The 60,336-nt window shown below is 38.6% G+C and overlaps 2 protein-coding genes, 1 long non-coding RNA gene and 1 other non-coding gene across 5 annotated transcripts in view; 2 read left to right on the plus strand and 2 right to left on the minus strand.

Moving 5' to 3' along the window:
* The window catches only part of LOC129347466 (uncharacterized), a 1,925-nt gene extending 369 nt beyond the window's left edge, over positions 1-1,556 (plus strand). The window contains exon 2 of the long non-coding RNA XR_008599581.1: positions 903-1,556. This is a non-coding gene — a long non-coding RNA (uncharacterized LOC129347466). The remainder of the gene's footprint in view (positions 1-902) is intronic.
* LOC111585268 (U6 spliceosomal RNA) lies at positions 824-931 on the minus strand. Its single transcript, XR_002747811.1, has one exon. It is a non-coding gene; the product is annotated as a U6 spliceosomal RNA (small nuclear RNA).
* A 5,259-nt stretch (positions 1,557-6,815) lies between the features above and the next one.
* On the plus strand, positions 6,816-42,115 carry LOC111585267 (protein FAM13C-like). Of its 2 annotated transcripts, XM_055004700.1 has the most exons (12): positions 6,816-7,515; positions 10,611-10,947; positions 12,055-12,196; positions 12,874-12,955; positions 13,339-13,399; positions 18,308-18,428; positions 18,524-18,607; positions 35,540-35,611; positions 38,030-38,125; positions 39,777-39,976; positions 40,295-40,396; positions 40,478-42,115. In XM_055004700.1, the coding sequence occupies exons 1-12, from the start codon at positions 7,302-7,304 to the stop codon at positions 40,599-40,601; spliced, it is 1,635 nt and encodes a 544-aa protein (XP_054860675.1). In that variant the 5' UTR covers positions 6,816-7,301; the 3' UTR covers positions 40,602-42,115. The 2 variants fall into 2 exon arrangements, with proteins under 2 accessions (XP_054860675.1, XP_054860676.1); XM_055004701.1 differs by lacking the exon at positions 35,540-35,611 and having other exon boundaries at positions 6,817-7,515.
* Positions 42,116-43,229: 1,114 nt separating this feature from the next.
* Positions 43,230-58,154, minus strand: asah2 (N-acylsphingosine amidohydrolase 2). Its single transcript, XM_023288979.3, has 21 exons — positions 57,953-58,154; positions 56,502-56,618; positions 55,964-56,055; positions 54,767-54,910; positions 54,052-54,228; positions 53,489-53,616; positions 53,039-53,116; positions 52,788-52,908; positions 51,705-51,830; positions 49,110-49,196; positions 48,465-48,569; positions 47,834-47,915; positions 47,563-47,678; positions 47,380-47,474; positions 46,599-46,638; positions 46,152-46,250; positions 45,805-45,900; positions 44,618-44,767; positions 44,172-44,228; positions 43,992-44,080; positions 43,230-43,646 (listed from the first exon to the last, which is right to left on the minus strand). The coding sequence occupies exons 1-21, from the start codon at positions 58,137-58,139 to the stop codon at positions 43,451-43,453; spliced, it is 2,382 nt and encodes a 793-aa protein (XP_023144747.3). The 5' UTR covers positions 58,140-58,154; the 3' UTR covers positions 43,230-43,450.
* Positions 58,155-60,336: the final 2,182 nt, after the last annotated feature.

Genomic DNA, 60,336 nt, shown 5'->3' on the forward strand with positions numbered 1-60,336 from the left:
GGGTCACCTTAACCGTTTAGCTTCAGTCTGACTCCAACCGACAAGTTCCGGCACCGAGCAGCTTCCTGAAATTAAGCCTTTATCCAGTTATTAGCTGGCCTGTAATATTTCGTTATCAGCCTCGTAGATTAAATCGAGTTATGTTGATGCATTAATAACATTTAGTCACCGTTTTGGCAGAAAACCACAGAATTTTCTGTGACTCTTATTTTGAAGGACGCTGCCTGAAGTGTGTGTTATTTCCGCTGTCTGTACTCGGTGCTGACGTCGGTCTCCGTCGAGCTCCGTTCAAAACCCGGCAGAATAAAGACTCGGTTCGATTTCTCACCGCCTAATGGGTGACATAAGACAGGAGAGCTTTTCTGTAACTTCTCCGAATCTCTTCTTTCATTCGGCAATGATTGAAATTAGGGCAGAGCGCGTATTTAAGTTCAGTTTTAATGTTATCCTCTCGCTCACCGCTACTTCATCGTTGCTTCACATTAATGTAAAATGGACAGAAAATGAACGGAGTCCGGCTGTAGAGACGTTACCTTTACAGACCGCACATCAGGACGTTTCCTACAGTTTATGTGGGTTAATTCTGATTAAAAGGATTTATTTTCATGATTCTCAGTGAACGTCAGCCGGTGTTTTGTCATTTTGTACTTTTCGGTTGTTTCCGCCTGTCTGTGTCTGAGCCGCTGCAGTACCACTCTCCGCCTGAGCGACACCGATGCAGTCAGGGCGGTGCTGTTTCACCAAAACGCAAATATTACCAAAATTCATTGTTATTTTTTTATTACGATAATAATTAGGGTTACAATATGCTTTTATGAAAAGCGAAAAGTGAGAACGCTTCACGATTGTGCGTGTCATCCTTGCGCCAGGGGCCATGCTAATCTTCTCTGTATCGTTCCCAGTTTAGTACGTGTGTTACAAGCTGCAACACACCAGCGGCCAGGCTCTGAGGAGGCTTTGAGGGAACAGCTGGATCTGAAGGCAGCTGCAGGGTTCAGTTCTGAGAACACTCTGGAGCCTCCAACCAGCAGAACAGAGGACTAGAACCAGCCCTGGACACAGATCAGTGCTGAGCTGCAAGTTCTGCAGCTGCTGAGACACAAACTCTCCCCGACCCGCTGCCTGGGTCTGGACTCTGGACGGGTTTCTGTGTGAGTCTGAGCCGAGGAGGAGTCTGGGATTTGTATGCAGAGCAGCTGAGACAAAGAGACAAAGAGACAGAGAGACCATCCTCCTGCCTGCTGAACAAACAGACAAACAGAGGATCAGACCCAGCAGAACCTGGTTCTCCAGCTGTTTGTTCTGCTTCAACTTTTTTTAATTCACCTTTATGTCCTCACTGTGAATCTAAATGGCACTAATTTACCCACAAACAGCTTTACAGAATCACATCAGTTCATTTTACTCACTTCTCCTGCTCTAAATGCTTCTAAACATTTAAATACAATAATATATATTTGTTTATAAATGAAAATAAGAGAGAAGAAATAAAGAGTTTGATGGAAATCAGTCAATTTATGTTGTTCATGAAAAGAGAAAATAAAGAGCAGCTTCTACTGGATGTTCTCATCTCATTTATTTACAACAGAACAGAACATAATAATAGAATAATAGAATAAACTGCAGTTACTTTCTGTCCCTCGTCACACAAACGCACACTGACCCGGAAGTGAAGCTGTTGTAGTTCTTACATGTGTCCGCCAGGTGTCGCTGTGAGATCACTGATCAGGCAGCAGCAGGTGAGTCTGATTGTCCTCCAAACTTCAATCATTTTAATAAAACCTTCTGATTAAAAGCGTTTAATTCTTTATTTTCATGATTCTGCCTCAAAACGAGCCGCTCTGATTTAACTGTAGTTTAAATTCATGCTTAAAAATCCGATAAGTTACGTTTTTTTCTGTCTTTATGAAACTTTAAACTTCCTTCACACGATTTAAAGCTTTTTTTTTCTACATCTGGAGGTTCTGCTGAGAGGTTCGGCTCGTAAACAGAGAATAAACAGATATTTTCAGTAAAACCAGAAGTTCCTCCTCCAGGATTCGCTCCTCGGAAAGTAAACGGAATGTATTTTCATTTAAACATGAATTATTTTGACTTTTATTTATCCGCCGATTTTATTAAAACGTCCGACACGATTCATAAAAATCCCAAAGTTGTTAAGAATCGTTTTTATTAGTCGCTAATGAACACGGAAACTTTAAAATGAGAGGATTTCTAAACGGAGTCTGGTTGAATCAAAAGTCAAACTCAGAGGAAAAATAAACAGAAGAAAGATCTTGAAATTATGTGAAATCAACATTTGTCTTCTGTTTTATGTGAAGAAGTTAAACCGACAGGCTGGTTTTTGTTTAATATCTGATCATGTAAAGTTTATTTACGTTTCAGACATCGTCACCGGAAGTGACGTTTTTTAAAAGTGCTTCTGCTCTCGTTCAATAAAAACTACAAGCCGCTGATAAATATTAAAATCACGTTTTCTTGTAAACTTTGCTTCAGTGAAATATGACAGAAACCAGTAATATTTTTTATGCCGAATTTCTTAAAACGCCCCAAATGATGTCATAATATTAGCAACACATCACAGAAGGTTTGAGTTTGTTTAATCCAGATTAAATTAATCTTCGAGCTTTTCTAAGTTATTTTTTTGGTCTTTTGTTGGCTTTATTAGACAGGTTAGTAGAGAAGCAGACAGGTTAGTAGGGAGTAGACCTGCAGCATAGCGCCGTCAGCGGGACTCGAACCCGCGCCGTTGTTTCTGGGACTACAGCTCTGTCATAGCGCCGTTCGCATCACTTCCAGGTTGTTCCAAATGCTACTCAGCTCGGCCAATCACATCGCTCGCTTGTTCCAATTCACGCTGTCGAGTTTTTGGTAGCCAATAGGAGAGCCTGGTTGTTCCAATTAGGTCACGTGATGACGGAATTTCCCAAAGGCAGTTCAGACTCTCCCTCTGATGCTACTGTGAGTATTTAAAGTCTTTTATTCCTCTCATTTGAAGGAAATAATGAAAGTTTGTGACAGACATCAGTCAGACAGACTTTCCTGTTGTGTGTTTTTAACCCGATGTGGTGAATTAATGGTGTAACGATGTAAACTAATGTTAATAATTAAATTAATATTAATTACAGTTTTATCCAGTGGTAGTTCTTTTTTATTTGGAGTTCTAAAAGTTAAATAGCGGAGTAAAGAAATACGTAAACTATAACAATAAAAATAACATCAACATAAAAAACAATAAACAGCAACATTTACAGTGTGAGAGTAAAGTGGGTTACCGAGGCAACAGTGGTACATTTAAAGTAGTATTAGTAGTACTGGTAGTAGCATTAGTAGTACTGGTGGTAGCATTAGAAGTACTTGTAGTAGTATTAGTAGTACTAGTAGTAGTATTAGTAGTACTGATGGTAGTATTAGAAGTACTGGTAGTAGTATTAGTAGTACTGCAGTATTATAAGTAGTGGAAGTAGTATTAGTAGTACTGGTGGTAGTATTAGTAGTAGTGGTGGTATTAGTAGTACTGGTGGTAGTATTAATAGTACTTCTAGTATCATTAGTAGTACTGGTGGTAATATTAGTAGTAGTGGTGGTAGTGTTAATAATAGTGGTACTAGTATTAGTAGTACTGGTAGTAGAATTAATAATACTGGTGGTAGTATAAGTAGTACTGGCAGTATTATTAGTAGTGGCAGTAGTATTAGTGGTACTGGTGGTAGTATTAGTAGTAGTGGTGGTATTATTAGTAGTGCTGGTGGTAGTATTAATAGTCATGATAGTAGTATTAGTAGTAGTGGTGGTAGTATTAGTAGTACTTCTAGTAGTATTACTAGTACTTCTAGTACTATTAGTAGTACTGGTGGTAATATTAGTAGTACTGGTGATAGTATTAATAGTACTGGTAGTAGTATTAGTAGTACTGGTAGTAGAATTAATAATACAGGTGGTAGTATTAGTAGTACTTCCAGTAGTATTAGTAGTACTTCTAGTAGTATTAGTAGTACTGGTGGTAATATTAGTAGTACTGGTGGTAAAATTAATAGTACTGGCAGTAGTAGTGGTAGTAGTAGTAGTAGTGGTAGTAGTATTAGTAGTAGTTTTAGTAGTACTGGTAGTAGTATTAGTAGTAGTGATAGAAGTTTTAGTTGTAGTGGTGGTAGTATAAGGAGTACTGGTGGTAGTAGTAGTGGTAGTAGTACTGGTAGTACTGGTAGTAGTTTTAGTAGTAGTGGTGGTAGTATTAGTAGTACTGGTAGTAGTATAAGTAGTAGTGGTAGTAGTATTAGTAGTACTGGTAGTAGTATTAGTAGTACTGGTAGTAGTATTAATAGTCATGATAGTAGTATTAGTAGTAGTGGTGGTAGTATTAGTAGCACTGGTAGTAGTATTAATAGTCATGATAGTAGTATTAGTAGTAGTGGTGGTAGTATTAGTAGCACTGGTAGTAGTATTAATAGTCATGATAGTAGTATTAGTAGTAGTGGTGGTAGTATTAGTAGCACTGGTAGTAGTATTAGTAGTAGCGGTTGTAGTATTAGTAGTAGCGGTTGTAGTATTAGTATTAGTGGTAGTAGTAGTAGTAGTGGTAGTAGTATTGATAGTAGTGGTAGCAGTATTAGTAGTAGTGGTGGTAGTATTAGTAGTAGTGGTAGTAGTATTGATTGCAGTGGTAATAGTATTAGTAGTAGTGGTCGTAGTATTAGTATCAGTGGTAGTAGTATTGATAGTACTGGTTGTAGTGTTAGTAGTCCTGGTGGTAGCAGTAGTGGTAGTAATATTAGTTGTAGTGGTATTAGTAGTAGTTTTAGTAGCACTGGTAGTAGTATTGGTAGTACTGGTCATAGTATTAGTAGTAGTGGTATTAGTATTAATGATAGTATTACTGGTAGTATTAGTAGTAGTGGTGGTAGTATTAGTAGAAGTGGTGGTAATATTAGTAGTACTGGTAATAGTATTAATAGTACTAGTAGTAGTTTTAGTAGCCATGGCAGTAGTATTAGTAGTATTGTAGTTCTATAACATGCAAGTAATAGTATAAGTTCATGACAGCAGGAGCTCAGATAGAAGCTAGAAGTTCTTCCGGTTCACTGCCGATGTTCAGAAGCTGCACTTTAAGTAAAAAGACTGATTCATGTCAGTGTGATGCTGCAGAAGAAGCTTTTATTGTGAAGGAATCAGACCTTCCTGTCTCTGGTCCAGTTGAGGTTAGAGGTGAAGGTTGTTGAATTGTGTCATTGGTCGTGCAGTCGATGTGTTTCTGAGGGGTTTTGTTGTCGTTGGGCTTGTATGACGTTTACAGAGATGTTGTGTTTGTTTGTGTTGCTGCTTTAGGAGAACTTCCAGTCTGTAGATCTGCAGGAGAAACATCTGATGGAAGAACTCAGTTCAGACTGCATCAAGTTGTCCTCCAGGATTTCATTTACACTCTACCTTTACCTGCTGCTGAGGAACACCATGATGCTGCCACTACTGTGCTTCATGTTATGATGCTGCCACCACCGTGCTTCACGTTATGATGCTGCCACCACCATGCTTCATGTTATGATGCTGCCACCACCGTGCTTCATGTTATGATGCTGCCACTACCGTGCTTCACACCATGATGCTGCCACCACCGTGCTTCACATCATGATGCTGCCACCACCGTGCTTCACAGTGGGGATGGTGTGTTTGTGATGATGTTCAATGTTTGGTGTCCATCAAACATATCATCTAGTCTGATGGACATAAAGCTCCATCCTGGTCTCCTCAGACCAAAGAACCTTCTTCCAGGTGTCTTCAGAGTCTCCACATGTCTTCTGGTGAACTCTAGTCCACATTTAACTGGAGCTTTTTCCATCAGAGTCTTTCTCTTTGTCTCCATGAAGCTTTGACTGGTGAAGAACAGACAACAGTTGTTGGATTAACAGTCTGAAGCTGGAACTCCTTCAGAGAAGTCATAGGTATTCAGTGACTGGACCTTCCCGATTCAGTTTTTTTTTTTATTTATTTTTGGGACGTTTTTGCCTTTCACTCAGGATCCTTAGAGAGGTGACAGAAAAAGGTGAAATTATCCTTTCAGTCCTGAAAATATGTTTGTTTTTTTTTTCCTGCTGGGAATTTGGTCGTTTCAGACGTTTATGAGGATTGACTTTCTTTTGGAGCCTCCAGTGGAAATTGCAGGAACTGCAGCTTCAGGACTTTAAGAGTTTTGTGCTGCTTGGATCAGACAAATCCTAAACCCAGAATAAACAGGGTTCTAACAGACTGCAGGTCAGACGGGTGTAGCGCCACCTGCTGGTTCACGCTGGAGATTAAACTGAAGAAGGACTTCATGGGCGTCGGCATCTCCTCCAGGTGGACCTTCTAAATATGGAGGCAGGGTTCTACTCGTTCTGTACATAAAAAGCATCAGCCCTGTTTGATATTTACATCATGATCAAAATGATGGTCAGTTCACCAATGACATCATCATCATGACGTCATGTTTAATGTCCTGACTCAGTGTTTGATGAGAAGCTGATGGTTTGGAATGAGAGTCTGGTGAAGGGAGAGACTCTGCTGCTGTTTTTATGAATGAGAATCACACACACACATACACACACACACACACACACACGCACACACACACACACACACACACACACACACACACACACACACACACACACTGTGATGTCAGCAACAAGCCCCTCCCCCACTGATGCGGGAAAATCCTCACGATCAGGAAGGGAGAGAGAGCCGTCCTCATGTGTTCTCCACCAGGAGCCTTCATCCTCTTCCTCCTCTTCCTCACCAGCCGGAGGATGAGTAATCCAGTGGAGGGGGGGGAGAGGGGCAGGTAGTGGTGAGAGGCAGTGAGGGGAGGGGGGAGGATGCAGCATCATCATCATCAGTGAACGTACAGAACGACGGGATTCAAAACGTTTCCAGCTGCTGAGCTCAGAGCCGCAGACCAGGCTAATTCCTGACACCCCCACCATCACCGGATCAGACTAACTGCTGGAGCACCACACTGACAGGAAAGGAGACACATTTTTACTGAGCTGCATGTGAAGCGGTCCTGACTAATCTCTGGAGGAATCCACTAACAGGAGGCTTGTTTCTCTGGAAGGGACCAGACTAATTCATGGACCAGAGGCTGACTGACTCATCCCTTGGTTTGTGGGAGGAGACTACTTCCTGAGCATATCAGCCCACTCAGTGCCACACCTCCACATGTGATGCTTGAGAGGCTGGGACCTGGCTAATACCTGGATCTGTGACAGAGCATCCCAGAGGCTGGACGGTTCGGACACACTCCTGCTGGGACCTGGCTAATCTCTGGCATGTTCTGCTTCTGCCTGCAGAGTTCACTGCTGAAGCTCCAGGCGCTTGAGGTGGAGGGGGGCCCCTCGCTGGGTCCATCCCCAGAGGACAGCCCTCCCGCCCTGGGCAGCAAGGAGCAGAAGAGCCCCGGAGTCCCACCGGAGCTGGGAGGGAAAGACGGGAAGACGCTGGTTCAGTGTCACAGCGTTCCTTCAGACGAGAACAGTCCTCCAGGTACCTCACTGTCTGCCTGTCTGTCCACCTGTCTGTCTGTCCACCTGCCTATCTGTCTGTCTGTCTGTCCACCTGTCTATCTGTCTGTCTGTCTGTCCTCCTGCCTGTCCACCTGTCTGTCTGGCCACCTGTCTGTCTTCTATTCTTATTTTGTAAACACGTTTTCTTGGTTTTCTTGTCGTATATAAACTTCCTTTCAGTCTCAGATGGTAAATGTTGTAGATTTGTGTGTGACACTTAAATCAACCCAACGCAAACGTTAAAGTTCCCTTGTGAAGGAACTTCACACGGGAACTTTAACATAAATGTTGTGTTGATTGAGACGTTGCTTTTCACGACCAAACGTGTTTCATTCAGAAACAGACGTCACATCTGCAGCTGCTTTCCCTCCATACTCGGTTCTAACTCCTCATTCTAAACGTTCTGTCAGGTTCATGCTTCTGGTGAGTCTGTTTGTTTGTGCAGCAGCCAGCCTCTCTGTTCCCCCAACGTTCTGCTATTTTTAGAACTGCATTCAGGATTAAAAGCGCCTGCAGCACGTGAGACACACTGACTCTGATTCAGTTCAAGACCTCCGTCATGGCGGCAGGTTCTCCCTGAAGCTGCTTCAGAACCAATAAATCCCAGCAGAACCATCGTCTGTTTCATCTTCAGGAACCGGAACCAATCGTCTCTTCATCAATGAGTCAATCAACAAACTGGATCTTTTTAGAATCAATTCCTTCAATTTTATATTGTTCTGGTTTTGGTCATCTAGGAGGATCTTGTGGCCTTTAGGTGTTTTTAATTTGGTCTCAGAGGAGGTTCTAAAGGTCTTTCTGATGGTTCTATTGGGCTTTTAGGTGGTTCTAGTGTTTCTTATCAATGTTTAAATGATCCTTTAGGTGGTTCTGATGAAAACTAAGTGTTCTCTGTTGGTCTTTTCATTGGTCGCAGAGATTATATTGTGCTTTATAGTTGTTCAGGTGGTTATTAATGATTTTTAAATGATCCTTTTTGTGGTTCTGGTAAGAACAGGATAGAGTCTAGAGGACCTTTTAACCGTTCTGTTGCTCAGTGAGATCATGCTACACTTTTAGGAGCTTTTACTGGTTATTAAGCAACTTCAAATGATCATTCAGTGGTTCTGATAAGAAAATAGTTGATTCTAGATGTGTTTTTCATAGTTCTATTGACCAGTGATTTCTTACAACGTGGTTCTAGAGGTTATTAAGTCATTTTAGGACAATATTTCAGTGGTTCTGGTGGGAAATGGGAAGACTTTAGAGGACCTACTTCCAAAGTTCCTTCTAGAGATGACTGATGAGGTCCTAGAGGTCACTGAGAATGTTCTAACTGTGCTTTTAGTGGGTTTATAGTTACGAGGGATTTTCTAGAGGTCTTTTTGATGATTCTATTGGTTAGCAAGTATACTGTATAGAACCTTTAGGTGGTTCTAGGGTTTACTAACAAAGTTTAAACAATTCTATTTGGTAATTATTATTATTATTATTATTATTATTATTATTATTATTATTATTATTATTATTATTATTATTATTATTATTATTATTATTATTATTATTATTGTTTCTGGGAAGTGGAGGTCTATATTAGGATTTTAGATGCTTCTAGTAGTTCTTAAGAATGTCTAAAGGGCCGCTGGTTGGTTCTGATGGTAATTGGGGAAGTTCTAGAGGGCCTAGTTCTAGGGGTGGTTTTAGAGATAATTGATGAGTTCAAGAGGTCATCAAAGATGTTGTAAGTATCCTTTTAATGGTTCCTTTGGTCATTGACCTGGTTTTAAAGGTTCTGTTGGTCAGTGAGGTGGTTCTGTTGGTAACTAAAGTGGTTCTGTTGGTAACTGAAGTGGTTCTGTTGGTAACTGAGGTGGATCTGTTGGTAACTGAGGTGGTTCTGTTGGTTGTTAATGTGGTAACTCACAGCAGCTCTAAAGGTCTGTTTTCAATTGTTCTTGTAGTCAATCAGGATATTCTTACAGATTCTAAAGGCCTTTAGGTGGTTCTGTTGGTCCCTGATAAGTTTCTGGAGATGGTTGTAGAGGTCCTTTAGGTTATCTTAGTTGTCACTGAAGAGTTCTGTGTAGTCCTTTAGGTCTTTCTGATGGCAAGTGAAGAGATTCTGGAGTTTTTTTAGGTGGTTCTTTTGGTCATTTAGGCCATTTTAGGGCTCCTGTAGGTTGTTCTAGTCATGTGTGAGGAGGTTTGAGTGGCCCTATGGGTGGTTCTGGTAGGTGTTGGAGAAGTTCTTGAGGTTCTTTAGGACGTTTTTGAGATGAGTTTCTACAGGATGTTGCAAATGTCATTTTGACTGATTTGTCACTGAGGAGGTGATTCTTGTTGTCTCTTATGTGTTTCTAATGAGTGAGAAGGTTTGAAAGATCTCTGAAGTAGTTCTGAGGAGAACTAGAGGTTCTTTAGGCTGTTCTAGATATGATTGAGGAGGTTTTAGAGGTCACTGAAGACTTCCTAAATGTCATTTATGGTCCAGTTGTTCATCACTGAGGTCCTTGTGACTGCTTATGTGGTTCTGGTGGCAGCCAAGGAGGCTCTAGAGATCCTGAAAGTTGTTCCACTTATCCCTGAGGTGACTTGAGAGGACCTTTGGCTGGTTCTGGTGGCAACGGAGAAGGTTCCAGGGGTTCTTTATGTGGGTGAGCATGTGTTATTTTAGATTGTTAATACTTTCTAGCGTCACAAACAGACCAAAGGAGGAACACCTTTGGATGGATGGTTGTTCTATCGACCAGCAGGAACACTTAGAGGGATTTCTGTGATGTTCTTGTCCTTCAGAGAACTGAGGCAGCAGACACAACCGCTTTGTTCTCAAACCTCTAATAAAAACATTCATGGAGACAGAGGTGTGTGTTTGGTTGTCCCAGCTGAGCAGATTGTGAGTTCTGTCACTGTGATTCATTCAGATTTTGACTCTTTCTGCTTCCTGTCCTCTGACTCAGAAACACACAAACAGACGTTCTCTATGAAAGACTCAGTTTCTGTCCTTCAGCTAAGAACAGGATTCACCAGCAGCTGGATGGAGACAGAACATCTGTTAGAACCAACTCTGCTTACTTTAGTTTGTCTTTGTGTCTGCAGAGCTCCTCGCCGTCCTGACCAGACCTCCTCAGTCTCCTCGACACCAGCCACTGACCTCCATCCAGCCGGGACAGCAGCCCCTCATCCCCGACTCAGTGCTGCCTCCCAGCCCCCACCACTCGCCCTCGTACCCCCAAAGGGGCAGCCCCGGGGGTGACGGGGGAGGAGAAGGACCAGATGGAGGAGGTGGAGGAAGTGGAGGAGGTGGAGCTCTCCTCCAGCTCCTGGCAGGTGGTCCCAGCCCCCTGCCCTCCCCCCGATGCTCCAGCCACAGCCTGAGGTTCAACTCCGACCCCGACTCGGCCCCGTCACCACCCTGCAGCCAGCAGTACATGCTGTGAGCCTGTTTACCTGTTTATCTGTTCACCTGTTTACTCGGCTGTTTACCTGTTTACATGTTTACCTGTGTATTGGTCTGATTTGAGACTTCTATTGGAACTTTTCAGTTTTGGAATCATTTGGTCTTCACTTGGAACTCGACCTGCGGACTTGTTGATCTCGGTCTGTTTGTGAGACTTGTTGGTCCTGACATGGTTCTAGATTTGTGATTTCAGTCCTGAAGCGGGTCTTGACTTAGGACTTGCTAGCCTTGATGTGTGTCTAGATTTGGTCCATGTTGGTCCTGATCTGGGTCTGGATTTGGGACTTTCAGTTCCATTGTGGTTCTATTTTTGGGAGACTTAGTTCCAATGTGGTTCTAGGTTTAGGACTTGTTGGTCCTGATGTAGATCTAAATTTTAGCACATGTTGGTCCCGATCTGGTTCTAGATTTGAGACTCTTAGTTCCAGTGTGGTTCTAAATGTAGGATTTTGTAATTCTTATGTAGTTGTAGTTTTGAGACCCTTAGTTCTGGTGTAGTTCTACATGTGGGACTCTTAGTGTAATTCTGGATGTGGGACACTTGGTTCTGGAGTGGTTCTGGATCTGGTACTGTGTGTTCTCTTGTGGTTCTAGATCTGGTACTGTTTGTTGCAGGGGGTTTTCTAAATCTGGTACTGTGGTTTCAGATCTGGTACCGTTTGTTCTGGTGTGGTTCTAGATCTGGTACTGTCTTTCTAGATCTGGTACTGTGGTTCTAGATCTAGTACTGTTAGTTCTGGTGTCAGTGCTTTGACTAATCGGGTTCTCCTGCTGGTTGTTCTCCTCAGACACTAACGTGGTTCTTGTGGTTTCTGTTTGACCCAGATTTTTCGCTGCATTAGTGCGTCTTCTATAATCCTCCTTGTTGTTCTTGTGTTTGTGACCCACAGCCCGGAGCAGAACACAGTTTATGACCCGGTTCTTTGTGTCGCTCTGCTTCCTCTCTGTTCCCTTTGTTGACTGAAGAAAAGCACCAACGTCTACTTCCTGTCTGTCTGTTCACCATTAGAGTCCTGTTTCTACACAGAAGCTGTGACCTCAGTAGAACCTTTTGGTAAATCAGAACCTCACCTGTCTGTCCAGGTGTCGTGGTCGGGTGGACCGGACCGAGGAACCGGAGGACCATTGTCCCCCCTCCATCCCCTTCCTGACCCGACACATCCAGACCCTGAAGAAGAAGGTCCGAAGGTTTGAGGACCAGTTTGAGCTGGAGATGAACTACAAGGTGAGTCCAGAACCGGCTTTGGTCTTCATCAAGTTCACCTTAAACTCCTGGAGCTGCTGGTCCTGGTTTATTTTACAAACATCTCACAGCTTCACAGCTTCTTCAGCTTTAGAACAATGTCATGTCAGATGTTTAGGTTGAAAACTGTGAGAACAGCAGGAGGAGGCTCGGAAGATGATCTAATTAATTACAGAACCACAGCAGGTAGCGGTTGTGAAGTCATTTTTAGACAATATTTTGATGGTTCTGGTGGGAACTGGGGAGGTTTTAGAGGACCTAGTTCCAAAGTTCCTTCTAGAGATGACTGATGAGGTTCTAGAGGTCACTGAGGATGTTCTAGCTCTTTCAGTGGGTTTTATAGTTGTGAGGGAATTTCAAGAGGTCTTTCTGATGGTTCTATTTGTTAGCAAGTATACTGTATAGAACCTTTAGGTGGTTCTAGGGTTTATTAACAAGGTTTAAATGATCCTATTTGGTCATTCCTGTTGTTTCTGGGAACTGACGGTCTATATTTGGGGTTTTTATAGCCTGGAGGTGAGGTTTATGTTCCAGTGGTTCTCACTACTGTCATGTTTAAGACTCGTTATGTGTAGAAAGATTTAAACCCATGCTGAGTGTTGAGGATGTGGGTTCTGTTGTTCAGGGTTTCTGATACTGTTTGTCTCTTTGTGTCTCAGCCGTCACACAACGATAAGTACTCCAATCCAGAGATGGTCAGAGTGATGGGCGAACTGGCCAAGGCTCGGAAGCAGCTCAAAGGTACGAACTCCTGATCTGAAGAACATCTGAAGAGCATCTGAAGAACATCTGAGTGTTCTGCCATTGCTGCCATTCTTCAATCAGTTGATGAATCAGAGAGAAATTAAAAGCGGAGTTTATCAGTCGAAGAAGTAAACGTTCCTCAGAGCTCTGAAGGACTCCAGTATCAGCCTGAAGGAACTGATTCAGCGTCTTTTTGTAGCCGTTAGCAGAAAATACTCAACCAGGGAAAGAATCACACATTTCGAGCTTCATTTGGAAATCATGTGTGAATATCACAAATCTCAGAGTTCAGGTAGAACTTCAGGAGGTAAACGGGATGCTCGTCTTTGTATTAAACGTGTGTGATTGTGTTTAAATGTGTGATTGTGTGTTTTTTGCAGAGCTCAGACTTCGGCAGTCGGTGTTCGAGTCTAAGGAGTCGGAAAACACCGACATCTGCAGGTAAGACTCACCTGTCCAGCACACTAACTGCATGTAAGACGCACAATCCAACGTTTTATACACACATTTAATAAAGTTTCATCAGCAGGGCAACAGTCAGCATCAGAACACATGGAGGAGGTTCACAACACGACAGCCAGTACATCCTCTGGTGGAAAGGTTTATCTTTATAGTCATGAACAATAGTTTACACAAAGACAATCATGAAGTTTGGTTCTTTCATAGATTTATTAAAAATTCTTCTGGAAATATGACAAAATATACCAACAGAAATGTTAATATTTGGTTAAATTTGTCTGTTTCCAGCTCAGTTCGGTTCTTCTGGTTTCAATCTTCTGGTTTATCTTTGACTCCTCTGGACACTATACCTACCATCAAGCATGGAGGAGGCAGTATCATTATACTATCAATTTAACTGACAAGTCTGACTTGGTTCTTGAGGCTCTTGATGAGTCTAAGTCAGGACTTTGGCGAGACCAGTCTAGAACCTTCATTCTAGCCTGATGGAACCATTTCTTTACCACGTCTGATGTGTGTTTGGGCTCATTGTCTTGGTGAAACATCCAACTGTGTCCAAGATCAACATTCTGCTGATGGTTTTAGGTTCTCCTGAAGAACGTGGAGGTGATCCTCCTTCTTCATTATTCCATTTACTTTGTGTAAAGCTCCAGTTCCACAGAGCATGATACTGCCACCTCCATGCTTGATGGTAGGTTTGGTGTTCTTGGGGTTAAAAAAAGACCTGCCAGAGACAGTCTGAAATCAGTCCTCAAAGGTCTAAAACCAGGATCAAAATCAATCCTAACCAGTCCAAAAAATGTTCAGAACCAGTCAGAATCCAGCCTGAAACCAGTTGTAAAAAAGTCTAAAACCAGTACAACATTGGGACCAAACCCAAACTACTCCTAAAAAAAAGTCCAAGACCTGCCCCAGACAGTCTAAAACCAGTCTTCATCCAGGTCCAGATCCAGAGTAAAATAAATCTTAAACCAACTTTAAATCACATCCAAAACCAGGAGAACCCAGACTGGAACCAAACATAAACCAGTCCCAACAAAGTCCAGAACTAGTCCAGCATCCAGTCTGAAACCAGTCCAGAAGCATGATACTACCACCACCATGCTTATTTTTTTGTTTTGTTTATTTCATTCATTCACCAAAAACAAATACAACATAAATACATATACAAAAAAAGAAAAATATTTGAATGAAAGGGTGGCAGAAGGAAGTAAAATACTTCTAAAGTCTGCTCCCTGTCAACATAAAATCATTGAAAAGTCATTGTCAAATTATGCTGTTGAACACAGCCATCTGTCAATAAATTCAGCAAAACCATAAAGCAAGTTTGCTGCTACACAGCAGTGTCATAGTTTTTCAGTAATGAAGCTTTTAGACTTATCTTAAAAATAAAAATGGACTTGGAAGTTTTAATTTTCTCATCTAGATTGTTCCACAGACTGACTCCTTGAATTGAGATACATCTTTCCTTTGGTTTTGTTCTAAACTCTGGTGTTGAAAAAACTTCAGTTCCTCTTAATTTGTATATACTTTCTCTCTTTTTGAATCTGTTTAGTAAATTGTCTGGTAATAGTTTTTGGTGAGCTTTATACATAGTTTTGAGGAGGTTATATTCTACCAATTCATTAAATTTTAATGTTTCTAATTGTATAAATATTGGATTTGTATGGGCCCTGTACCCACTTCCATTTACGACTCGAATGGTGCGTTTCTGCAAAAGGAAAATTGGTTCAATGTAGGTTTTACAAGCACTTCCCCACACTTCAATACAATAGGTCAGATATGGAACAATCGGTGACATGCCTCTGCGCACCCCCAGGGGGGCGCGCCCCACTATTTGAGAAACACTGGTCTAGGGTATCAAATGCTTTTTGTAGGTCTACAAAGACGCTAACCAAGTAATGTTTTTTGTTCATGGCATTAGTAATTTCCTCAGCCAGCTCCATAATTGCTGTAGCAGTTGAGTGATTAGAGCGAAATCCATATTGGCTGTTACTTAAAATTTTATATTTGTCAATAAATTTATTCAATGTGATCACAAACAATTTTTCTAGAATTTTAGAGAACTGTGGAAGTAGTGATATGGGTCTGTAGTTCGAGAAATCATTCTTTTTCACTTTTTAAAAAAGTGGAATAACTTTGGCTATTTTCATACAATCTGGAAATATCCCTGAAGTGAAAGACAAATTACAGATATATGTGAAAGGCTCAATAACAACATCTATAATTTGCTTTATCAATGTCATATTCATATCTGTATAATCATTTGATTTTTTATTTGCAAATTTATGAACGATGGTCAAAATTTCACTTGCTTGCATGCTCTCAAGAAAATACTATTTACATTATCTTGTATAATTCCGCCATCAAAGTTTACATATGGGATATTTTGTGATAAACTCGGACAAATATTCACAAAGTAATTATTAAATTCATTTACAATTTCTTCTTTTCCATAAATATCTACATTGTTCTTTGTAAAGTAGTTTGGTATATTTGATTTGGCCTTGCCTTTTTGCAAGACTGTTTATTACACCCCATGTGTTTGGTGTAGTAATCCTTTTTTTGTCTTCTTATGATTGATACAAGTTTATTTTTATATTTTTTGTACCTCACCTCTGCATCTTTTGTTCTCAATTTGAGAAACAATCTATAAAGATAATTTTTTTTCCTACAAGCATTTTTCAACCCATTCGTCATCCATGGGTTGTTAACAGTATTTTTTTCTCCACGAGGACGAATTTTGGTTATTTTGCAATTTTTATCATATAGATCAATAAAAGTTGTCATAAAAGTATTCTAGGCATTATTTAGATCACTTGTATATACTTGATCCCAGTTTTGTCTTTTCAAATCTTCTCTGAAGGCCTCTAGAGCCTGACTAGATTTATCCCTTATAATAATTGGAGTTTCCTCTTGCACAGTATTAAAACATAATTTTTCATAAATTATAAATACAGGGAGATGATCACTCACATCTGTCATAAAGATCCCACTAATTATTTTGCCATGTATATTTGTGTAGTTGGTTTGGTTATCATGGGACATAGACCTGCAATTTCCATATACTTCTTGAAGTCATTTGTTGCTACAGTGTTTCCCAGATCTATGTTGAAATCACCACACAAAATTAATTGTTTGTTGACATCCCCACACATTTCAATGATCCTATCTGTAAACAAGTCAACACCAGGCCCAGGCCTTCTGTATACACAACTAATCAATATGTTTTTACCTACGCCATTAATTATCTCTACAGTAAGCATTTCCATCAAGTCGGTCACAGTTACAGTTTTCTGCTCAACAACTTTACATTTGAGATTTATATCAACATATAGGGCGACACCCCCTCCTCTTTTACTAGTTTGGTTTATGTAAAACATGTTGTAGCCTTCGATATGTACTTTGTTAACATGAATTTTTGTTAGCCAGGTTTCTGATATAGCAATTACTTTAAAAGTTTGCTTGAGATCACAAAGGAGCTCTTTAATTTTTCCTAATTTGCATTTTAGACTCTGACTATTAAAGTGTATGATGGATAGTGCCTTATCGGATACCATGTCTGTTCTTCTGTTAAACTGTTGTACTGTGAAATAATTACATTCGGCAGGCGTTAGTATCTCGTGTGCAAAATCCGTTTCCATGTCATATATTTTATCACTGTTTATGTCATTGTTTGTGTCCATGTTTTAAAGTACAGGTCCATAAAGAAATGTATCCAATCTGTTTTTTCCTTTGCCCTGTCAGGATTTGTGTAGCTCTACCTGATTAGATCTGTGTCCTTTAGGTGCCATCAGTATTTCTCCAACTCCTCCATTTTCCTTATCAGCAGTACTTTTTCCTCCTCAGGTGTTGCTCCATTTAACTTTATGAAGACTTTGCAGTTACTAGTCCAAGTACTTTGAATTTTCCCCTGCTTCCTTAAATCTCGGGCTTTTCTGGTCAGATCCGCGTTCTGCTTGGTGAGATGCTCATTGATGAACATGTTAGTCCCTCTTAGATTACGCCCCTACTTGAGGAGTGCAGCTTTGTCTTTCCTGTTCACGAACCTGATGATTACGGCCGGGTTATTCACGGCAATGTTACCGACGGTCGTCCTCCTGGGGAGAGGATGACATGCCCTGATCTTGTTACAATCCATCTCGATCCCCTTGGACCGCAGGAAAGCCGCCACCTGCTGCTCCGTTGAGCTAGTGATGGCCTCCTGGTCCGATTCTCCATCTCTGTCACTACTCACTGTGTGAGCATATGACCTGGGTTGTATTTTGAGGCCGGTGACAATAACATCGTTCCTCCTGGTGTACTGCTTGAAGTCCTCCAGTCGATTTTCCAGATAAACGATTCTTTTATTCTTTTCATCAAGCAGAGTCTTCAGGATTTTCACTTCGTTGACCAGTTCAAGTATAGTTTTCTGCTGAATTCTAATTGTTGTGACTTCCTCAGCGAGGAAGTTTAGGGAGGATTTAATATCCTTAAGATCCTCCGCTTCTTCCATCTTTTGCGCTCGTTTCGAACCTCCAGGCATCGATTTGCTGAATGGTGTTGTGTTCGCAGAGTGTATTCACAGGACGCCAGTCAGCTGTTAGCTTTCTGCACGTGTTAGCCAGTTAGCCCATTGGCAAGTTCTCCAAGCCAAACGTCAATGGAGTTGAATATGGGCAGCTTGGCAAAGTAATCCAAACGTCCGCGGGAATTCGCTCAGAGCAGCTCCCACTCGCAACTTTTATCCACTTTTTCGGCATGTCTCATAGTCTCATAGCACTGCTAAATGGTGAGCTTGAAAGCTAGTAGCTGCTGGTCCAGGTGAGCTTCACCAGCTGAGCTGTTGTTGTGTTGCGTTGTATGCTTAGTGGTAGGTTTGGTTACAGTCAGTGTGATTGTGTCCTGCAGGTACAGCTCTGGTCTGCAGGGGGCATCGGAGCACAAACCGACTCTGGAGGAAACAGTGGAGTCTCTGTTCAGACGACTGAGGGAGAAGCGACAAGCTCTGGGTCTCCCCGACAACATGAAGGTAGGTGTGCGACATTGAATCCGTCCCTGAACACGGGTCCTTTTAATGTGTTCATGCTGCTGTTAGCTCTGACCTGGTGATGCTGTTTGTTGCAGGAGATGACCCAGGCCCAGATGGTTCTGGAGAAGATCACCCTACAGAAGTGTCTGCTGTACTTTGAGAGTCTTCACGGCCGGCCGGTGAGTTGTCAGACATGAAGCGTTCAGGAACAGCAGGAACAGTAGTTCAAACAGATACAAGTGACAGTGTGCTAAAGCTGCAGTGGTGATGTCTGAAGTAACTAGCTACATTTATTTAAATACAGATCTTAGGTACAGACAATACTGGAAAGTTTCTGATGGCATTTTTTAATAACATACCATGACTATTACTTTGTGTGTTTAGAACCATATAGTACACCATGATGTGGTTTGGTGACATTTTACGATAAAACATAGCTTGTAGTTTAAGATGTATTCTAAAATAATTCCTTCATTCTCTTTTTTAGCAACATTTTATTAGTTTGTCTTGTTTTTTTTCCATGATACTATGTTTTATTATTGCAACATACTATATGTTGACTTTTGTCATATTTTTAAGACATAATATACAATGACTTTTTTCGAATTTTTCACCACTATACTATGACTTCTTTAACAACATATTATACTATGACTTTTTGACGACATACTATACTATGACTTTTTTTACTACATATTATACTATGATGTTTTTTACGACATACTATACTATGACTTTTTGACGACAAACTTCACTATGACTTTTTTACGGCATACTATGCGTTGTAAAAACGTGCCATATGATGAAATAATGTAAAGGAGGCCGTGAAAAACAGTATGGTAATGTTTTCTTTGAAAAAAAATCATGAATTTTGGCGCAAAAAATGCCTTACTATACTATGACGAAATATGCGATTTTTCAACATGTTGTAAAAATGTGCCATATGATGAAATAATGTAAAGGAGGCCATGAAAAACACTCCAGAAAGGTTTTCTTTGAAAAAAAAATCATCATGAATTTTGGCGCAAAAAATGCCTTACTATACTATGTCGAAAAAAAATGCGATTTTTCAACATGTTGTAAAAACGTGACATATGATGAAATAATGTAAAGGAGGCCATGAAAAACACTCCAGAAAGGTTTTCTTTGAAAAAAAAGTCATCATGAATTTTGGTGCAAAAAAACGCCTTACTATACTATGTCGAAAAAAAATGTGATTTTTCAACATGTTGTAAAAATGTGCCATATGATGAAATAATGTAAAGGAGGCCGTGAAAAACACTCCAGAAAGGTTTTATTTGGAAAAAAAACACATCATGAATTTTGGCGCAAAAAACGCCTTACTATACTATGTCGAAAAAAAAATGCAATTTTTCAACATGTTGTAAAAACGTGCCATATGATGAAATAATGTAAAGGAGGCCGTGAAAAACACTCCAGAAAGGTTTTCTTTGAAAAAAAAAATCATGAATTTTGGCGCAAAAAAATGCCTTACTATACTATGTCGAAAAAAAATGTGATTTTTCAACATGTTGTAAAAATGTGCCATATGATGAAATAATGTAAAGGAGGCCGTGAAAAACACTCCAGAAAGGTTTTCTTTGAAAAAAAAATCATCATGAATTTTGGCGCAAAAAAACGCCTTACTATACTATGTCGAAAAAAAAATGCAATTTTTCAACATGTTGTAAAAACGTGCCATATGATGAAATAATGTAAAGGAGGCCGTGAAAAACACTATGGTAAGGTTTTCTTTGAAAAAAAATCATGAATTTTGGCGCAAAAAAATGCCTTGCTATACTATGTCGAAAAAAAATGTGATTTTTCAAACATGTTGTAAAAATGTGCCATATGATGAAATAATGTAAAGGAGGCCGTGAAAAACACTCCAGAAAGGTTTTCTTTGAAAAAAAAATCATCATGAATTTTGGCGCAAAAAAACGCCTTACTATACTATGTCGAAAAAAAAATGCAATTTTTCAACATGTTGTAAAAACGTGCCATATGATGAAATAATGTAAAGGAGGCCGTGAAAAACACTATGGTAAGGTTTTCTTTGAAAAAAAATCATGAATTTTGGCGCAAAAAAATGCCTTGCTATACTATGTCGAAAAAAAATGTGATTTTTCAAACATGTTGTAAAAATGTGCCATATGATGAAATAATGTAAAGGAGGCCGTGAAAAACACTCCAGAAAGGTTTTCTTTGAAAAAAAAATCATCATGAATTTTGGCGCAAAAAAAGGGCTTACTATACTATGTCGAAAAAAAATGCAATTTTTCAACATGTTGTAAAAATGTGCCATATGATGAAATAATGTAAAGGAGGCCATGAAAAACACTCCAGAAAGGTTTTCTTTGAAAAAAAAATCATCATGAATTTTGGCGCAAAAAATGCCTTACTATACTATGTCGAAAAAAAATGCGATTTTTCAACATGTTGTAAAAACGTGACATATGATGAAATAATGTAAAGGAGGCCATGAAAAACACTCCAGAAAGGTTTTCTTTGAAAAAAAATCATCATGAATTTTGGTGCAAAAAAACGCCTTACTATACTATGTCGAAAAAAAATGTGATTTTTCAACATGTTGTAAAAATGTGCCATATGATGAAATAATGTGAAGGAGGCCGTGAAAAACAGTATGGTAAGGTTTTCTTTGAAAAAAAAATCATGAATTTTGGCGCAAAAAAACGCCTTACTATACTATGTCGAAAAAAAATGCAATTTTTCAACATGTAAAAACGTGCCATATGATGAAATAATGTAAAGGAGGCCGTGAAAAACACTATGGTAAGGTTTTCTTTGAAAAAAAATTATGAATTTTGGCGCAAAAAAATGCCTTGCTATACTATGTCGAAAAAAAATGTGATTTTTCAAACATGTTGTAAAAATGTGCCATATGATGAAATAATGTAAAGGAGGCCGTGAAAAACACTCCAGAAAGGTTTTCTTTGAAAAAAAAATCATCATGAATTTTGGCGCAAAAAAAGGGCTTACTATACTATGTCGAAAAAAAATGCAATTTTTCAACATGTTGTAAAAATGTGCCATATGATGAAATAATGTAAAGGAGGCCGTGAAAAACACTCCAGAAAGGTTTTCTTTGAAAAAAAATCATCATGAATTTTGGCGCAAAAAAAGGCCTTACTATACTATGTCGAAAAAAAATGTGATTTTTCAACATGTTTTAAAAACGTGCCATATGATGAAATAATGTAAAGGAGGCCGTGAAAAACACTATGGTAAGGTTTTCTTTGAAAAAAAAATCATGAATTTTGGCGCAAAAAAATGCCTTATTATACTATGTCGAAAAAAAAAATGCGATTTTTAAACATGTTGTAAAAATGTGCCATATGATGAAATAATGTAAAGGAGGCCGTGAAAAACAGTATGGTAAGGTTTCCTTTGAAAAAAAAATCATCATGAATTTTGGCGCAAAAAAACGCCTTACTATACTATGTCGAAAAAAAAATGTGATTTTTCAACATGTTGTAAAAACGTGCCATATGATGAAATAATGTAAAGGAGGCCGTGAAAAACACTCCAGAAAGGTTTTATTTGGAAAAAAAAATCATCATGAATTTTGGCGCAAAAAAACGCCTTACTATACTATGTCGAAAAAAAAATGCGATTTTTCAACATGTTCTAAAAACGTGCCATATGATGAAATAATGTAAAGGAGGCCGTGAAAAACACTCCAGAAAGGTTTTCTTTGAAAAAAAAATCATCATGAATTTTGGCGCAAAAAAACGCCTTACTATACTATGTCGAAAAAAAATGCGATTTTTAAACATGTTGTAAAAACGTGCCATATGATGAAATAATGTAAAGGAGGCCGTGAAAAACATTCCAGGAAGGTTTTCTTTGAAAAAGAAAATCATCATGAATTTTGGCGCAAAAAAAACGCCTTACTATACTATGTCGAAAAAAAAATGCGATTTTTCAACATGTTGTAAAAACGTGCCATATGATGAAATAATGTAAAGGAGGCCGTGAAAAACACTCCAGAAAGGTTTTCTTTGAAAAAAAATCATCATGAATTTTGGCGCAAAAAAACGCCTTACTATACTATGTCGGGAAAAAAAATGCGATTTTTCAACATGTTGTAAAAACGTGCCATATGATGAAATAATGTAAAGGAGACCGTGAAAAACAGTATGGCAAGGTTTTCTTTGAAAAAAAAAATCATCACGAATTTTGGCGCAAAAAAACGCCTTACTATACTATGTCAAAAAAAAAGTGATTTTTTAAACATGTTGTAAAAACGTGTCATATGATGAAATAATTTAAAGGAGGCCATGAAAAACACTCCAGAAAGGTTTTCTTTGAAAAAAAAATCATCATGAATTTTGGCGCAAAAAAACGCCTTACTATACTATGTCGAAAAAAAATGTGATTTTTTAACATGTTGTAAAAACGTGCCATATGATGAAATAATGTAAAGGAGACCGTGAAAAACAGTATGGTAAGGTTTTCTTTGAAAAAGAAATCATCATGAATTTTGGCGCAAAAAAACGCCTTACTATACTATGTCGAAAAAAAAATGCGATTTTTCAATATGTTGTAAAAACGTGCCATACGATGAAATAATGTAAAGGAGGCCGTGAAAAACACTCCAGAAAGGTTTTCTTTGAAAAAAAAATCATCATGAATTTTGGCGCAAAAAAACGGCTTACTATACTATGTCGAAAAAAAAATGCAATTTTTCAACATGTTCTAAAAACTTGCCATATGATGAAATAATGTAAAGGAGGCCGTGAAAAACACTCCAGAAAGGTTTTCTTTGAAAAAAAAATCATCATGAATTTTGGCGCAAAAAAACGCCTTACTATACTATGTCGAAAAAAAATTTGATTTTTTAACATGTTGTAAAAACGTGCCATATGGTGAAATAATGTAAAGGAGGCCGTGAAAAACACTCCAGAAAGGTTTTCTTTGAAAAAAAAATCATCATGAATTTTGGCGCAAAAAAACGCCTTACTATACTATGTCGAAAAAAAAATGCGATTTTTCAATATGTTGTAAAAACGTGCCATACGATGAAATAATGTAAAGGAGGCCGTGAAAAACACTCCAGAAAGGTTTTCTTTGAAAAAAAAATCATCATGAATTTTGGCGCAAAAAAACGGCTTACTATACTATGTCGAAAAAAAATGCGATTTTTTAACATGTTGTAAAAACGTGCCATATGATGAAATAATGTAAAGGAGACCGTGAAAAACAGTATGGTAAGGTTTTCTTTGAAAAAGAAATCATCACGAATTTTGGCGCAAAAAAACGCCTTACTATACTATGTCAAAAAAAAATGTGATTTTTCAAACATGTTCTAAAAACGTGCCATATGATGAAATAATGTAAAGGAGGCCGTGAAAAACACTCCAGAAAGGTTTTCTTTGAAAAAAAAATCATCATGAATTTTGGCGCAAAAAAACGCCTTACTATACTATGTCGAAAAAAAATGCGATTTTCAAACATGTTGTAAAAATGTGCCATATGATGAAATAATGTAAAGGAGGCCGTGAAAAACATTCCAGGAAGGTTTTCTTTGAAAAAAAAATCATCATGAATTTTGGCGCAAAAAAATGCCTTACTATACTATGTCGAAAAAAAAATGTGATTTTTCAACATGTTGTAAAAACATACCATATGATGAAATAATGTAAAGGAGGCCATGAAAAACACTCCAGAAAGGTTTTCTTTGAAAAAAAAATCAGCATGAATTTTGGCGCAAAAAAATGCCTTACTATACTATGTCGAAAAAAAAATGCGATTTTTCAACATGTTGTAAAAACGTGCCATATGATGAAATAATGTAAAGGAGACCGTGAAAAACAGTATGGGAAGGTTTTCTTTGAAAAAAAAAATCATCATGAATTTTGGCGCAAAAAACACCTTATTATACTGTCGAAAAAAAAATGCGATTTTTCAACATGTAAAAACGTGCCATATGATGAAATAATGTAAAGGAGGCCATGAAAAAAGCTCCACAACACTGTTCCCTCTTAGCTGCGCACGCGCGCAATTGCGCACTTCTGAGACGGTCTCTGCGCACAGAAAATCTGCGCTGCGCACAACAAAAAAAACCCAACCTAAACTGAAAATAAAATGAACACATAACAATTCATTCTGTGCTATTTTTCAATGTGTGTCAGTGAGTGACCGGTGACTGGCTGCTCCAGCCAATGATGCGATTCACATACGTATTTACGCAGCTCATCAATGTCATTGACAGGCGTCCTTCTGTGCAGCCACCGTTGTTCTAGCTAGCAGAGTGGTGTGGCCGGTAAGTGCTGCTTATGTTCACCCTTTATAATAATGGCAAAACAAACGGGCAGCGGCACATCCCCTCACCAAGCCAAAGTAAAAAAAGAAATGCGATTCTTTTAAGATGGAATGGCTGTCGGATTTAGGGTGGCCACCCGTCCCTTAAAATACGGAATCGTCCTTTATTTCACAATTAATTGTATTGAATCAATACGGGACGCAAATTGATCCGTATTTTCATAAATGTCCCATAAACGTCTGTCACACACTCATCAAAACTGCATAATGAACAAAATAAAACACAGGAAATATTAAGAGCAGCCAGTTTCATCTTCGTTGGACCAATGTAGCGAGGACCCGATGCAAGGTCCAGCGGACAGACGTCTCTGTGTCCCGTCCTATGGTCCTGTCTCAGGTTGCCTGGTTACAGATGCTGCTGCTCCCGCTCGTTTAAAAATGTCTACACCCGAAACTCCACCACGTCCAAAGAAGCAAAAACGTTTGCAAAAGTACAGACGTGAGTGGGAAGAGTGGAACCCCTGGCAATGAGAACAAACTGTGTTTTCTGTTGCTCATGGATTAGCTGAAGTAAGGCAGCATCAGGAGACCAACATGTAAGAAACATGAGAACAGAGAGAATCCAACCAGCAGGTCACAGTTTATCATCATCTAATCATCTCCTGAAGTCCATATGGTGAGAGACATCATGATATGATCAGCTCGATTTCCTACACTATCTGGTTGTGAATTTACCAGAGGATGCTTATAATCATGCTGACGTGCTCCTAGACTCTACACTATTTTAGTGACTCAATAAATGCCTAAGTTGTTTTTTTAAAATGCTTTTTAGTTTTTAATAAACATTTATTTAATAGCCTATATGTAATCAATAAATGGCCTTTGCCTATCTAAAGAAAACTCACTCAGAACTCTATGTTAAATAAGTTAATAAGTAATTACATTAATCTTATCTTTACTGTGTTAAGATAATCTTTAGATGGAAAAAAAGTACAGAATTTCTTTGTCCAGTATTCTGCATTCAGTTGTTTATGTTTTTGCAGAATCCAGTATTGCACACTGGTTGCTCATTACATTTTATTAGTATGGTTTCACTGTTTAAAATGAGGCCACTTCTTTTCAGACAGAACTTGTGATCACAAAACAACACAAAATTCTTAGTTCCGTGTTAATAAAGCACTTAAAGCTTTATGTATAGCTAAATGCTTTTTTTCAAAATTAAATATATCACTCCTTAGGTGGTAGTGGCCCCAAGTTCAGTAAAGTTGGAAAGATATTCACAGATTCAGACTTCCAGCATCAATAACTCATTAGATATAGGTTGTCAAAACATAAACGGTGCCTCTTTCCCATTGGTGCAAGGCAGACAATGTGCTACAAGCCCAGTTTTATCAACAGTAGCTGTCTTTCAAGCTACAGGAATAACATTGATGTCTATGGAGTGAACAGGGTCCGTCTGCAATTTGCAAAACCGCTGCAACAGTAAAGAGAGACAAATATTCAATAACTTCACTCTTATACATTGTAGTGTCACTAAAATCACTGCAGCCTTCAACTGGCTCCTGTTGACAAAGTGTTTTAACAGAAATGTAAATGCTGTAATATGATTCTTTTAATAAACCATGTAACTTGGCTGGATGCGATGCTGGTGTGACCACAGTGCACATGTCTGATGTTGCTCACAGTGGTCCAAGGGACGCTCAGGGAGATTGTGTGTTTGCTCACACTCATGAAAAATTAGAGGGAACATTGCTCCAGAAAGGTTTTCTTTGAAAAAAAAAAAATCATCATGAATTTTGGCGCAAAGAAACGCCTTACTATACTATGTCGAAAAAAAAAATGCGATTTTTCAATATGTTGTAAAAATGTGCCATATGATGAAATAATGTAAAGGAGGCCGTGAAAAACACTCCAGAAAAGTTTTCTTTGAAAAAAAAAAACATGAACTTTGGTGCAAAAAACCGCCTTATTATACTATGTCGAAAAAAAAATGCGATTTTTCAGCATGTTGTAAAAATGTGCCATATGATGAAATAATGTAAAGGAGGCCATGAAAAACACTCCAGAAAGGTTTTCTTTTAAAAAAAACATCATCATGAATTTTGGCGCAAAAAAACGCCTTACTATACTATGTCGGAAAAAAAAATGTGATTTTTCAACATGTTGTAAAAACGTGCCATATGATGAAATAATGTAAAGGAGGCCGTGAAAAACACTCCAGAAAGGTTTTCTTTGAAAAAAAAATCATCATGAATTTTGGCGCAAAAAAAAACGCCTTACTATACTATGTCGAAAAAAAATGCAATTTTTCAACATGTTGTAAAAACGTGCCATATGATGAAATAATGTAAAGGAGGCCGTGAAAAACACTCCAGAAAGGTTTTCTTTGAAAAAAAAATCATCATGAATTTTGCCACAAAAAAACGCCTTACTATGTCGAAAAAAAATGCGATTTTTCAACATGTTGTAAAAACGTGCCATATGATGAAATAATGTAAAGGAGGCCGTGAAAAACAGTATGGTAAGGTTTTCTTTGAAAAAAAAAATCATCATGAATTTTGGCGCAAAAAAACGCCTTACTATACTATGTCGAAAAAAATGCGATTTTTCAACATGTTTTAAAAACATGCCATATGATGAAATAATGTAAAGGAGGCCGTGAAAAACAGTATGATAAGGTTTTCTTTGAAAAAAAAATCATCATGAATTTTGGCGCAAAAAACGCCTTATTATACTGTCGAAAAAAAATGCGATTTTTCAACATGTTGTAAAAACATGCCATATGATGAAATAATGTAAAGGAGGCCGTGAAAAACACTCCAGAAAGGTTTTCTTTGAAAAAAAAATCATCATGAATTTTGGCGCAAAAAAAAACGCCTTACTATACTATGTCGAAAAAAAATGCAATTTTTCAACGTGTTGTAAAAACGTGCCATATGATTAAATAATGTAAAGGAGGCTGTGAAAAACACTCCAGAAAGGTTTTCTTTGAAAAAAAAATCATCATGAATTTTGGCGCAAAAAAACGCCTTACTATACTATGTCGAAAAAAAATGTGATTTTTTTAACATGTTGTAAAAACGTGCCATATGATGAAATAATGTAAAGGAGGCCGTGAAAAACACTCCAGAAAGGTTTTCTTTGAAAAAAAAATCATCATGAATTTTGCCGCAAAAAAACGCCTTACTATACTATGTCGAAAAAAAATGCGATTTTTCAACATGTTGTAAAAACGTGCCATATGATGAAATAATGTAAAGGAGGCCGTGAAAAACAGTATGATAAGGTTTTCTTTGAAAAAAAAATCATCATGAATTTTGGCGCAAAAAACGCCTTATTATACTGTCGAAAAAAAATGCGATTTTTCAACATGTTGTAAAAACGTGCCATATGATGAAATAATGTAAAGGAGGCCGTGAAAAACAGTATGGTAAGGTTTTCTTTGAAAAAAAAAATCATCATGAATTTTGGCGCAAAAAAATGCCTTACTATACTATGTCGAAAAAAATGCGATTTTTCAACATGTTTTAAAAACGTGCCATATGATGAAATAATGTAAAGGAGGCCGTGAAAAACAGTATGATAAGGTTTTCTTTGAAAAAAAAATCATCATGAATTTTGGCGCAAAAAACGCCTTATTATACTGTCGAAAAAAAATGCGATTTTTCAACATGTTGTAAAAACATGCCATATGATGAAATAATGTAAAGGAGGTCGTGAAAAAAGCTCCAGAGCACTGTTCCCTCTTAGCTGCGCACGTGCGCAATTGCGCACTTCTGAGACGGTCTCTGCGCACAGAAAATCTGCGCTGCGCACAACAATAAAAACCCAACCTAAACTGAAAATAAAATGAACACATAACAACTCATTCTGTGCTATTTTTCAATGTGTGTCAGTGAGTGACCGGTGACTGGCTGCTTCAGCCAGTGATGCGATTCACATACGTATTTACCATAGACTGTATATAATGGTATTTACGCAGCTAATCAACATCAGACGTCCTTATGTGCAGCCACCGTTGTTCTCATAGATATGAATGAGTAGATAGGACACGCCCCTTTGAGCTGTGGCTACAGCGAGGCTAAGCTAGTAGGGGAAAAGTTTCAGTGCATTCCGTTGATGTAGACGGCGTGAAAACGGAAACAACAAGTATGCCGGCTCACTGTGCTGCATACAATTACACACTGCGTCGTACGATTGAGACAAGAAAACTTGGAATGACTTTTCATAGGTAAGAATAGTTTTTGGCTCTTTTTCATTATGAAATCTTGTTGAGAGCTTCTAGACTATGAGAGCTAACTAGTTAGCCACTAGCAAAACGCTAAGGCGAGCTAGCAGCTTGACAACCAAATACCAGACGATTAATAGTAGCTGTAGTATAGTTGTACAAGCAGTTGTAGTAATACTAAAAGTACAAGCAGCAGTAGTAGTATAAACAGCTGTTAGAGTCATAGAAGTAGTATCAGCATTTGTAATAGTATTACAAGTTGTAGTAGCAGTGCCAGTATCAGCAGCAGTAGTTAGTGTACTACCACTACTACTAGTAGTAGTCACATTGCTATTACTACCACCAATACTACCAATAGTAGTTATAAAGCCTAACTCATGTATATCCAGATTACCATCTATGTTCTTCCTCCAAACCCATTTTATGATTGGGATTACAGGCAGTTCTTTAGGACTGCTCTCAAATAACTGAAGTGTTACTAAACAAGGTTATACTTATCAAATTAAATAGCTCTGGTCTCCAGTATATTGGCAAATTTGGTTCTTTGTACTTAATTTATTGGCATGATTTCTTTTTAATATGTTGTGTACAGACTTAATTACTTCTCTGTCTACTTTTCTTACTCCATGTAGGTTTCCCAGAGACTATGGGTTGAGGAGGAAGTGGAAGTTTGTCACCTTAGACCTGGTGTCATTCCATCAGTGTTAAACTTCCCGGCTCATCTTGGAAGAGTACGTGCCAGAAAGACCACGACCAAGCAGCCTTGAGATCTTAGACAGCGTCTCCCTGAGGTGGGTGTCAACGGTGTTCACAGTCAGGTCTGTGGTAATCCCGTCAAAAAACAAAACAGAAAAAAATCTAGATTATAAATCAACATGTAACCAAAGCACTCTGTGTATAACGCCATAGTATAGGACGTAGTTCAGAAAATGTCAAAGTATAGTATGCTTTACTCAAGAATAACATAGTATGGCCTGTAGTTCATAGTACAGCATGTTGGCAAGAAAAAAAACAAAACATAGATTATTATGTGGTTCAAAAAGTGCAAAATGATAGGATGTTGCCTAAAATTGTCATGTATGATATGTGGTTCAAAAAATGTCATAGTGCAGTATATTGTCAAAATAGTATGTAATTCAAGAAAACATCAGAGTATAATGTCATCTAAAAAATACCATAGAATAATAATTTCATTGCACAAGTAAAAGTATAGTAACTTTTAAAACTGTTCGAATTCTTATATGTTGCTAAAAAAATTAAAAAATTTCAAAAAATGTCACAGTAATATGTCAATTAAAAAAGCCTATAGTATAGCGTGTCGACCAACAAACATCATAGTATAGCATGTCGCTCTAAAAACGTCAGAGTATAGCCTTTAGTCCACAGCTGTCAGTAGGTGAGGAGCAACACAAAAACAGTCCAAACGCTGGTTTCCAGAGGGTTAGATGAGAATTTATTTGAAAGAGTAAGTTTACAACAGCACAACATGTGAGGGGGTTAAAAACAAATGGGTGTTAGTAAAATAAAAATAAATAAACAGAACTAAAAGTGAACTTCATGTTGACATTGATGGGCATTCCAACCAGAAACAAAGTAAAAGATAATCAATACAAAAAAAACTCTTCCTGTTCACCTCTTAAAACCCAAAAACACACCGCAGTATCACCCTAAACTAAAACTACCAATGGGTTCCCTGTTTTCCTTTCTGAACAATTCAAAGGTCCCTCTCTATCTCCCCACACATCCACCAACCACTGGAACACATCTCCAAAGTTCTGCTGGTCCAGCTCAGCTTCCCCTCAGAAGAAGTGCCGCCACCTGCCAGATGAAGGAGCCTTTTGAGAGGCAGCTGGCATCGTGATTGGACTGTACTTTGGTCTGTTCCAATCCAGCTTCAGCTCCAGAGACGGCAGGCGGGACGAGTCAACGGAGGCCGGGTGGACGAAGGCATGCAGCTGAGTACAATCCAGAAAACAACAGAGGAGGAGTGCAGCGACCCAGAGCCAGAACAAACAGAGTAGCATCGTATGTCTCTTAGAAAACATCATAGTATAGCCTTTGGTATGAAAAAACACCATCATATACATCGTATATTGTACAAATAACAAGTCAAAGGAAAGAGACATACATTGTAGAATTGTAGTAATTGTGGGCTGACTGATTTACTGATTATCAGTATTTTAGTTTTTACTGATTTACGGTAATAAATACATTTAAAAATGCCACTACTTTGGCTCTGAACCTTTATCTACCTGTGGTTGCTCTGTCTTCTGGAGTGATTTGATTGGTTATACGTCACGAATAAAACTCCTTTAACTTAACATCTGGAAACAAAACAAAAACGTATCAACAAAGTTTTCTGTTAGAGTTTGTGTTCTTCTAAGTTTAACTCCAAGATTTTAAATACTTTCATTTACTGCAAATGAATATCTACTCCAAATGTCTCACTAATAATCATTATCAGCCTTAAAAACCCACAAAACACTCCTCTATACTGCACCACACTTAGTACAGTCCGGTTCCCCCTTCTATAAATCTGCTTGGAATCGTCCACTTCCTGTTTGTCAAAGTGGCCTTCTACCTGGACAGGTTTTGTTGGAGCTCATGCAGCAAACATTTTGGGTAACTGCACTTTAATATGGATGGATGACACTGAATTAGAGTCTGTTTTAATGAGACTGAGTTAAGATGTGTAGCTCTGTCATTAAATAGGAAATTATTTCTCAGAATTCACAGAGAAAAGTCTGAAATGTTTGCTAGGTTAGCGTCCCACATGTTCTTTGGCTCAGCTAAAGCTAACTCTCTCCAACTTCTGGATCTCTTGAGTTGTTTGTTGTTAAAATATCTTGCTAGAGGTGCTGAAGCTCAGAAAGTCTGAGATGTTTGTTCAAAATAAGCTCATTCTCAAGTCTTAACTGAACTGTCCTCTTTTGTTTGAACTTTCCCTAAACTTAGGAGTTAATGACAGAGCAGCACATCCAGACTCAGTCTCATTTATGTAGAGATTAAACTTCAGTGTCATTAATTGATGTTAAAGTGCAGTTTTTCAAATGTTTGTTGCACATGCTCCCGACCAAACTAGTCCAGGTGGAAGACGATGTGAAGAGAAAGCTCCAGAGGATGAATATCACACATTTACATTGGAAATAAATGTTCTTTAATTAGACATTGTCATGCAAAAGTTGGATTTCCCTTTAATGATGTTCAAATCTTTGTTGAGTGCTTTGTTGATGTTGGTTTCTAAATGTTTTTTGACACTCGGCCCCAAAGATTAAAACCTTCTACGGCTCACAAGCTGCAATAATTCACACATTATCAACTGTCTTTCTGACTAAACTAAGATAAAAAGTGAAAAACTGCCTGATTCCTGCATCATGAATGTAAATCTCTTTGGTTTTTATGACAGTAAACTGAATATATTTGGGTTTGACATTTTATAAACCAATACAAGAAATGAATTACTGGAGAAAACGACAGATTAATGGACAAAGAAAATGTGTTTTCTAACATATATGGCTGAATTACTCCAAAATTACAAGATACATACAATTTTAATTCACTTTTATTTATATAATGCCAATTACAGGTCAAATTGTCTCAAGATGCTTTATATTTATATTTTTTTTGTCATATTTAAAATATGACAAAGTAAGAAATTTAAACCTCTTGACTAATCCAATTTATTATTTGGTTTTTAAGAGACTAATAGACAATTAAAATAACTTTCTCCACTAAAACTAATAAACATGAGGTCAAATAGAAGGAACAGTTTTAAATACTGCAGTCCCACGATGACAAGAATAAAGTTTCTCAACAAAAACTAAATCTGCTGGTGGATTCCATTACAGTCCTAATAAATGATAATAAAGTGTGATACTAAAGGTTTGTGGTGCTAAAAATGTCAAAGTAAAGATATGAAGTTGAACATCTGGATGGAGGTTGATAAAAGTTGACCTCCCTTCATTTCTCTGGAGCCGACTCCATGGATTTTATGGATGGTGGTTAAAGACCTGCTCTTCTAGTGGTCTTCCTTCTAGTCGCTGTAAAAAGTCAGTCCATCCTGGCCGACTTCAACACCTCTTCATGACAACTTGTTCTGCCTCCGACCTGGTGGAAACTCCAGAAACTCGGGAAAACCTGCCGAGACTTGAAGAACTCGTGGAGACTCGAAGAACTCGTGGGGCGGGGGAAGGTGTGGTGGGTGGTGGGGGGAGATGGGGGAGTAGAGGGGGGAGGCCGCCACCCACCTCCCCGCCTACTCTCCGCCCTGACTCCACCCAGACTCCGCCTTGGCTCCACCCATGTGGTGACTTCAGAAACTACGATGCCAAAGGGACGACGAATTTATTTCTTTTTATCTGATCTGTAGCTCAGTGAGTTAAGGATTTGCCTATGGAGCTGCAGGTCGCTGGTTCAAGACCAGACACTTCTTAAGTTTTGTCAAAATCCTGACAAAGATGTACAAAGAAAAGTGCCAGCGGTGGGTCTTGAACCTGCGACCTTCCACTCTGTAGTCCTCTTCTTATCCCCCTGAGCTACCTGCTCAGATACTAAAGCTTCTTTTTTTTGCGCATTTATCATCTATTTTTTGTCATTTTCGAGTTCTTTTTTTTAACTCGAGTCTTGACTCGACCGTTTTTCTCAGGAGGTTGGACTTCAGCCTTTGTGCTGGAGGGTTGAACCCTCAGTTCCAAGACTTTCCAAGCCTCCAGACCTCCCGAGTCCTCAGGACCTGAGCTTTCACACAGTCTGAGGGCTGAAATTTTCTAAGTCCCACAGTAGTTCTCTGTTAGTTTGAACCTTCAGACAGTCCAAGGACTGAAATCTTCTAAGTTCCTGAGTAGTTCTCTGTTAGTTTGAACCTTCAGACAGTCTGAGGACTGAAGTTTTAAAAGTTTCTCAGTACTTCTCTGTTAGTTTGAACTTTCTGGTTAACAGAAGCCTTAAAACTTGTGACCATGAGTCTTGATTTCACATTTAGACCATCCATCTGAGTTCTTCTCAGACCTTCACCTGTGGGTTTTTTAGAAATCCTCAACAAACTTTGATTCTCTTCACTGAACAGTAAAGTTTGTGGAGGTCAGAAGGTAACATTAGTTTGATCGATGCCTTCAACTACTAGTAGACTTTATCTGGAAAGCAGTTTTCTGAAATGAGTTCTTAGTAAATCTGTCCACAATCAAACCAAGAACATATGAAGAGGAAATGTTTGAAGAAACAACTTGATGTTTTCATTTCAGACTAGAAAACACTTCAAGACCTTTATCTGTTTTTGCTCTTTTTGATCATTTTATTGTCTCTTCTGTTTAATTTGATCTTCTAAAGTTTACCTGGTGTCTTTTCAAATGTTTTGTCTTTAGTTTGATTCTTCTTAAATGTTTAGTTTTGCTCTTTTCTCACCTTTTATTCTTTTCTAATGTCTGATTTGATTTTGAAATGTTTTGTCTTTTTAATGTTTAATTGTTGTTTTTTCAAATGTTTAATTGGCTTGTTTGAAAAATTCCTTTTTCTTTCCCAATGTTTAATTTTTTGAATAATCTTTGTTAAGGTTTCTCTTTGTAAATGTTTTACCACCTTTTAATGTTTCATTTTCTTTTTAAATGCTTCATTGTATTTTCAGTTGAATTCCTATTTCAAGTTTTATTGTCTTTAAGATTTAATTTTCTAATTAAACATTTAATTTTTTAATTCAATGTTTTCTCTTTTTAAAGGTTTAATAATCTAATTAAATGTTTTGTATTTTTTTAAATGTTTAATATTCTTCTTGTTTAATTGTATTTTTTGAATGTTTAATTATCCAAAATATTTTATCTGTAATTTTGAATATTTGTATTTGAAAAATTTTGTTTAATTTCATAGTTACATGTATTGTATCTTGTTTAATTATCTAATTCAATATTTTGTCTGTTTAATAGAATTTAATTGTATTTAATGTTTAATTCTATTAAACAGACAAAATATTGAATTAGATAATTAAACAAGATACAATACATGTAACTATGAAATTAAACAAAATTTTTCAAATACAAATATTCAAAATTACAGATAAAATATTTTGGATAATTAAACATTCAAAAAGTGCTTTTTAATAATAAACCTTTTTCAAAGTTTTATTGTATTAATTTTTTTTCCCTTTGATTTAATTGCTTTTTGTTATGTAGTTTGTTTCTTTAATCTTCTTTTTCTGTCAAGATTTTAACCCCAACCTTAAAAATAAACCCTTAAATCACAATGAAAATACTTTTGTTGTCACAATCATGATTTAGTCAGTTATTCAGTTTATCAATTCAACTTTATTTGTTTAGCACCTTTTACACAGATGACAAAACTAAACAAGCAAAGTGAAAAAAACTATGCTAAAACTATGATTAAAACTCAAAAACATTTAAAAAAAAAAAAAAAAAGATTTAACATCGTAATAAAATGTGTCCAGGGGATGGAGGGAGTTTATTGAAGTCTTCTTGGGCTCACATGGGAAATCATTTAAAATATATACTTGATATTCAGTCTAAGGAAACTGGAAACTGCAGAGCGACAGAAGAACCAACAATATCTCCTGTTTTCTCCTTTAATGAGTCGACTCTTCTTGTGCTTTCAGACCAAAGAACTACAGACTCTTCACAACCTGCTCAAACTCTTGGTACAGGACCTCACCACACGGGTCAAGAAGGTTTCCTTCTCCTCATTTCTACTCTGAAGCTCACCTTCTCCTGCTCAAACTGCTGACAAATGTTTCTGCTGCTCTAAAGTCTGCTCTCCAGAACTTCCTAAAAACTCTCAAAGTCTCTTCTGCTGCAGGTTGCTTTGTAGAACTGTTCCAGAAAACCTCACTAAACCACATGGAGGAGCCTCAAGATAGTCGTCCAAATGAAACCGTACAAAAACCAAACTAGCACAACCCAAACGCTAAAGTCTCCTGCAGCCTACCAGAGAACCTCTGAGAACAGAGAATCAGGACAGGAACTCTTACCTTCTGGACAACCAACGTTGCTTCACAAACAAGAATACAGAATGTGTCTGACCAAAAACCTCTGAAGACTCACTACAGCCAAGATAAAGACACAACTCAGCTGTACCAAATCCACTAATCACTGCACACATCAGCACCATGTGCTAACTGTGGCTAAAGAACCTCATTTACCAAGACAACTATCCAGTACAAAGCCCTAAAACACACCAAGAAACACATTAAAGATGATTTTACTGCTGGAAGCTGCAAGCCAACGCCTAAAGAACAAGCTAAAGAAATGGAGCCAAACCCAGTTCAGTGGTGAAGAGAAACAGAGGAAATGTTTGAATGCAGCTAAATAAAGCAGGAAGACACTGAGCTGCTCAGGTGTTCCTGATAACACCTAGCAGCCACCTGGACAGCCAATAGGAACACAGCTTCCTGGAAGTCCAGAGGGCTGGGTTAGTGAAGTAAATTTAGTTCAAAGTTGAAGCAGAAAGTTAATAAAGAAAGTTGAAAACCACCTTCTGATACCTGAAATCTCTGAGTTTTCACACAAAGAACACCTGAACATGTCAAACTGGTTCCATAGTAGAACCATCATTGTAAAAACGTCATAGTATGGTGTGTTGCTCAAAAAACATTAGGAACCGGCTGTCAGGGGACAAACATGTAAGAAACATGAGAACAGAGAGAACCCAACCAGTAGGTCACAGTTTATCATCCCCCAGTCATCTCCTGAAGTCCATATGGTGAGAGACATCAGTATCTGGTTGTTAATTTACCAGAGGATGCTTATAATCATGCTGATGTGGTCTGTACTCTACAGTATTTTAGTGACTCAATAAATGTGCCTATCTTAAGAAAAATTCACTCAGAACTCTGATATGTTAACAGTACTAAATAAATCAATAAATACATGCATACACACATAAATAAGTTAATACAATAACTGTGTTAAGATAAGATTTAGATTTTAAAAAAAGTTGTTTATGTTTTTGCAGAATCCAGTATTGCTCACTGGTTGGTCATTACATTTTATTAGTTTGATTTCACTGTTTAAAATGATGCCACCTCTTTTCAGACAGAACCTGTGATAATAAAACAATACAAAATTTTTAGTTCTGTGTTAATAAAGCACTTAAAGCTTTAAGTATGGCTAAATGCTTTTTTCAAAATTAAATATATCACTCCTTAGGTGGTAGTGACCCCAAGTTCAGTAAAGCTGGAAAGATATTCACAGATTCAGACTTCCAGCATCAATAACTCATTAGATATAGGTTGTCAAAACATAAACGGTGCCTCTTTCCCATTGTTGCAAGGCAGACAATGTGCTACAAGCCCAGTTTTATCAAAAGTAGCTGTCTTTCAAGCTACAGGAATAACATTGGTGTCTATGGAGTGAACAGGGTCCGTCTGCAATTTGCAAAACCACTGCAACAGTAAAGAGAGACAAATATTCAATAACTTCACTCTTATACATTGTAGTGTCACTAAAATCACTGCAGCCTTCAACTGGCTCCTGTTGACAAAGTGTTTTAACAGAAATGTAAATGCTGTAATATGATTCTTTTAATGAACCATGTAACTTGAATGGATGTGATGCTGGTGTGACCACAGTGCACACGTCTGATGTTGCTCACAGTGGTCCAAGGGACGCTCAGGGAGATTGTGTGTTTGCTCAGACTCCCGAAAAATTAGAGGTAACATTGGTCCAGAAAGGTTTTCTTTGAAAAAAAAATCATCATGAATTTTGGCGCAAAAAAACACCTTACTATACTATACTATGGCTTTTGTCTTAATTTTATGACATACTATACTATGACTTTTTGATGACATATTATACTATGATGTTTTTTACGACATACTATACTATGACTTTTTTCTTAATTTTATGACATACTATACTATGACTTTTGTTGTGTTTTTATGACATACTATACTATGACTTTTTTCCTATCTTTTTTTTTTTTTTTTACATACTATACCATAACTTTTTATACAGTATCGGAAGTCAGTTTTCATCACATCGTTTACTATGATGTTTTTATTGCAGTCTCCAGCAATCAGGGGGCGCTGTAGCTCACAGGGCTTAATTCCACCTGCAGCTAAAACATGTTCAATGTGTTTGTTTCTCAGGGCACGAAGCAGGAGAAGTCCCTGGTGAAGCCTCTGTATGATCGATACCAGATGATCAAACACCTGCTGTGTTCCAGTCCCGCCATCAGCACCATCGTAAGGAAATACAGCAGGATGATGAAAACTACAGAAACTCCATGTGTTTGTCTCAAGTTCAGAGAAAAGTCCAAAAGTTCATGATCAGAGTTCAGCTCACTTCCTTTCAGCTGATATTCCAGGGCTGACTCAGCTTCAGGTTGAACTGCAGGCGGTGTTTCCTCAGACAGACTAAGAGGGAAACCAATAAAATAAATGCAGCAGAAACAGTGAACAGAGGAGCGGATTGTTGGAGATACATTCAGCATGATGAAACATCTTCTACAGATTATGAGCAGAGTAGAGAGGAAACGTCTGGAAGCATGGAGATAGAAATATATCTACAGGATGAGGAGAGAAAACCACCATGAAGCAACACAAACAAGACATAAAATAACAACTGAGTCACAAAACAACCACAAAGAGACAGAAAAATGACAACCACAAGTCTCAAATTAAAAATAAGGCGCTATTTATTGTAACTTAAATTTCTTATAAATTTGGAAACAAAAAGGCAGAGGATGCTAAAAATAAACTGAGGATGAATTTGCTGCAGGCCACGGATGTGAATTGTGGTCAAAAGACTCTCTCTCTGGTAGGCCACACCTTCCTGGTTGTCTCCCTGGTTTTTATCTCCATCCTTCAGCCACTAGATGGGGTTAACTCAAGAAAAACAGAAATTAATAAAAGTTAAACAATCGTCTGGCTCCTACACATATGTGATAAAACTATGAAAAAAGTGCTAACATGTCAAAAATACAAAAACGTCATAGTATACTATGTTGTAAAAATGAGGAAAAAAGTCATAGTATAGTATTTCGTAAAAAGTCATAGTACAGCATGTCGTAAAAACATGAACAAAGTCATAGTATAGTATGTCGTAAAAAGTCATACAGTAATAGTAATAGTACAGCATGTCGTAAAAACATGAAAAAAGTCATAGTATGGCATGTCGTAAAAACACAAAAAATCATAGTACAGTATGTCATTAGAAAAAGTCATAGTATAGTATGTCATAAAATTGAGGGAAAAAGTCATAATATAGTATGTCGAAAAAAGGTCATAGTATAGTATGCCGTAAAACACAGAAAAGTTATACTATAGTATGTTGTAAAAATGAGGAAAAAAGTCATAGTATAGTATGTCGTAAAAAGTCATAGTATAGCATGTCGTAAAAACATGAAAAAAGTCATAGTATAGTATGTCATAAAAATGAGGAAAAAAGTCATAATATAGTATGTCAAAAAAATTTGAAAAAAAAATCATAGTGTAGTATGTCGTAAAAAATTCATAGTATAGTATGTCTTAAAAATTAGAAAAAAATCACAATATAGTATGTTGTAAAAACATGAAAAAAGTTATATTATGGCATGTCATAAAAACACAAAAAGTCATAGTATGTCATAAAAAACATGAAAAAAATCATGATATAGTATGTCGCAAAAATGAGAAAAAAAGTCATAGTATAGTATGTTGTAGAAAAACTCATAGGATAGTATGTCGTAAAAACATGAAAAAAGTCATAGTATAGTATGTCATAACAAAACGTCCTTGTATAGTATGTCATAAAAAAAGAGGAAAAAAGTCATAGTATAGTAAGTCAAAAAATTCTGAATCTGAGGTTTAAGTAGAAACTCAGCAGATGACTAAAGTCATCGTTTATGTGTCTCAGGAGGAAGAGGACGGCTCTGATGAAGACTCGGTGGCTGATGAACTTCCTGTTCCGCCTCCTCGTAGAGCGACTCGATTGGCGGCTGGCGAGGAGGACAGCGACCGAGACAGCGACCCGGCGTTCGTGTCTCCGATCGACGAGGTGAAAGCTGTTCGTCAGCACGCGGCTCTGACCACGGCCAACCTTCACGAAGCCTCCAGGTGAGTCCCAGCGTCCTCCAATGTCCTCCAACGTTCTCTCAATGTCCCCCCAGTGTCCTCCCACATCCTCCAATGTCCTCCCAATGTCCTCCCAGTGTCCTCCCATGTCCTCCATTGTCTTCCAGCTGCCAAACTAGTTATTAAAATGATTGTCTTCTTATGAAACTGTTACTTTGAGGTACTTTATAGAATATCTTTCGTCTAAGTATCACAGTAATGCTTCTGTAGCTGAGCTCTATCTGGATGCTCCACTGATCGTTCTGTCGTTTTAATATTTCCATGACTGTCGGTTGAAGCTGGTCTGATGTTTCCTTTCAGGTCTCAGCTGCTCGACTGTCTTCGGGAAACCAGAGCAGAGAAGAAAACGAGACGTAAAGTTCTGAGGGAGTTTGAGGACGAGTTCTACCGACAGACCGGGAGGTGAGACGAGTTAGCATCACTAAACCTGTTTCAAACATGTTTCAGTGAATGTAGAACTCATCTTCACGTGTTTCCCTCTAGAATCTGTCAGAAAGAAGACCGCAGTCCCATGAAGGACGAGTACCAGGACTACAAGCAGCTGAAGGCCAAGCTGAGACTTCTGGAAGTTCTGCTCAGCAAACAGGACGTTTCCAAACCCATGTGAGAACCTGAACGTGTTCTGAGATGTTAACCTGCGGAATCTTCACGTCGTCCCTCTGAATCATCCAGCAGAGTTTATTCGACTCGTTCTGCTCATTAAAGGACCAGCATCGTCCATCCTCCACCATCAGCAGGAAACCTCGGATCCTGAACGTTGTGAACTCGTGTCCCACTTTAACTTCGTGTTTGAACTGAACGCACTTTAACCTGTCGAGAACAAAGAAGAAAACGGGAACAGGTTGGACCTTTTCATTGATCACATCCAGACACCGAACCTCCAGAACCCAACAGAACCCAACAGAACCAAGTCTGAAAGTTTAATTCCACAAAAAAAAACTGCTTTCCTGAAACACCAACCTCAGAAAGAGATCAATGAGCAGAAACGATCTGACAAAAGATGTAAAAACTCTCATCTGGAATCAACAAAAGCTATCAGTAAAAGGAAAATCTAGCTTTTGTTTGGCCGTGAAGTGAGAAAAGTAACTTCTTGAGCAAAAAATCTGAACTTAAACCATAGAAAAGACTGAAATTTGAATCGTTGGGCTTCATAGAATCAGAAAACTGTCAGAAATTCAAGTTAAAAACAATCTAAACTATTTGTCTTTAAAGTTGTTTCATGCTGAGAGTTTGTATCATTGTAAAACGAGACAAGGTGAAACATTACATCTAAAAAACTCTAATGTTTGTCTTTTTATGAGTTCATCTAAAATATTTTAAAATAAGACTCGGATTCAACGTCTCATTCATTAAAATCAAACCTGTTGTGTTTTTAGACAATAATCAGCAGTAAAACATGCGACCCTGTTGAGGCTTTATATCTCTAAACTGTTTGGTCAGAAGTAAACCTTCAGCTGGGTGGGTTTGGGTTTGGGAGGTTCTGGTGATGATCCGTCTTCATATCAGAGTGTTTATTTTTATTCAGAGTCTATCATTAATATGCAGTCCAGTGTTTTAGAGGCTCAACCTGTAAATTCTCTCCACTGAATGTCTGAGTGTAAAATCTAAAAAAGGGCTTGAAGTCTTTAACAGTCGACCAACTAACAACTCTGTGATCTGAAGCATGATAGAACATTGATATAACGTCCATGTAACGTTTCCGTAATCCAGCCTGCGACGATGTTCCGAAAAAGCATTTTATCTGTGAGGAACGTTGGGTGTCTGAAGTCCTGCACGGCTGAAGCTCCTCCTGAACTTGGACCTCCATGTTTCCTCGTCTTCAGCCTGAAACTAAACTCTGCTGTGAACGTAAATCCTGTTTCTGTGTTGTGAACTTGATGGATTCCTCCCAGGATGCTTTCTGGTTCCTCTGATCCATACGAAGGCTGCTGTTGGTCCGGTTGTAACAGATGTCTAGTCCAGGAAACATGAGGTCCACCCTTAGAACTGGACCAACAGACCCCCGGTTCTTACGGATTGTGAAGGAACTCGGTGTTCTCTGTGACCTTTAGGGGGAACAAATCTGCTCTGCCTGATACATTTCTATACAAACAGGATGAGAATAAATATTTTGGTTATGAACAGTTTTGTTGTTTTTATTTGATGAGAAACAAAATCTTTGTTGTCTTTTTCTGTTACAGTGTACACGTCACAGTGTACATGTGTCTTTGCGGTTGTTTTGTGTCTCTTTCAAAGATCAATAACCACAAAGACACCAACAGAGACACAACACACCAATAAAGAGACACAAAAAACACAGAAAACCACCATAAAGAGAAATAAAACCACCACAAAACAACCACAGAGACAAAAACCACCTTAAAAACCACCACAAAGACATACAAAATCACCACAAAGAGACACAAAACAACCATTAAGAGACACAAAACAACCGCAGAGACAAAAACCACAATAAAAACCACCACAAAAACACAAAAAACCACCACAGAGACACAAAACAACCACAAAGAGACACAAAACAATTATAAAGGTACACAAAACCACCACAGACACAAAACCACCCCAGAGACATAAAACCACCACAAAGACACACAAAACAACCACAGAGACAAAAACCACCTTAAAAATCACCGCAAAGAGACACAAAACAACCACAAAGAGACACAAAACAACCATAAAGAGACACAAAACCACCACAGACACACAAAACACCCACAGAGACAAAAAACACCTTAAACATCACCGCAAAGAGACACAAAACAACCACAAAGAGACATAAAACAACCAAAAAGAGACACAAAACCACCACAAAGAGACACAAAACAACCATAAAGAGACACAAAACCACCACAGACACACAAAACACCCACAGAGGCAAAAAACACCTTAAAAATCACCGCAGAGACACAAAACCACCACAAAGAGACACAAAGCCATTATAAATGTACACAAAACCACCACAAAGACTCAAAACCACCACAAAAACACACAAAACTACCACAAAGAGACATAAAACCACCACAAAGACACAAAACAACCACAGAGACAAAACCACCTTAAAAATCTCCGCAAAGAGACACAAAATGACCACAAAGAGACACAAAACAACCATAAAGGCGCACAAAATCACCACAAAACACACAAAAAACCTAAAAAACGAGACACAAAACACCTAAAAGGAGACACCAGACAACCACAGTGTCTCCAACAGAGTAATGAGATGACAAATTGCTGCTTCATATTAAAATATTTAAAGTTTTTTTTATTTTCCGTTCATTCCTTTTACACAATAATTTATCAGTAATGTACTCCAGGACTTATAATGTACAGTTTACCGTTTCTTTAAATTTGACATTTTTCATAAACGTTCTCCTATAACGATCCCTCTAACAGCTTCTGATGGAAACACAGACTTCCTGTTCTGGTGGTCAGGGGGTGTGGCCTCTGGTGATGTCACTAGTAGTAGAAGCTGGAGGCAACTCTAAAGACGTCGGACGATCCTTCGTACGGAGAGATGATGGGTCGGAGGCCCTTCAGAGCTTTGTAGTGTCCGAAGTGTCGGATCCGGTAGGAGCCGCTGGGCGCCGATGGAGGGATGAACCACTGGATGGTGGCATTACTCTGCTGGTTGGAACCCTTCAGCCAATGGAACCTGCAGGTAGACACCATGCTTAGTGACGTAAAGACTGAAACTGAAGGTCAACCTCAGCAGGAACACCTCTAGAATCAGTTTAGGTTCCTAGAGGAACATCAGGAACACCTCTAGTACCAGTTTAGGTTTCTAGAGGAACATCAGGAACACCTCTAGAACCACAAAAAAGAGACACAAAACCACCATAAAAACACACAAAACAACCACAAAGACACAAAAAACACCACAAAAACACACAAAACAACCACAAAGACACACAAAACCACCACAAAGACACACAAACCACCATCAGGAACACCTTGTGTTCATGCCTGTCTGAGGTCTGCTGTCCTGACGTCCACCTACCTGGTTTCCCATGATGCATCAGTGTGGACCACCTCCCAGGTCTCTGTTCTGTTGTCCAAGATCTCCACAGTTACAAATGTTTTATCCCTCTGCATCAAACATAGAGAATGATCAGGTGAGAGGATGGAAATAAATCCAGGAACACAACGGCAACTAAAGGAAGAGACAGAAAGGTCTTACGATGTCTCCGGAGTGTCTCGGGTTTCCTGCCACGAATGTCACTGACACAACATCACCCTGGAAACATAAGAACACTTCAGATCTGTTCACATAAAAACAGCAGAATGTCGTCAGCATATGGGTGGATTCTGACAGTAAACCATCTGTTGAACGTCTCTAAGTTTCAGGCCTGAAATGAAACCATGCTGATGGTTGGACTGACCATCAGTAGATGTAGATGGAACCATCTGCTGTTCAGCTATCTTTAGTCTTCTGGACATTTTAGTTTGTGGACCAAAACTGCTGTAAAGTCTGTCTATTCATAGTTTTCAGATAAATTCTGGTGCCATTTATTATCTTCTGCTGATCTTATCGGCTCATTTCCAGGTTGACAACGGTGAGACTGATTAAACTTCAGAATTCTGAACGAGTTCTGAACCCTGAGGGACGCCACAGGTGAGTCCTACCTGTCGGTAAATGGGATAAACCTGCTGCAGAACCTCTCCAAAGCTGGTGTTGGCTGGTTTTCTATCAACCGGCGCCGCGGGCAGCAGACTAACAAGGCTTTCCATGAAGAACGGCGGCTCGGGACCGACCGGCAGCTCCGACACTTGGTTCTGGAAACACCAGCAGATTCAGGATGTTTGGTACTCACTGAATTTAAATGTTTCCATGAGTGTTTGTTCAGGTCGGACTGAGAATTCATCTCCTACTGGTGCTAAAATTCTTTATGTTTGGGTATCTGCCTGATCTGTAAATATTACTGATGAGATTTTGACACAAAACCAACACAAAACCACTACAAAAAACACGCAAAACCACCAAAGAGACAAAAAGTCAACATAAAAAACGCACAAAGCCACCAAAGAAAACACACACAACCACCACAAAAACACACAAACCCACCAGAGACACAAAACCACCATAAAAAACACACATAACCACCACAAAAACACACAAAACCACCAAAAAGAGACACAAAACCACCACAAAAACACACAAAACCATCACAAAGAGAAAAAAACTCACAGAGACTCAAAACAACCATATAACCACAACAAAACACACAAAACCAACACAGAGACACAAAACCACCATGAAAAACACACATAACCACCACAAAAACACACAAAACCTCCAAAAAGAGACACAAAACCACCACAAAAACACACAAAACCATCACAAAAAGAAAAAACCCACAGAGACTCAAAACAACTACATAACCACCACAAAAACACACAAAACCACCACAAAGACACAAAACCACCACAAAAACACACAAACCCACCACAAAAACACACAAAACAACCACAAAGGCACATAAAACCACCACAAAGAGACACAAAACCACCACAAAGAGATGTAAAGACTTATGAAAGAACATAAAACACCTAAAAAGGTAAGTTTACGGCATATTGCTGCAGAAGCTAACATGTAGCATCTTTTAGCTAAAAGCTGCATTCACAGATCAGAACTTCTCTAATATTTACAGGTTTTTTTGTGGAGTCTGTGTTTCTTAACCATAATTTACAACAAAAACCTTCACTTCCTGTATAGTTTTATATATTTTCTCTGTGCAGTTCATCAGTAAACAGCTAAGAGCTAAATGTTGAGCTAGTTTTCACACCAAGCGTCCATTAAAAGTGCGTCTCACCTGAGCGATGGCTCTGGCCAGGCCCCGGTACTTCTGCAGGTACGCACTGAGCGTGTGCGGACCGTAGATGGTGGAGGCTCCTTCGTATCTCTGCACCTGGAACACAGGTAACAACAACGTCTGTTTCTATTCCAATCCAGACAGAAAACAACCATCAGCCCAAACAACACTTCATGTTCTGGCGTTTTATGCTTTTTTTCCACCAGTTTTTCTTTTGAACCTGAAATTCACTAAATTACTGGACTCAAGCACAAATTTCAGATTATTTATCAAATCATCTACTCCATTTTTAGTTAGTTTAGTAACACAGCTGTAAACACTACATCTCCCATGAGCCTCGGCTGTACCTGGTACTCCTCATAGGTGGTGATGTAGTGAGTGTAGACGTTGCTGAGGCCGGCGATCACAACCTCGGTGTCCCTGAACGCACCGTCAGATTCCAACTCCTGACACACAAACACAATGATAAGACAGAAAAAACACAATAAAAGCAGAACAATAACACAACAATAACACAGCAATAACACAATAATGCCTTAATAACACAGTAATAAGGTAGAAAAAACAATTAATAACCCATTAATAACATGGAAATAAAATACAATAATAACACATTAATAATACAATAATAGCACCTGAATAACACAGTAAGAACACAGTAACACATTAATAACACAGTAATAACATAATAACTTCAAATAATGACAAATCAAAACACGTAATAAAACAGTAATTAGACAGTAATAACACACAGTAAAAACATTGTCACATGTTGCAGGTGTTCATGTTCTCACCTGTTTCACAGCTTCTCGTAGCCTCCTCCCTGACATGGTTCTGTTAGAACACAGAGGAAGACATCATATTAATGTATTATTGTTATTATCAGTATTATTATTATTAGTTTTATTAACAGCTTAGTTGTTATTGGCAGCATCATTATTAGCTATATTACTATTAGCATTATTATTATTAGCTGTATTATTATTTATTATTATTATTATTATCAGTAGTATTATTAGCTCAATTGTTATTAGTTGTATCTTCATTATCATTATTTGCTGCATTGCTATTAGCAGTATTATTATTTACAGTATCAGCATTATTATAATGAGTATTATTTTCCTGAGCTGTATTATAATCATTACCTGTATTAGCATCATTAGCATTATTAGCTGTAATAGCATTATTAGCTGTACTAGCATTGTTAGCTGTATTAGCATTATTAGTATTATTAGCATTATTAGCTATGTTAGTATTAGCATTATTAGCATTAGCTGTGTCAGTATTAGCATTATTAGCTGTGTTAGTATTAGTATTGTCATCAGTATTAGCATTATTAGCTGTCTTAGCATCATTAGCTGTCTTAGTATTATTAGCTATATTAGCATCATTAGCTGTATTAGCATTATTAGCTGTATTAGCATTATTAGCTGTAATAGCACTGTTAGCTGTATTAGCATAATTAGCATTATTATCAATATTAGCTGTATTAGCATAATTAGCATTATTATCAATATTAGCATAATTAGCATTTTTAGCATTATTAGCTGTCTGATTCGTGTGGGTTAAACTTGCGTCATCTCTCCAGGAACAGCGACGACGGCTACAGAACCGATGGAGAGGATCTGAACGTCGACAACCTGAGGATGCCACGGCAGAGGAGTGTTCATCTACACACAGACACACAACACACAGCAACACAACTTAGTGTATAACAGACAGGTCTGAGGTCACCTGGACTGAGGTCACCTGACTCACCTCTCCCGTGTTGAACAGAATTGGTTTAGGATGATGACATTCCTTCGTCTCATTGGATGGTTTCCCCAGTAGAACTCCTACGATCCCGTCCCAGAACGGGTCTCCTTCAACAGCACCTGAACACACAGACACACTTTAATGATCCCACAAAGTATTTAACATTTCAGACTAAAATGTGACAAAAATCTTCATATATGATCCTAGTTTGTATGAAACGATGTTCAGGTGAATCAGAGACGATCAGCAGGAAGTGATCATGAAGAAGATTCACCCTGAGTGAAGTTCAGATCTCCTCCTCCATCTGTGGTTCCTGCAGCAAAACTGTGACCCAGAGCAGGTTTACATGTTCTCACCTGTAAACACAAACAAACAAATAAACACACACATATAGAAACTACCTAAAAATATGAATAAAATGTGTAATGATTATTAACTTTATGTTTGCAAAATTAAAAAACATGAAACTAAAAGAGGAAAATATAATTTCCACAAGACTGTTGAAATATTAATAAAATATTTATCGAATATTAATGAAATATAAATTTATATGTTCAGATATAAAATATCTGAGAAATCACATTAAAATCCCAATAATATCATTTTCAAAAATGTGTCAAAGAAAATACATTAATTATATGTGACCTGAAAAAACAATTATTATTTAAATGTATAAAATATCTAAAAATATATCTATCAATAATATCTATGACAAATGTTTATAAAAATATCTGAAAGGAATCTGAAAAATCACATAAAGCTATGAATATAAAAAATATGAATATAAATTCGAAAAGTATCAATAATGTGTGTGTGTGTGTGTGTGTGTGTGTGTGTGTGTGTGTGTGTGTGTGTGTGTGTGTGTGTGTGTGTGTGTGTGTGTGTGTGTGTGTGTGTGTTCTGACCGTGTGTGTGTCGTTGATCTGAACACTGACATCCGTCATGTTGACCCACTGATGAGCTGATTGGACGGAACCTGTGACCTCATCAACTGCAGTCGCATAAAGTTCCTGTAGGGGGCAGAAAGATTCTGTAGAGACAGACAGGTAGATAGACGGGTAGACAGACAGACATAAAGATAGACAGACAGACAGACAGACAGACAGACAGACAGACAGATAGACAGACAGGTAGATAGACAGACAGATAGAGAGACAGACAGATAGAGAGACAGGTAAACAGACAAACAAGTAGATAGACAGACAGATAGACAGACAGACAGACAGGTAAACAGACAGACAGACAGATAGACAGATAGACAGACAGACAGGTAGATAGACAGACAGACAGATAGAGAGACAGGTAAACAGACAAACAAGTAGATAGACAGACAGATAGACAGACAGACAGATGGGTAAACATACAGACAGACAGACAGACAGATAGATAGACAGACAGACAGACAGACAGATAGAGAGACAGGTAGATAGACAGACAGACAGACAGATAGACAGACAGATAGACAGACAGACAGACAAATAGACAGACAGACAGACAGACAGACAGACAGACAGACAGACAGACAGACAGGTAGATAGACAGACAGGTACCTTTGCCTTCCTGTAGATATTTTGTCCGATTATTCTCGTGCTTTCAAACATGTCGTCTCCTGGACCGAACGCTGCACACATCTTAGTCTGACACACACACACACACACACACACACACACACACACACACACACACACACACACACACACACACACACACACACACACACACACACACACACACAGTTTAGTGTCCCTTCATAGTAGATTGTATGTGTATATAAACACACATGTACTGGTCCTCGGTTTAACCTACGCTGTTTCATCGTTACGTGGAACTAGTTGATTAGCGGAGTGGATGAATACGTCGTCACGCGGTGCTATAAGACGGTTTTGTTTACATGTTCTCCAGTATTTTCCTACTGAGTTGTTTTTCAATGTGAGATAATGACTGTTTGTGTTACTGTAGTTGTACTAACATGTAACCTGATGATATCTTGATGAACGTAACGGCTTTGATTACATTTTCACTGGAGGTCTGACTTACATCGATCGGTAGGAACAGAACTCTGATGGAACTTCAGGACCTCCTGTATGTGCAGCTCTTTAAATAATCTGTAATTATTATTGTTCTCTAGGAATTTTCTAATTTACTTTTTTACAAAAAAGCAGAAAAAAAAACAGTAAAGAACATTATTATTATTATTATTATTATTATTATTATTATTATTATTATTATTATTATTATTATTATTATTATTTCTGATTTAGTTATTGCTGCATTCCTGAACAGTTGGTTGTTTTTCTGGATTAATTTCTGGCTTCTGGATCAAGTTTGGATCTAAAAATGTGACTTCAGTTTCCTGTCCAACATGGTGAAGGTAGGAACTCACTGAGAACAGAGTCTGAATCAAAGCCTTCATGATGCTGGACGGTCTGAGACATGAAATGTTCTCTGTGAGGTCAGTAGGACTCAGACTGGATTACAGAGACTGGTTCTTAGAAAACCCTCCAAGGAAAAGGTTGAAAACTAAAACTACCTGAAGCAGATGTCCTCAAGATCTGAAGTCCTAGAGCCAGAAGGAAGACCACTGCTGATCTTCAGGTAGAGATTAATGCTTCTAGATCGGAATGTGAGAAAGTGTCCAGAATGAAGGAACGAGGCTTAAAGAGAAGAAGAGCTGCTGAGAAGACATTACTGAGGCCTGCAAACATCCAGAAACTGTCACAGCCAGGGTTTTGACCCCCTCTTTACTGCCATCTGCCCCTCTGCTGCAGGTGCTGCATCCGCGCTGCTGGAGTTCAGCGTGGAAACAGAACAGCTGTGGAAGACGCACACCTGCAGCTCATCCTCCAGCGGCAATAAAGACCAGCTCTGCACTGCACTCAGTGTCGGAGCCTACTGGCTGACTGACCGCCTCAATCAGAGACAATGGTGCGGCACTGAAGACGCCGGAGCATCTAAACTCTTGGGTCAGCATCATCATGTTCATATCCTCAGAAGAGCGGGAGAACGTTTTGAGGCTAGATGCACTGCACCTTAGGCATACTTGATGTTTGACCAATGCTCAACTTTCTTAACCAACAAACAAGCATCTTGTCTGGTATCATGAGGAATAAATCCTGCACAGAAGGAACAGAGTTGGTCTACTCTCAGACCTGCAGCTGTCTGACTGTAGACACCCAGTTGATACTTCCTCTACTCTGACCTTAACGTTAAACTCATGTTTGGTTCTTCCTCTGCTGCTCTGTAGACGACTCACCTTCCCTACGCAAAGAATAAAACACTAAAACCATAGTTTGTTTTTTTGTAGTTTATACGTCTAGGTGCTGTCCATCTAGCATCAAAACATTGTCCAGCTTTGCTGTTGACATAAACACGATGATGCTGACTGGAAGAAGGTCCTCTGGATGGACAGTCAGCATCATCATGTTTATGTCCTCAGAAGAGCTGCAGAACGTTTTGATTCTAGATGGACCCACAGTGAAACACGGTGGAGGTTCCATTATGGTTCCATGGGGTTCCATTTGTGGAAATGGATGGCATCATGAACCAGAAGGTCGACCACAACATCTTGGTGCATCATGGAACCCCTTCTGGATTGAACCTGATGGTTGTGGGTTCATAAACCAAGAAGACAACGACCCCAAGCAGACTGAAAAGCTGAGCAGAGACGACTGGACCAAGAGAAAGGAATCTGGAGTTCTGGAACTGATGGACTGAAGTCTAAGTCCAGACTGAACCCTACTGATCAGATCTGGGATTTATTGAATTCAAAACTAGATCACAGAAACGTTTCATCCAAAGCGAGTCTCTGGAACATCTAGGAACTATCCAGAACTCAATAACAGAAGAGACACAAAGACAAAGGCAGCAAGAACACAGCTGTTATCAGACCAAAGGAGGTCATAGAAAATATTAATATTTATGGTTAATATCTATGAATAACGACTGTTTAGTTGTTCCAGTAATTGTCTAATAATTTCTCGATTTTATGACAGCTGGTCTAATTATCCATCTATAGTCTATCTAGATATATAGATAGAACTTTGTTTTGTTTCGTTTTTTTGTTTGTTTTTTGTATCATGTCTTTGTGTGTTACTGTGTGTTACTGTGTGTGTGTTACTGTGCGTGCGTGCGTGCGTGTGTGTTACCCCTCCTACAGGACAGGAACTGTTCAGGTAGTCACATGGGAGTCCAGTGTTCATACAAACTGGTCCTCTGGTGTTTGGACTGACGTCACCGAGGTTACTAGAGGAGAACGCAGCCACGAAACTTCCCTGAGACACACAGTAACACACACACACGCACACACACACACACACACACACACACACACACACACACACACACACACACAGTAACACACACACCCAGTAACACACACATAAGCACACACAAACACACACACACACACACATCCAGTCATATAACCATAAACAGGTTACGGCTGATTTTCCTGCAGCTGCTTCATAAACTAATAAAATGTATGAATAGATGCATTAGATGTGATTTATGAGATATATAAATATAATATAATATATACTGTATGTATTGATACATGTTATGTCTGTTCTTCTGTAAATCAAACTGTCAGATTACTGTAGATCAGGAAACATTTTCTCTCTTCAGGTTAAACTCAGTGAATGAACAAACCTGGAAACTCTCCTGGAAACAACATTACACACTTTATTACTTCACTTCCTGTCCTCTTTAGATGTCACCTGTCCAGCTATATCTCACCTGTCCAGATAGTCCTCACCTGTCCAGTTACATTTCACCTGTCCAGGTAGTCCTCACCTGTCCAGTTACATTTCACCTGTCCAGATAGTCCTCACCTGTCCAGTTACATTTCACCTGTCCAGGTAGTCCTCACCTGTCCAGTTACATTTCACCTGTCCAGGTAGTTCTCACCTGTCCAATTACATCTCACCTGCCCAGGTAGATCTCACCTGTCCAGCTACATCTCACCTGTCCAGCTAGATCTCACCAGTCCAGGTAGTTCTCACCTGTCCAAGTAGTTCTCACCTGTCCAGCTAGATCTCACCTGTCCAGGCAGATCTCACCTGTCCAAGTAGTTCTCACCTGTCCAGGCAGATCTCACCTGTTCAGGTAGTTCTCACCTGTCCAGCTACATCTCACATGTCCAGGTAGATCTCACCTGTCCAGTTACATTTCATCTGTCCAGGTAGTTCTCACCTGTACAGCTAGAGCTCACCTGTCCAGGTAGTTCTCACCTGTCCAGGTAGTTCTCCAGGGTTCTTGTCCTGCTCCAGCAGGTAGGAGGCGTAGCCCATGTTGTCGCTGCTCACCAGGCGGTTGGTGTAGTTCATACTGACGGCATGGACGGCAAACCAGCTGTAGATGTTAGAGGAGGAGGAGGAGGAGGAGGAGGAGGAGAATGAGGTGAAAGGTCTTCCAGAACCGACCAAAGAAGTCCAGCTGGTTTCTTCTGAAGCTACTATAAATACTCCAGGACTGTTTCTACCTGAGCATCCCGATGCCGTCTCCATCCAGATCTGTGAACTTCAGCACCAACACCTGGTTGTCTGTGTTGTCCTTGTACCTGAACAGATCAATAACAGATCAATACCAGATCAATAACAGATCAGTAACAGATCAATAACCGATCAGTAACAGATCAATAACAGTTCAATACCAGATCAATACCAGATCAGTAAGAGATCAGTAAGAGATCAATAACAGATCAATACCAGATCAGTAACAGATCAGTAACAGATCAGTAAGAGATCAATAACAGATCACTAACAGATCAATACCAGATCAATACCAGATCAATAACAGATCAGTAACAGATCAGTAACAGAACTGATCAGCACCCTGTCTACAGCAGTGTTTCCTGGGTCTAGCAGGTGAAGGGGGACCATGACAGACCTCCAGCAGCTCCAGGTCTACCTGTCTGACAGTCGCAGCTCACCTGAGCCTCTCGTCCTCGGGGTTGTTCAGGTAGGAGTGAGGACTCCTGTTGATGCTGCTGTGGTCCAGTTCTCCTCGGTTCCTGTAGATCCGGCCAGGCCTCATGTTCTGGTGGGCCCTGTTTATACTCTGGAAACCAGCTGAGAGTTACTGATGCAGGAAGCAGCCAGAGGTGTCTATAACCTGAAGAACTCAACCATCTGATGATCTCCAGGAACTTTATGATCAGAGTTCTACCTTCAGACTGGGATTATTTCCAGAGTTCCAGGTCGCTGAAGTTCATAGAGGACAACATTTCCTGCAGAAAGTTCTAGAGTAGACCTACCGACAATTGTCCATTAAAAAGTGATAAATCTGGACCCACCTCTATGGACTTCAAGGACCTGGAACTCTGGAAATATTCACAGTATGAAGATAGAACTCTGATCATTAAGTTACTGTAATGGAGATTTTCTTCTAGAAGCAGAGTTATGCTTCATGAGGCTGCAGGTTAAATGTGACCTTAAACAGGAAACACACTCTCTGACACACACTCTAACACGCTAACTACATGCTAGCACACACCTTGACGATGCCGTCCACCAGCGGCTGGATGGAGGTCTTGATGAATCCTCCGCTGCTGATCATGAACAGGGTGTACTGGAAGTATCCTCCAGGTCCACAGTGGGTGTGCGTTCCACTGAGAACCACGTTGTCCTGCCGGTACACGTCACCGTACTTCTGCTGCAACGCCTGCAGAACCTGAACACACACACGTTTGGACCAGAAGTGTGCTGTTAACGTGTAGTTAGCATGTCATTAGTGTGTTGTTGGTGAGTTGTTAGCTTGTAGTTAGCGTGTTGTTAGTGTGCTCTTAGCATGTGGTTAGCGTGTCATTAGTGTGCTGTTGGTGTGTTGTTAGTATGTAGTTAGCTTGTTGTTAGCGTGTTGTTAGCATGTTGTTAGTGTGTAGTTAGTGTGTTGTTGGTGTGCTGTTAGTGTGTCGTTAGTGTGTTGTTAACATGTAGCTAGCATGTTGTTGGTGTGTTGTTAGCATGTAGTTACCTTGCTGTTAGTGTGTTGTTAGCGTGTAGTTAGTGTCGGCATCCGTTCTGACTCTTTGTGAGATCATTCCTACATGTGCAGTAACAAACATGAGTGTTGCTGGCGTGTAGTAAGCGTGTTGTCAGTGTGTAGTTAGCATGTTGTTAGTGTGTACCTCCAGTTTGACCCTCTGGTAGATCATTCCTACGTCTGCATTAACTAACATGTGTGCAGTTAGCGTGTAGTTAGCGTGTACCTCCAGTCTGACCCTCTGGGAGATCATCCCTACATCTGCAGTAACAAACACGACTCTCCTGCTGCCGTCGTCGATGATGAAGGCTCTGCTGTAGAGGCGAGTGTGGATCCCTGCAGCCTTCTGCTGCGTGTTGGCGTAACCCATCTACATACAAACACATGAGGAACATACATGGAATCTAGAAGATTAATAAATATATGAAAAATATTTAGAAGACATTTTCAATTACAAAACTGTATTTAAATATTGATAAAATACTTTCAGAAAAAATTGTAAATACAGTTTCCAAAACTATTGATACAGTTTCTCCAAAATGACAGAAAAATGTGAATAACATGTATTAAAAAATGATGACGAAACCACTAAATACATATTTTTAAATATCTGAATATTAATACAAAAAATGTTGAAAATGTACACATAAAATATGACCAAATGTTTAATAAAATATCCCAAATGTATTAATGCGTTTATTAGGTGATACTGAAGAAATCTGAGAACTTTCTTCTTCTGTGGTTTCTCAGTGAACTGGTGGAGGTTTGTTCTGGAAAATATCTTCAAGTTTTTATTTTACAAGAGAAATCTAGAAATCTGACTTTATTAAGACGAACGTGGGTCACAGCTGTGTGCTGTTAGCATGTGTATGTTGCTAGCATGTGTATGTTGTTAGCATGTATGTGCTGTTAGCATGCGTGTGTTTTCAGCATGTGTGCATTGCTAGCATGTTTTTGTGCACAAAACACAATTTCTTACATGAGTAACAACATGAGTTGTTAGCATGTGTGTGTTGTTAGCATGTGTGCTAACTGCTGCTACAAACAGCCATTCAGACTGTGATCTCATCAACAGTTTGTCAGATTTCAGACATAAAGACTGTGTTTGATTTGTGCAGATAAATTTCTTGTTGGGTCATCAGGAGGACTAACTAAACCTAACTAACCCTACCTAGCCCTAATTAGCCTAACTAGCCCTGACTAACCCTAACTAGCCCTCGCTAACTCTAACTAGCCCTAGCTAACTCTAACTAGCCCTTACTGATCCTAACTAGCCCTAATTAGCCCTAACTAGCCCTAACTAACCCTAACTAGCCCTAATTTACCCTAACTAGCCCTAACTGACCCTAACTAGCCCTAACTAACCCTAGCTAGCCCCAACTAGCCCAGTGTAACCTTGCGTTTATAATAAAGGGGTTCTGACCAGCGGGACGTCGGCTGCAGGTCCGGTACAGTCGGCTCGACCCACTCCGACCAGGTAGGGCTGGTTCTGAGGAGGAGCCGTTGGTTCTGGATCTGAAGGTTTGGAGGAATAAAGCTGCTGCAGGTTTTTACTTAATAATTAGACATTAAAAAACAGATTTCACTCATTAATGATTCATTCAGAACTAACTGATCTTCTGGAGAAAAATTCTCCTCTAAATGATCTTTGTTCCGTTCCTGAGTGTTCAAATATTTACTGTAAATAAAGTTAAAGATCTAAAAAACAATGTTTGGGTTCAACTAAATAACAACGATTTACATCAATCTCAGTTCAGACAACTTCTAACTAAATGTTCAACCAACAAACTTCATGAAGGTAAAGTCATGTTTTGCATTTAATGAAGACGTGGAAACAGACTCCTTTGATTATTAAGAGGAAACTCATTTAACTCCTGACAGGTAAAGTCTGAAATCTCGATACTTTACAGGAAACATTAGAGCGTTCGTCAGGAACTACTTTCTGCGGCGTATTAATGCACCTGTGTGCGTCGTCTTGGTAAACATCAGCACGATCAGCGTCACACAGATGGCTGTCATTGCGCCAAAGAGGACGGCGAGCGTCACCACCAGAGATGAAGACTTCCTGCCCATGATGCCTGAGAGGAACAGAGTCAGAGCTGAAGGTTCCTCAACATGCAGAACGTTCCCACAACATCAAAGTTCTAATGATGCTCTACAGGTAACGGTTAAAGAATGTTTTAAGGACATTTAGAGTTTCAGATAAAGTGAACAAAGACTTTCAACAGAAACAGAGAATGTTTGGAGTCCAGATGTTTGGTGAGAACCTGACCAGGACTACCACAGTGGATGCATAGTCCTGATAGTGAAGCACAGACATGCAGAACTAACAGTAAAAGACACAAAACAACCACAAAAAGATGCAAAACAAACCTGAAGAGACACAAAATGACCACAAAAAGAAGCACACCGTCTATAAAACATGTAAAACAACCACAAAATGTCACAAAACAAACACCAGGAGGCGCTGTAGAGGACAGTTCATAGCATCAACCTCTCTACCACCACAGTGGATGCAGAGAACAACGTCAGACCAGAGCTTCTCCACTAGAACCAACAACAGGACTGAGTGGACTCTGGTTTCCTCCATGCTGAGGAGGACTAAAGGAGGACATACGAAGGACTGGAGGAACCAAAGAACCTCTTTAGTTCCACTGAGTTCCTGCTGTGGAGCCTGAATTTAATCCATGAAATCTGAACTGCAGTTTGGAATCTGATACCAGAGACTCTACTGGTAGAAGTAATCTGATTACTGTACTGTAATTGCAGTAGAAGTTGGAATTATGCAATACCCTACCTGCCAAAAGTATGTGGACAGCTGCATCTTTCTGTTTATTGTGATTAATATAGAACTGATCCCAAAGTGTCCACATACTTTTGTCACTAAATCTTCCCCACTACATGCAAATGTCCAAAAGTATGTGGATGACTCGGGATTATATTTACATATAATATAGAGATGGGTGTCCACATACTTTTGGTTATGTACTGTATGTGTAGAAACAGTAATGTGCTGATTTCTCCGCAGCAACCACTCAGTCAAAAGTATGTGGACAGCTGAATGTAAGTTTCTATTATGATTAATATAGAAGTGATCTCAAACTGTCCACATACTTTTGTCTCTTTGTCTGATTTAAACCATTTAATTAAATACATTCTATGATGCTTTACACACAGAAAAGTACTGATTTCTATGTAACAAATACACCACTCGGCCAAAAGTATGTGGACAGCTGACTGTTGCAGTCCATGGATTAACATGCTGTTTGCCCACATGGTGTCCAACTACTTTTGGCCGTGTACTGTATTTAGCTGATTCTTCACAGGTGTGTTGTCACTTCTGTGATTTACTGCAACACAACACATAAGACACACAAACTGAGCTACGTTCAGACGGTTTGATGTTACTCACCTGCAGAATGTGGAGCCTCGGCAGAGAAAGTGTTGATGGGTCTGATCTCAGGTGTTTTACGGCTCAGGTAGAACAGTCCAGCTGATATCTGGCTGATAGAAGCTTCAAAGGTCAGCAGCTCAGCGACACACCGATCCTCATCACTGATTCCAGATAAAACACTGTAATAAAGACCCAGTAAACACATCCAGCTCTTATCAGACGCCTTTGTTTTTCCAGTCGTGACCTTGGAGACCAAATCTGCTAGAAGTCGTCATTGAAGCAGATTCAAGTTTTTCTCACACAGCTTCTGAAGGCTTCACGTGATCCTTCCTCCTGAAATGTCACAGAATAAACACGTTAAACAGAAGTGTCTCTATAATATTAACAATAATTATGTAATATAATAACAATAATTAGATTTTAAATTATTAATAGTTATGTTTCTTTCTCATATTAATGATTCTTTTATCTGCCTCCCTGAACCTGGTTCTGCTGAAGGTGTTTTTGTTGGGTTTCTTTCTAATATTAACAGCAACTATTATATCATAAAAATATAATGCTTCACATAGCATCATGTTAAACTGTAGACAGAAACCCAACAAAAACACCATCAGCAGAACCAGGTTCAGGGAGGCAGACATCTGCCTCCCTGAACCTGGTTCTGCTGATGGTGTTTTTGTTAGGCTTCTCCCTGATAATAATAATTATAAAACATAATAATAGTATTTAGATCTTATATTAATAATTATATTTTTTCTCATATTACAAGTAATCATTATATCTGCCTCCCGTTACCTGGTTCTGCCGAAGGTGTTTTTGTTGGGTTTCTCTCTAATATTAATTTTAATTATCGTTATTATATTATAATAACATAATGCTTCATAACCCCAACAAAAACACCTTTGGCAGAACCAGGTTCAGGAAGGCAGATATGAGAATTATTCTTAATATTAGAGACAAATATAACTATTAATAATATAAAATATAATTATTATCATATTATATATTGTTATTAATACATGTGGCTTTGTGAAGCGCTGACGTGACTTTTGCTCTGAACTGATAAACAAATTAAACTGATATTTATTCTTTAAAAGCCTTTGTTTCTGCAGCAATGATTCATATTTTCATGTCGTCTGGTTCAGATTCCTGCTTTAGAAGTTGTTTAAATCCAGACTGTGTGGTTGTTTCTGACCAATAAATGTAAAGTAACTGGAGGTAGAAGTTTTTACGTCCCTCTGAGACGTCCATCTGACGATCCTGAAACTCTGAAGGCCAGTGATTCTGGTCCAGACAGGAAGTGTTTAATCTCCACGGTTAATCATTAGCATCACCATGTCTGAGTGGTTTTATTCCTTCCATCTGTATTAAAGCTGATTTAAACTGTTCATGAGGTTTTATTTTCCAGCTAAGAGACCCTCGATGTTTAAACGCCACTAAATACGGTTCAGATATTCTCCGTCCTTCTCGGTTCAGATACTGATCAGTTTTAACGAGGCCTCAGTATCATCAGATTATAATCAGCTGAGTGAAACTTTACAGTCAAAATGGGCATCAACCCAAAGATAACGATGTCAGGATTAAAGTTTACAGATTCATTAAAATGTTCCACAAAATAAACTCTAAAAGAATCCGAGAACATCTGTAAGAAAATGGAGAATTCTGGTAAAAGTAACAGAAAATGTCAATTAAAAACAATAAAACGGAATCATTTCAGTGACACAGATTGTAAAAGAAGATATTATTGTTGGTAAAATTAATATTTATATAATAACAATGATTATATCATAATAATATAGTGCTTCACATAGCAACATATTTAAAAAAACACCTTCAGCAGAACCAGGTTCAGGGAGGCAGACGTCACAATTATTATTAATATTACAGACAAATATAATTATTATTAATTACAAGTGATTATTGATTAGTGATTGACTAGTTTTAAGAAGAATAATAAACTGAGCAAAAAGGTCTGAACAGAAGAAAAATAAACAAACTGAAGTTTCTTTGAAAAATAAAATCATTTATTTTTATTGAACTTTTATTAAAACCAGAAAGAAAAAAAATCTGAAAAACACAAAAATATTTCTGATTTATTAATGAAGAAAAGTTTCAGTAAATTCATCGAAAGTCTGTTCAATTTAACTTTATTAATAAACACATGAATTATTGCAGAACTGACTGTAATTCACCAGTTATCCCGCAGGAGGCGCCACAGATTCACATTTATTATCATCTGTTCAGGAAGTTAACACAAGTTTAGCATTTTATTTTATGTTCTGATTATTATTCTCCCTAAAAGTACAAATAATAGAATAGAATAGAATAGAATAGAATAGAATAGAATAGAATAGAATAGAATAGAATAGAATAGAATAATATTTAATCTGCCAGGTTCCACT

The sequence above is a fragment of the Amphiprion ocellaris genome, chromosome 18 (genome assembly GCF_022539595.1).
Source record: "Amphiprion ocellaris isolate individual 3 ecotype Okinawa chromosome 18, ASM2253959v1, whole genome shotgun sequence".
In the NCBI taxonomy this organism is placed as follows: domain Eukaryota; kingdom Metazoa; phylum Chordata; class Actinopteri; family Pomacentridae; genus Amphiprion; species Amphiprion ocellaris.

What these genes read in the sequence shown, in the direction of transcription:
- LOC111585267 (XM_055004700.1), top strand. Translation starts at nt 7,302, where the DNA reads ATGTTCTGCTTCTGCCTGCAGAGTTCACTGCTGAAGCTCCAGGCGCTT. An exon ending in TGCAGCCAGCAGTACATGCT is followed by an intron (nt 10,948 to 12,054) that starts GTGAGCCTGTTT and finishes CTGTCTGTCCAG; the next exon opens with GTGTCGTGGTCGGGTGGACC. An exon ending in AGAGTCTTCACGGCCGGCCG is followed by an intron (nt 18,608 to 35,539) that starts GTGAGTTGTCAG and finishes TTGTGCTTTCAG; the next exon opens with ACCAAAGAACTACAGACTCT.
- asah2 (XM_023288979.3), bottom strand. Translation starts at nt 58,139, where the DNA reads ATGTGTTTACTGGGTCTTTATTACAGTGTTTTATCTGGAATCAGTGAT. An exon ending in TACGAGAAGCTGTGAAACAG is followed by an intron (nt 46,251 to 46,598) that starts GTGAGAACATGA and finishes TTTGTGTGTCAG; the next exon opens with GAGTTGGAATCTGACGGTGC. An exon ending in GATGCATCATGGGAAACCAG is followed by an intron (nt 43,647 to 43,991) that starts GTAGGTGGACGT and finishes GTCTACCTGCAG; the next exon opens with GTTCCATTGGCTGAAGGGTT.